General features: G+C 38.6%; 1 protein-coding gene across 5 annotated transcripts; it reads left to right on the forward strand.

Annotated features, from left to right (window-relative positions):
• Positions 1-1,383: 1,383 nt before the first annotated feature.
• PRKAA1 (protein kinase AMP-activated catalytic subunit alpha 1) lies at positions 1,384-41,803 on the forward strand. 5 transcript variants are annotated; one of them, XM_035291633.3, is made up of 11 exons: positions 1,614-1,728; positions 19,054-19,305; positions 21,658-21,799; positions 23,795-23,888; positions 24,320-24,364; positions 27,406-27,550; positions 30,030-30,117; positions 32,406-32,630; positions 35,535-36,021; positions 36,133-36,259; positions 38,059-41,803. In XM_035291633.3, exons 4-11 carry the CDS (start codon positions 23,829-23,831, stop codon positions 38,301-38,303), a joined length of 1,422 nt encoding a protein of 473 aa, XP_035147524.1. In that variant the 5' UTR covers positions 1,614-1,728; positions 19,054-19,305; positions 21,658-21,799; positions 23,795-23,828; the 3' UTR covers positions 38,304-41,803. The 5 variants fall into 5 exon arrangements, with proteins under 5 accessions (XP_035147520.2, XP_035147522.2, XP_035147524.1 ...); XM_035291629.3 differs by lacking the exon at positions 19,054-19,305 and having other exon boundaries at positions 1,384-1,728; XM_078365541.1 differs by lacking the exon at positions 24,320-24,364.
• Positions 41,804-51,313: the final 9,510 nt, after the last annotated feature.

Consider the following 51,313-nt stretch of genomic DNA (forward strand, 5'->3'; position numbering starts at 1 on the left):
CCTGGGTTAAATTCTAGCCATAATGAAAACTTAAAGTAATTTAAGATGCTATCTGGGGAGGCGACGGAGTTTAAGGTTCCCTGGCCCCCATGGGAATCCAGAGAGCTACTTCTGTTTTACAGAGATCCCCAAATCCGGACGTGTATAAACTCACAAGGCAAACAGATGAAAGTGAAAAAACCAGACACCAAAAGTTACAACAGTAACCACCACACCATCTGCCCCCAAATACATCAGTAATCAAAGATTTCTTAACTTTTTTCCCTTCAAACAATGTGCAGTCCCCAGTATAGTAGGAACTTGATTAAGGCTAGCTGGGACTGTTCCCTGTTTATCTGGTGCAATACTAAGCTCAAAGGCAGAAACTTTTGCTTCCCCTGCAATACCTTCCTTGGAACAAAATATTGCCTAATGCATGTTTTATTTCAGAAACAGAGAGGAGAAAATCAGAGTTGGGTAATTTTTGTTGGGATTAAAAATGACATTTTTAGTTTTTTATACTGTTTCATGAAGGTCCTTTTTTTTTTTTTTTTTTTGCCATTGACACTGGCCCAATGCTATGACATTGCAAAATTGAGAGAATATAACAAAACACTTGACTTTGCCTACTAATTAGAAGAGTGAAACTGAGTAACAAACTCAAACATTTTATTTAAAATAAGGAGACTTTATGCTGTGGTAACTAAGTATTACTCATTGCAAGTACAATAAATATTTGTTGATCTGATTGATGTTACCGTAAGCCTCCTTCTCAGTCCAGTGAATGTAAAAATTTTACTGATAATCTAAAAGTATTAATTCCTATACACCACAAGTTCTGCATATCACCCCCCTCTTGGAATACACATTCACTTGCACATCTCCCCAACCAGCTCTTCGCAAGAGAGCTTGCTTTGGGGAGGAAATTTCAGGATAATCTGCAGAAGAAAACGACGACAGCGCTCCTGGAGCCGTCCTGGGGCTCAGTAGCAACTTACCGGCTCAAAGCGAAAAGAGACCGCCGGTTGGGGGTGGGTGGGAGGGGGCGAGGGGCGGGAAACTCCATCACAGACGCAAGTGAAAACTGCGGCTTCTAGATTCCATCCGAGAAAGAAAGATGAGAATCAAGGTTAGAAAGGAGTGGCAGGGCGGTGTCCCCTGCCTTGCTTTAATTCTCGCGGTCCTCGTAACCGCGGATCTGCATCACCCGAGCGGGAGTGATGACTCCAGTCCTCATCTCCCTTCTGGAGTCACCCAGAGAGGGGGTCTTCTCCGATCCCCAAGTGGTAATTAGGGGAGATCACAGCGGGCAGAAACTCCGCCAGAAGAGAAGAGCCGGGGGCCACTGTCCGCCTCAACGTTCCAGGAAGCCCCTCCGCGTGCCAGTGGGCGGGCACCCAGGCCAGAGGATGCGGGGCGAGGAGGCGGGTACCGGTGCCACTCCCGGCGGTCCTCGCCCGCCCCGCCAGGGGGAGCGTCTGCGCCCGACGGCGGCAGCGGGTCCTGGGCGGGCGGCGCAGGGCGGTGGCTCTGCTTGGCGGCTGCCCTCCCGCGTCCCCACCCCCTCCCCGCCCGCCCCCGGCGCGGCCCTGCCCGCCCCCTCCGCCCCCTCCCGCGGCGCCATGCGCAGACTCAGTTCCTGGAAAAAGATGGCGACAGCCGAGAAGCAGAAACACGACGGGCGGGTGAAGATCGGCCACTACATTCTGGGGGACACGCTGGGAGTCGGCACCTTCGGCAAAGTGAAGGGTGAGAATCACTGGGGTTAGGCTGGGCCCCAGGTGGGGAGCCGCAAGACTTCCGCTTTCCGCACCTCTTCATCCTCCCCCGCCCCCTACGTCCCTCCTCTCCGGGGCTGGGTAGCCCCTGTCCGGGCTCCTCTGGGAGCTCTTCCCGGCTGCCACGGGGCTGCGGCGCGGCCAGCCCTGGCCCAGTGGGGGTGGGGGGTGGACCAGTCGCCATGGCGACGGCGCCGCGGCCGGAGGGGCCAGTAGTAGCGAGGGGCGGGGTTGCGGAGGTGCAAACTTTCCCAGGTCGGGCTGGCGGGCGGCGAAGAGCGCTCTGGTGTTGGGAGGAGGGGGCGCCGGGCGCAATCCTCGGGGAGGAGGCCAACCGCGCGTCTGGGTTGTGCTCCCGTGGCTCTGGGCCAGCCCATCGCTCCTTGGCGGTCCTCGGCGTTGTCCGTGTTCCGTCGTCTGTAGGAGGTTGTCGATTACCGGCCCCCGCTGTTTCCCGAGTGTGAAATGTGTTTCCGCAAAAATAAGGTTGCTTTTTGGGTAGCCTACATCATTTTCTTTTTAAAGGCCATCTCGTCGGAAAGGATCACTGGTTTTCTTCTGAGCAGTTAATGAATATAAACTGGTTCAGTATTTGCGATGCATGGTTTACATTCCGAATGAGACTCTGCCTTTAGTGTTTCTGAATTATCAGGAGTTTCTCTGTGCGAAACTTGGTTGTTAGTGCAGATGTTGCCTCCAGATCGTATTCATTACGTTATTAATACAGTTCTTTTCCACTTATTTTCAGTTAATACAGTTTTCCACTTATTTTCAAAGGTTATTTGTATTATGATAAACGATTTATGTGCATATCATTTGAACGTGTGTTTAAAGAAAGATGTACTGGGTGCATTGTACACCATTCGGGTGATGGGTACACTAAAATCCCAGACTTCATTACTTTGCAGTTCATTTGTGTAACCAAAAGCCGCTTGGACCCCTAAAGCTATTGAAATTAAGAGAAAGAAAAGCATGGACTGTTTCAAAGCAATATTCTGGAAGTAAATTTGCTCTACAGCCCACCAATTCTGGCCAAAAACGTTTAATTGCAAGCTTTGCGAGGTATGACTCTTTTTTTCTTTAAAATATTTGACTTAGTTATAAGGGATGTAGAGAAAGGAAGTTTGGAACTAATAAAAATGCTTCATGCATTGCCTTTGGATAAATAGTAGACTGACTTGCATATAGTAAGTTCTTGGTAAATATTTGACTTCAAAGAAAAAAAGTTCGTAAGTCTGTATGGTAACTTAACTGAGACTTGCTCTCCCAGAGCTAAATAAACATTTTCTGATTTTGTCTGGGGTTGTAAGAGACTCTCTTGCCATTTTCTGAGTCATAGAATTGGAAAATTGCTGTATATCCCACAGGGAAGCAACTGCCTGAATCTTCTTGTGAAAATCGGCAAGGCCGACAATGTCCAGAGGAAGTAAGAAGCAAAATGCCAGAATCCGATAATAACAGCTGTTAGGACAGGTCCATATAAGGCCAGTAAGATGTTTTTGTGCCCTGGAAGTTTTAAGTTTATTTTTGGCTATGATATTTCTTGTTAGCAATTACCAACTGCTTTTTAGTTTACAAGTATTTGTAAAAAAATGTTCATTTTTGCCCCCACCCCTTCCCAGTGTTCAGATTGGATTAGGGTGTTCATTATTCCCCCTAATATAGACTTGAATGAAGCCAGGTCTGGTTTTATTTTTCCCCCAAGACGGAGTCTTGCTCTGTCACTCAGGCTGGAGTGCCTTGTCATAATCTCACTCACTGCAACCTCCACCTCCCGGGTTCAAGGAATTCTCCTGCCTCAGACTCCGGAGTAGCTGGGATTACAGGCGCACACCACCATGCCCAGCTAATTTTTGTATTTTTAGTAGAGATGGGGTTTTACCATGTTAGCCAGGCTGGTCTTGAACTCCTGACCTCGTGATCTACCCACCGTGGCCTCCCAAAGTGCTGGTATTACAGGTGTGAGCCACTGTGCCCAGCCTGATCTGTTTTATTTGCTAAGTGGTTTTTGGCACGGCAGGTAGTAAAGCAAGAGATTTTTCATCCTCTGCATTTGATCTGTGATATGGTTGTTACATGAATGTCTCCAGTGACTTTGCTGTTTCTTAACCTTCACTTCTCCACCCACATGTACTTCTATTGGAGTACCATGTTCTGTTAGAGTCAACAAACTCTCCAAATGTACAAAGGCCAATATTAGTCCAAGGATCATGGGTTTCATAGATATGTTTAGATTTGTTTATAATCACATTTGTCGATGTTGATCAGAATTTTTAACCTCTTCATTTTTAAGTTATCTAACACTTGGAATGCTTTTTGCCAAAAGTAATAGAAAACCCAGCTTAACCTAGTAAAGAACTTATCTGTGGTTCTTTCTCCAGAGCAAGGAAGGCCAGCATACCTCTTATGAGTCTTATTGTCTCATCCAGTCCCTCTGGCTAGAAATGCCATCTGCCAATTGGCTTATGCTGGTGTTCCTAAGCAGGCATTAGCAAGGGGGATGGCATTACCCTTAAAAGAATATGACCCACCCTTTGATGTGTCAGTGAGTGGGAGACATCTTTTTTTAAATTTTATTAAAAAAATTTTTCAATAAGTGATTGGGGTACAGCTGGTATTTGGTTACTTGATTAAGTTCTTTAGTGGCGATTCATGAGATTTTGGTGCACCCATCACCCGAGCAATATACACTGCTCCATATTTGTAGTCTTTTATCCCTCGCTCCCCTCCTTCTTTTCCCCGAAAGTCCCCAAAGTCCATTGTGTCATTCTTATGCCTTTGTGTCCTCATTGCTTAGCTCCCACTTGTCAGTGATGAGAACATACAATGTTGGTTTTCCATTCCTAGGTTACTTTACTTAGAATAATAGCCTCCATCTTACCCAGGTCACTGCAAATGCTGTTAATTCATTCTTTTTTATGGCTGCATAGAATTCAATTGTGCATCTATATACCACAGTTTCTTTATCCATACATTGATTGATGGGCATTTGGGTTGGTTCCATGATTTTGCAGTTATGATTTGTGCTGCTATGAATATGCATGTGCATATTTGAAAGATACTTATCTTTTTCAAATAACGACTACTTTTCCCCTGGGTAGATACCCAGTAGTGTGATTACTGGATCAAATGGTAGTTCTACTTTTAGTTCTTTAAGGAATCTCCACACTGTTTTTCATAGTGCCTTTACTAGTTTACGTTCCCACCAGCAGTGTAGAAGTGTTCCCTGTTCACCCTTTTCAACAAATGGTGCTGGGATAATTGGCTAACCACATGTAGGAGAATGAAACTGCATCCTCATCTCTCACCTTATACAAAAATCGACTCAAGATGGATTAAAGACTTAAACCTAAGAGCTGAAACTGTAAAAAATTCTATAAGATAAAATCGGAAAAGCACTTCAAGACATGGGCTTTGGCAAGGATTTCATGACCAAGAACCCAAAAGCAAATGAAGCAACAACAAAAATAAATAGCTGGAACCTAATTAAACTAAAGAGCTTTTGCATGGCAAAAGGAACACTTAGCATAGTAAACAGACAACCCACAAAGTGGGAGAAAATCTTCCTTATCATATCTGAAAAAGGACTAATATCCAGTATCTACAACTAACTCAAACAAATCAGTAAGAAAAAAACAGTGCCATCAAAAAGTGGACTAAGGACATGAATAGACAGTTCTGAAAAGAAGATATACAAATGACTAACAAACATGAGAAAATGATCCGCATCATTAGTGTTCAGGGAAATGCAAATCAAAACCGCAATGCGATACTGCCTCACTCCTATAATAATGGCCATAATAAAAAAAAATCAAAAAGCAGTAGATGATAGTGTGGATGTGGTAAACAGGGACGACTTTTTTTTTTTTTTTTTTTTTGAGGCAGTTTTGTTTTGTTACCCAGGCTGTAGTGCAATGATGCCATCTCAGCTCACTGCAACCTCTGCCTCCTGGGTTCAAGTGATTCTCCTGCCTCAGCCTCCCTACTAGCTGCGATTACAGACATGTGCCACCATGTCCTGCTAATTTTTGTATTTTTAGTAGAGATGGGGTTTCACCATGTTGGCTAGGCTGGTCATGAATTCCTGACCTTAGGTAATCTACCCACCTCAGCCTCCCAAAGTGCTGCATAAGCGTGAGCCACCATGCCTGGCCGGGAGACATCTTCTAAGTATTTGCATAGTGTGGGGGGACAGGATAGATATCTACACATAAATGGGTGTTGTTAGGAGAGAGAAAGGGGGACATGGATACTCAGTGTTCAGGCAGAAATGGCCACTATAGTGATGATGTTGATAACAAACACAAACAGCCTTAATTATGCAAGAATTCTTGAAAATAATAGGGTTAGTCATATATTTAGACAATTTGGAGTAAAGCTTTTAAAATTAGTTATACATATTGGTAAATTTAACATGAAAAGGGATCTAATAAAAGATATGATATTGATATGCAGAAAAGTCCCAGTATGATATTCCATGCTTACAGGAAATTTAATTTTGCAGGGAGAGTAGGCTGGAAATGCAGAGTGATTGTTTCCTGTTACAGTCTAAAAAATTTGTTGTTACTTAGTGGTAGCATTTTGAGAGGCAAGTTTACAGAAAACTAGGATTATTTTGTGATTATGCTTGAATCATCTTTATTGTTTCCAAGGTATCTTTTCTTTTCCCCCTCTGGTTATCAAGGTGTTAGGCTTCATGCCCTTGGGGGCCTTCCCAAAAAAAGCATGGATAAGCAAAGAGTCATTGTATTAAAATGGCAGTTTTGTTAGTTTTTCTAGAGAAGATGATCTCTTTTGGTGGGCTGGGTGTGTCTTTGGCAAATGAGTTGTTTATATATATAAACTACTAAGTTGGTAAATCTTTTTTTTCCTCTTTCTTTTTTTTTTTGAGCTGGAGTTTTGCTCGTTTCCCAGGCTGGATTGCAGTGGCATGATCTTGGCTCACTATACAATTACATTTGTAAAAATAATGTTACTATACTTTTTATGGATTCATACACATGTAAAAATATATAAGCATGTGGGAAACACTAACACAAAATTCAGGATAGTGGTTACTTCTGAGGACAGATGGAGGATAAGGGAATCTGGAAGGAGTCATGCAGGGCTTGAGTTGTATCTGCAATGTTTTATTGCTTAAGCTGATGGTGGCTCATGGGTGTTTATAATGCCCTTGGTATGCTTGAAACGTTTTGTTTGCTTTCTTAAATTTCCATCGATAGCTTTTAAAGCTCACCCTTCCTTGGGATTAAGATATTTCCTTAACACTTTTTTATTCATTCAATTTTATAGTGGGAATGAAATGGTTAGGTATCTAGAATAACTTCAGTAGATATTTTTTTCTTTGCCGCATCTCTATCCTATTAAAATCCTCTCTTTCAAAGTATCTTGTTTCACTTCAGGATTATATATCTAATTAGAAGAGCATTTGTTACAATGTTATGCAGTTAGACAAAGTTCCCTTTCCATAGCAATAGCATGGTTGTTAGCTAATACTTGGTTGACTAATCTGCTATTTCTGTGAGGGAGCCATTGTGAATGCTGGTAACCTTTGCTCTGAGTAACATGCAAGTCTTCCATGGCCAAAATATCTGTGTTCTTAGCACTGTTCTAAAACCTGACAGTCTAAAGTTTGAATTTTGAAAAAGGGGGGAAATCCCTTAGTAGTGCATATGCCTGGCAGTCTGTTTACTACATTCATTGTTTTATTATGGAACAGCATTTAGTTTGGCTAGTTCTGAGTTTACTCTGTGGGGAGAATATTTAGCCTGGTTTTGAGAAGACAGTTTAGTTTCTGATACTGTGCCAAGGCTTTTGTCCCTCTCACTGCACAGTGATTGTGGGGAGTGTAGATAGGTCAAAAGACTTGAAGTTGGAAGACCTGTTACAACTGATCACAATAGCTTTACTTCCATAGCTTACAGAATCCCTTAACGCATCAGTTTCTTTATCTGTAAAAGATAATACCTCACATCATAGGTTTATGCTCAAATGTGGTAATATGAGTGTCTCCTAAGCTGTTAGATGCTATGTTTTAAAAAGTATTATGCTACTGAAGCACAGGTGTGTTGGCTCTCACCTGTAATCCCATCACTTTGGGAAGCTGAGGCAGGCCGATCAAGAGATCAAGACTGTCATGGCCAACATGGTGAAACCCCGTTACTACTTTTTAGTAGTACTTAAAAAAAAAATTACCTGGGTGTGGTGGTGCACCTGTAGTCCCAGCTACTCGGGAGACTGAGGCAGGAGAATCGCTTGAACTTGGGAGGCGGAGGTTGCAGTGAGCTGAGATTGTACAACTACACTACAGCCTGGCGACAGAGTGAGACTCTGTCTCAGAAAAAAAAAAAAAAAATATTATGCTACTGTGCTGCTGAAATTTTAATATTAAGGTATGTTGGTAATTGGATTCAAGACAAATATTTCTGTTCTTTTGAGTAAGGAAATCATAACAGATTATAATATGATGGCCTTCAATTACCAAGGTTTTGCTGAGACGAAAGAGGAAGGGGAAGAATGGGTAAGGTAGAGGGGATATTATTGCCTACCCTAAAAGAGAACATTTTAGAATCATCAGTGTTGGGACATTATTTCAGAATCTTAGAGGGAAAAATTTGTATCAAATTAGGATCAGAAATAAGTTATACAACATTTAAGAGGTTTCTTTACCATAGGATTTCTCAGAGCTTTAACGTGTTAATAAGCATAGTGAATCTACAAAAGAGGAACTCACTGTGCTTATTATCAACACATTAAGTAATAAATGTGGCTGGGTGCAGTGGCTCACATCTGTAATCCCAGCACTTTGGGCGGCTGAGTTAGGCTGATCAAAAGGTTAGGAGTTTGAGACCAATATGGTGAAACCCTGTGTCTGCTAAAAATACAAAAATTAACTGGGTGTGGTGGTGGGCGCCTGTAGCCCTAGCTGCTCAGGAGGCTAAGGCAGGAGAATTGCTTGAACCCAGGAGGTAGAGGTTGCAGTGAGCTGAGATTGCACTACTTACTGCACTCCCCATCTCAAAAAAAAAAAAAAAAAAGTATACTTCCTACAGGATGGAAATATACATCCTTTCCCAGACTTAATTGATTATGAAATCTATTTCCATGAGAGTTTTCAGTTCTAGTATTTTGTAGAACATACTTTAGAAACTTTATTCTAACAGTTTTATCATTTTTCTAGCCCGTAGGAAATTAGAATCCCCATGCAGAACATTGGAGAGGGGATTTAAGAGTTAAATCCTGATAGGTATGAAGGCTGGGATACAAATACAAAAAGTAGAAAACCATGGGAGCTAGAACATTCTAGGCTGGGAGCAAAAAGCCCTATCCAGCTAATAACTCCCACCACACCCAGCTAATTTTTGTATTTTTAGTAGAGACAAGGTTTCACCATGTTGGCCAGGATGGTCTCAATCTCTTGACCTCGTGATTCATCTACCTTGGCTTCCCTAAGTGCTGGGATTACAGGCGTGAGTCACTGTGCCTGGCCAGGATTTTTTTTTTCTGTTCTGTGAAGGATAACATTGGAATTTTGATAGAGATTGCATTGAACTATAAATTGCTTGGGTAGTATGGATATTTTAGTAATATTAATTCTGCCAATCCATGAATACGTGATTTATTTCAATTTTTTTGTGTCATCTTCAGTTACCTTCATTAATGTTTTATAGTCTTCAGTATACGCATCTTTTACTTCCTTGGTTGAATTTTTTTGGGTGCTATTGTAAATTAGATTGTCCTCTTAATTTCTTTTTCAGACAGTTTATTTTTAGTGTGTAGGGACACTACTGAGTTTTTTCTTTTTTAAAAAAGTTTATAGTTTTGGGATACATATGCAGGATGTGTAAGTATTTTACATAGGTAAACATGTGCCATTGTGGTTTGCTGCACTTACCAACCCATCACCTAGGTATTAACCCTTGCATGTATTAGCCATTTATCCTGATGCTCTCTCTCACCACCCCCTGACAGGCCCCAGTGTGTGTTGTGTCCTCCCTGTCCATGTGTTCTCATTGTTCAGCTCCCACTTATAAGTGAGAACATGCAGTGTTCAGTTTTTTGTTCCTGTGTTACTTTGCTGAGGATAATGGCTTCTAGCTCCATTCATGTTGCTGCAGAGGACATGATAATTTTCGTTTTTTCTTTTTTGAGATGGAGTCTTACTCTGTCGCCCAGGCTGGAGTGCAGTGGTGCAGTCTTGACTCACTGCAACCTCTGCCTCCCAGGTTCAAGTGATTCTCCTGCCTCAGCCTCCTGAGTAGCTAGGATTACATGTGCCTGCCACTACGGCCAGCTAATTTTTTGTGTTTTCAGTAGAGGTGGAGTTTTACCATGTTGGCCAGGCTGGTCTCAAACTCTTGATCTCGTGATTCACCTGCCTTGGGCTCCCAAAGTGCTGGGATTACAGGTTTGAGCCACCATGCCCAGTTGATCTTGTTCCTTTTTATGGCTGCATAGTATTCCATGGTGTATGTGTACCACATTTACTTTATCCAGACTGTTATTGATGGGCATTGAAACACTACTGATTTTTGAGTATTGATTTTATACCCTTCAACTTTACTAAGTTCATATATCAATTCTGACAGTTTCTTTCTAGAATAGTTAGAATTGTCTATATTTAAGGTTGTGATATCAGTAATGTGGCAGTTTTACCTTGTTTTCTGTTTGGATGCTTTTTATTTCTTATTCTTGCTTAGCTTCTCCGGCTAGTAATCTAGTACTATTTCTAATAGAAGTGGTGAGAATGGGCATCCTTGTCTTACTCCTGATCTTAGAGAAAACAACTTTTCACTGTTGAGCATGTTAGCTTGTCATATATGGCTTTTATTGCATTGAGGAACATTCCTTTTAATTTGTTGTGAATTTTTTTATCATGAAAGAATGTTGAATTTTGTCAAATGTTTTTTCTACGTCCTAAATAAAATGACATATGGTTTTTGTTCTTCATTCTTTTAATATGGTTAATCATTTTTATTGACTTGTGTATATTGAACCATCCTTGTATTTCTGGGTTAAATCCCACTTGATCATGGTGAATGATCTTTATAAATGAATGGTTGAATGTGGTTTGTGAGTATTTTGTTGCCGGTGTTTGCATCTATGCTGTGAGATTGGTTTGTAGTTTCCTCGTTTTTTTCTTCTGATTATTGTATTATTATTATTTTCTTTTAGTTTTCTTGTGGCATCTTTGTCTGGATTTGGTATCAGGGTAATGCTGGCCTCATAAAATGAGTTTGGAAGTGTTGTCGCCTTTTCAATATTTTGAAGAGTTTGAGAAAGAGTGGTATTAGTTCTACTTTAAATATTTGGTAGAATTCAGTCGTGAAGCCATCTGGTTCTGGGCTTTTCTATGATGGGAAACTTTTAAAAAAAATTATTATTATTATTTTGGGATGGAATCTTGCTCTGTTGCCAAGGCTGTAGTGCAGTGGCATGATCTCGGCTCACTGCAACCTCTGCCTCCTGAGTTCAAGCAATTCTCCTGCCTCAGGCTCCCGAGTAGGTGGGACTACAGGCATGCACCACCATGCCTGGCTAATTTTTGTATTTTTTAGTGGAGACAGGGTTTCACCATATTGGCCAGGCTGGTTTTGAACTCCTGATCTCAAGTGATCGGCCCCTCTCGGCCTCCCAAAGTGCTGGGATTACAGGTGTGAGCCACCATGCCTGCCCTATGATGGGAAACTTTTAATTACTGAATCAGTCTCTTTACTCACTATTAGTCTGTTCTCATTTGCAGTTTCTTTGTTATTCAGTTTTTGCTTTTTTTTTTTTGAGATGGAGTCTCACTCTGTTGCCAGGCTTGGAGTGCAGTGTCACAATCCCGGTTAACTGCAACCTCTGCTTTCTGGGTTTAAGTGATTCTCCTGCCTCAGCCTTCTGAGTAGGTGGGATTACATGTGTGTGCCACTACGCCTGGCTAATTTTTGTATTTTTAGTAGAGATGGGGTTTCGCCATGTCAGTCAGGCTGGTCTCGAACTCCCAACCTCAGGTGATCCACCTGCCTTGGCCTCTGAAAGTGCTGGGATTACAGGTGTGAGCCACTGTGCCTGGCCTGTTAGTCAGTCTTAGTAGGTTATATGTTTCTAGGAATTTATTCATTTTTTTCTAAATGATCCAATTTGTTGGCATATACTTGTTCATAGTAGTCTTTTATGACCCTTTGTATTTCTGTTATCAATTATAATATCTCCCCTTTCATTTCTGATTTTATGTATCTGAGTCTTCTCTCTTGTTCTCTTAGTATAGCTAAAGGTTTGTCAATTTTGTTTAGCCTTTCAAAAAATCAACTTGGCTAATTTTGTATTTTTAGTAGAGATAGGGTTTCTCCATGTTGGTCAGGCTGGTCTTTAACTCCCAACCTCAGGCAATCTGCCCACCTTGGCGTCCCAAAGTGCTGGAATTACAGATGTGGCCACCGTGCCTGGCCAGCTTTAACTATTTTTAATAGTTTTGTCTATTAACCTTTATACTAGACACATAATTGATTTACTCATTGCCATTACAGTATTAGTGTGTTTTGGGTTTGACAGTATACTTACTTTTTTCCAGTGAGTTTTATACTTTCATAGGTTTTCGTGTTGCTCATTAGTGTCCTCTTTCTTCAGCTTAAAGAACTCCCTTTAGCATTTCTTTTCTTTCCCCCTTTTTTTTTTGAGACAAAGTCTCGCTTTGTTGCCCAGTCTGGAGTGCAGTGGTGTGATCTCGGCTCACTGCAACCTCTGCCTCCTATGTTCAAGCGATCCTCCCCCCTCAGCTTCCTGAGTAGCTAGGAAGGATTACAGGCACACACCACCACTCTCAGCTAATTTATTTTGTATTTTTAGTAGATACAGGGTTTCACTAAGTTGGCCAGGCCAGTTTTGAACTCCTAATCTCAAGAGCTCTGCCTGCCTTGGTCTCCCAAAGTGCTGGGATTACAGGTGTGAGCCACCATGCCTGACCACTGTTTTTCATTCTGTATCTTTTTTCTTCCTCAGATTATATAATTTCCAGTGGCCTTTCTGCTGGTTATTAATAGTTTCTTCTGCTTGATGTAGCCTGTACCCCTTTATTGAATTTTTCAGTTCAATTGTACTATTTCTCAGCTTTTTGATTACTGTTTGGAACTTCTTTAGAAAATCTACTCTTCAACTGATGAACTTACTACATCTGTTTCTAGGGTTGTGGTAACAGTGCCACAAACTCAATGTACAGCAACAGAAAGTTATTCTTTCCCAGTATTGGAGGTCAGAAATTTGAAATTTAAGGGGCATCAGGACCATGCTTCTTCTGAAGGCTCTAGTGGAGAATCTGTTTCTTGCCTCTTCCAGCTTCTTGTGGCTCCTGATGTTCCTTGGCTTGTGGTAGTCTAACTCCAGTCTCTGTCTCTGTCTTCACATGGCTGCACGCTCTCATGCTCGTGCCCTCTGTCTGTCTGTCTGTCTCTCTCTCTCTCTCTGTGTATGTGTGTGTGTGTTTTCTCTCCTCTTCTTGTAAGGATACCAGGCATTAGATATAGTGAGATTTCATCTTCAAATCCTTCACTAACCACATCTGTAAACATCCTATTTGCAGATAAGATAACAATCTGAGATTCTGGGTTGACATGGATTTTGTGGGAATATTATTCACTCCACTCCACTTGTTTTTGTATATTATATACTTTTAGTTTTCTGCTTTCTTTTTTAGTTTTCGAGTAACTTTTAAATTGGTTTGATAGAATGTATTAATTAAATGTCTGGAATCCCAAGATACTGAAATTGATATGAGGCAGGTTTTCAGTAAGCTGGATTTAGGAAAGAGGTTGTAGTAGCAGTACCTATACATAGTAGGTGCTGGTACTCAAATTTTATTTCTTGAATGAATGAATTTGTATGAACAAATGCATTTCTGGAATAATTCTTACTAATATGAGGAATTCAGTTTATTCTTTTCAAAACTGTATGTACATTAAGAATTTCTCTGATATGTTTAACTTCTGTTTGTTTTATTAAAAGAATGTGTATTTTACATGTCTGAGGAGTATCTTTTTTTAAAAAAATTATCATATTTCAATTACTATGTTTGGAAAAAACATAACTTTTGAGTCTGACCTTGGCTGAAGTTTTGGCTTTTCCACTCATTAGCTGTGTAACTTTGGGCAAGTTACTTCATCTTTCTGTGACTCAATTTCCTGTAATGTTGCTAATAATAACAAATCTTTCAGGTTGGTGAGGGTCGGTATGTTTGGGTACAAAGTGAGTATGTTGCAAATATTAACTAGTAAGTTGTATACCTTAATTATGTATTGTAAAGCAGCTAGATTTATGTTGTAAAAAGTTGTTTTTGTTAAAAAACCCTTGTTTATTAAACTCATATCAAATTAAGCTGCTTTTTTCTCTGTCTTCTTCTATGACCAAACAAGAGTTCCCTGTAGTAGGTGAAATCAGTGTCAAGGATTGATGTTATGTGTATATATGTCAAATAGTAATCTGTTGAACATTAACCAAAGTCAGGAAATGAGTTGAACTTTGGAAGGTAGAAATCTGAGGATTGGTGGTAATGGTGATGGGGTACGGGTGGTGGAGCGGGTTGGAGGGATTCAAGCATATGGGAATGGGAGCTAGATACATTAAGATGACAGCTATTATTTACTTAACACTTAGGTACCTGGATAAAGGAATGTTAATAAATCTACAGGGATAGGGAGCACCGATCAGAGCTGAGATAAAACTGGCTATCTGGCTGTGTGCCTTGGCTCACGCCTGTAATATCAACACTTTGGGAAGCCAAGGTGGGTGTATCCTGAGGTCAGGCATTTGAGACCAGCCTGGCCAACATGGTGAAACCCCGTTTTTACTAAAAATGCAAAAAATTAGCCGGGTGTCATGGCATGTACTTGTAATCCCAGCTACTCGGGAGACTGAGGCAGGAGAATCGCTTGAACCTAGGAAGCAGAGGTTGCAGTGAGCCAAGATCGCACCATTGCACTCTAGCCCTGGGGACAGTGCAATACTCTGTCTCAAAAACAAAAACAAAAATAACAACAAAAAACAACTGGCTATTCAGAGATTAAAACAAATAATTCAGGCTTATTAGATAAAGATGGGGGAACAGGTCTGGAAGCAGTGGAAAATAACTCTAAATAATAATAGCTACCATTTATTTATCAATCACTTCCTATGTGCCAGGCATTGTGAAAAGTGTTTTACAAACACTATTTCATGTATTTATTATAGTCACCCTTATGGAGCATGTGGTATTCTTATTTTACAGACGAGTAAATAGAAGGTTGAAATTTTTGTTAACATGCCCAAGTAAAACATCTAGTTAGTACCTTCAAACAGGAATAAAACCGAGGTCTGTGCAACTATAAAATCTATGTTTTGTGTACTTATTGCTTTCACACGTGCAAATGGAATTAGGGGTCCAACCCTATTCAACCCTACTCCCAAAAAAGGTGAATCTGCTAATACTTGTGATTTTTTTTTTCCCCCTTTGAAATTCTTTTTTTAACTGATAAGAATACAAAACAGCAAGTAAAATTCAAAAAGGATTACCATGGAATAACTTTTTATTTTAGCATATTATTATTTTTATATCAATTTTTTTGTGTAGCTAAAAAATGTGAAATGCATATATAATTTATTTTTCATGTTTATAAGAATACTTTCTATAGTTTTCCTATGAGAGTCTGTTAGGTTGAAATAACAGTGTATTAAACTGTTCTCTGATATTGGTCAGCCTTTTGTTCTTACATAATACACTGTAATGAACATAGTTATGCACATTTTTTCGTCGGCTTTAAAATCAAATTCTTAGAAGGAAAACTACAGATTAAAAACAATCAAGATCCTACATGTAATGTGTGTGTCTGTGTGTGTGTGTGTGTGTGTGTGTGTGTATGAATTTGAATTATATCTTGACATTGCTGTCAGGGCACGGCCCCTCTTCCTGCCACTGTGATACAATCATGTTTATTGATTTCTTCTATTACTTCAAAAGGGAAGAAGTTATACCACTGTACTTTAAAATAATTAATTTGTAATTTGATGAAATGCTTAAGTATTAGAAAAAAGTTTTATGGTATACCTTGATTGGTTATGGATATTGTTCTGTTTATTATGCCTTCTTTTGGGTTGGGGGGGCTTCTGTTATTTACAGGTGGATTAATATTCTGCTCCCTATTACTCGTGAGTTAAATTATACTCAATTCCCTTTTCCGTAGTTACCACCTTCCCTCCTATTCTTGCTGATTTCTTCCTTATTTTTTGTTATGTGTTCTATAAAATTTCCCATCACACTATTTATTGCTACAACCTACTCTTTTCTAAATGATTTTAATTGTATTTTTGTAAAATTGTTCTTACTCTGTCCTGATTTCATACCTCCTATGTTTTCTTATTACTCTGAAAATAGTTAATAAATTTTGCTGATACATTCTTGTATTTCATAGATGAGTTTAATGTCTATTCATTTTTGTTTTGTTCTTTTGTATTAGAAGACTTTTTTGCTTTTTCTTACTTTACTGTTATTTTTGTCATCATCACAGGCCAGGAAGATCCCATAGCCCAGGCTGCTTTTGGTCAATATTGTTTACCCCAGCAGCATTAACTAACATGTAGGAGATACTCAGTACATAATGCCAAAAGAATGAATTTGAGAGAATGCTTTGAATTCCTATTCCAGTTGCTTATTAAATGACAGAATATATGTCCAGAGTTTTTGATAAGCTCCATAGTTTCTTAAAGTTAATTGGGGTTGAAATTCAGTTGAGCAGGGTTTCATAGGAGATTGGTTGGTTTATGATGGTTTGGGAGTTCAGGCCCAAATGGATTCTGTCTTAGTATTCTTTACAAGTCTGAGTCCACCAGTATTCCAGTATTATGGCTGTCTCCCAGTCCTGTTTCAGCTGAGCAGCTGTCAAGAGAAAGTCCGTGCCAAGCCAGAGCAAGGAGATTCTTGGAGGATGTTGTTCTAAGAAAGAAGGTACCTGAAGCAAGCTTTAACAGTCAAGTTTGCTGCTTTTAATCATATCTAATTAGTACTGGAGATTGGATAAAGCCTTACTAGAAATTTGAATGTGCTTCATTTCCACAGTTGATTTCAGCTGTGATTATAGTGTTGTCTTCCTTCTTTCTCTTAGGCACTTCATACTATACCCCCATCCTCCTAATATAGTTCTATCATACTTTGAAAACAACCCGTATTTGTTTTTTTCATAATTGTGGCAGTGTAAATATTATTTGCTAAGTCAGTATCTATGACTATGTTTTCTTACAAAACTTTAATTTTTACTGGCGTTCATAAATTGTCTCATTTTTTTGTTTGATTAATTTATTTTACCTCAGGCTTAATTTCTCACATCTTCCAGTGCCTTTGTTTTTTTTTTTTTTTTTTTTTTGAGACAGAGTTTCACTCTTGTTACCCAGGCTGGAGTGCAATGGTGCGATTTCGGCTCACTGCAACCTCCACCTCCTGGGTTCAGTCAATTCTCCTGCCTCAGCCTCCTGAGTAGCTGGGATTACAGGCACGCGCCACCGTGCCCAGGTAGTTTTTTGTATTTTTAGTAGAGACGGGGCTTCAGCATGTTGACCAGGATGGTCTCGATCTCTTGACCTCGTGATCCACCCTCCTCGGCCTCCCAAAGTGCTGGGATTACAGGCGTGAGCCACCGCGTCCGGCCTTCCAGTGCCTTTGTAAAATCTCTCTCAATATGATAGTATGATAGTATATTTCTTTTTTTTTTTTTTTGAAACAGGGTCTCCCTGTGTCGCCCAGGCTGTAGTGCAGTGACATGATTTTGGCTCACTGCAACCTCCGCCTCCCAGGTTCAAGCGCTTCTCCTGCTTCAGCCTCCCAAGTTGCTGGGATTACAGGTGCCCGCCACTATGCCAATTTTTGTATTTCTAGTACAGACAGGGTTTCACGATGTTAGTCAGGCTGGTCTCGAACTCCTGACCTCAGGTGATCCACCCGCCTCGGCCTCCCAAAGTGCTGGGATTATAGGCGTGAGCCACCGCACCCCGCCGATAGTGTATATTTCTAAACTTGTTAGATTATCTCCCCTCCTACCCCCAGAAATAACTCTCTTGGGTTCTCTGTCACATTCTTTCTGGATTTGTTGCCTTCTACTTTGCTTCACCATTTTGAAATTCTCTTTAGTTTTTCTCCTATATTGGATCCCTTCTTTGTTGGATTCCATGTAATCTTTCTTGAGTTTCTTCCTGATTTTGATGGAATGTATATTCTCTGGTAGTTTTTTGAAAAAGCTTACACAAAGGTTAAATTTTTGGAAATTTAGCCTCATGACTATCTAAAGTCTACTGGTGCTGATCATAACTCTGAAGGACACACTCCTTAATGCCATAATCCCAAATGTTGAGATACTGAAAGATAAAAAAAATCTCTAAAAATCAGAATCCCTAAATTCTAAAAATCTCATATATCTAAAACCTTGAAAATCACAATCATGAAAAATTAAAATCCCAAATGTTGAAAGGCCGTAAGCCAAAACCCGGGGAAGGGATTAGTGCGTATCTGGCTGTGTGAAAGATAGTTGCATCATTTTAGTTGCATCATGTTAGGTGGAACGATTGCCTTTTTTTGTATTTATTTGGAAATTAAGTATGGTTTAAGGGGTTGCCTATGGGTGCTGAATTGATGAAGGGTGGATTCGTGGATTTAATTTTAGGTGTCAACTTGACTGGATTAAGGAAGACCTAGAAATCTGTTAAAGCATTATTTTGGGTTTGTCTGTGATGAGATTAGTATGTGAGTCTGAGTGGGCTATGTGGGGAAGATCTGCCTCAATGTTGGTGGCCACCATTGAATCTGCTGGGGGCCCAGAGAGAAGAAATGGTTGCCTTTCTGAGAGCTGGAACGGACTTTTCTTCTGCCGTATTAGACATCAGAACTCCAGGCTTGCTGGCCTTTGGACTTGAGGACATACACCAGCAGCCCCTTGAGTCCTGGGCTTTCAGCCTCAGACTGAGACCTGGTTTGGCCTGCTTCTGAGGCCTTTGGACTGAGCCAAGCTACTAGCATGCCAGGGTCTACGGCTTGAAAATGGCGTGTTGTGGAACTTCTCAGCCACTATAATGCATGAGCCAATTCCCCTAATAAATCACTTCTTATATATTTTTTTTTTTTGTGTGTGTGTGTACCTATCTACCTCTATCTATCTATCTATCTATCTATCTATCTATCTATCTAATCTATATCTATATCTATATCTATCTTATTGGTTATGTCTCTCTGGAGAATGCTGACTAATACAGGTTTGGTATTGAGAAAGCCAAATCTCATTCCTTCTTACTGTATTCCTTACAGCACAATGGAAGAGAACTGTGATATTGTTCCGTTGCAAAAAGGTTGTGATAAATTAAGTATACCAGGCTACTTGATGAAAGAGAAAAGTTTAAAAGCAAATTATTATTGGCATTATGAAAACAGAAAATCACTTAATTGCAATGGCCAAGCAATAACCAGACTTCCAAATGGTCAGCATATGCTTAAAAATTTTTAGAGTACAACCACTCTCTAAACACAAGTGAATGTTTCGAAGATCACAGAAGTGAATAGGTAGGTGAAAACTATAAGAATTCTCCCCTGCCAAATTTTCAATCAGGTATGACTTCTGCCCTTTCACACACAGTACCATTTGCATCATTTCTAATATTGCAGGTATAAATTCTGTAAAGGCTTTTAGAGAATTCTAACTCATTTTATGTGTTTTTTTTGCATATTTGACTCCATAAAAGTGTATTATCGCAATGTGAATTAATGTATGGGCATTGTGAATATACATAAAAATGTTGAAACTTGCTCAGTAAATGAAGAGATGTCCTTTTTGTTCATCTGTATTTGTGATAGATAAAATTTCTCAAGATCTTGGGTCTTTGGGTGACTCTTGCATTTTTTGTGCAAGTGGTAGTGACCCATTGCAGCATTTGATCGATCTTATCAGAAGATTCAAGTTGTCTGGTATTTCAGATGAGCGCAGTTACGAATCTGGGTGCACCTAATTACCAACCACAGTGATACGTATTTATGCATTTTGCTTCTTAATCTGTGTCTTCATGAATACAGTTTATCTGTTCCTGTTATACCTATGCAACTGTTGTTAGCACATCTGAGTGTTTATGCTTGCAAAAGTATGTTATTAGTGCCTATTTTATTGTGTGAAAGGGTCTATTAACTGTTCTGTTGTGTTTTGTTTCTCAAATAAATCTTTTAAAAATGGAAATAGGCTGGGCATGGTGGCTCATGCCTGTAATCCAAGCACTTTGGAGACCAAGTTGGGCGGATCACGTGAGGTCAGGAGTTCAAGACCAGCCTGAACAACATGGTGAAACCCCGTCTTTAAAAAAAAATGGAAATAAGTGTCTTTTAGAGAACTTTTACAAATTATTTTTTCCAGAATCCTATTTTTAGGATTTTGTTATTTTGGGATTGTGATTTTTGGAATTTTAGATTTTAGGGATTTTGATCTTTTGGGATTTCAACATTTGGGTTTATGGCATTCGGGATTATGGCCCAAATCCAAATGCTGTCACCTCTGACTGTCTGGTGATAGCGTTTAAAATGGAAAGATAAAATGACTTGATTTTTTATTTTTATTTTTAATTGCAATTTAAAAAAATTGAGGCTGGGCATAGTGGCTCACATTTGTAATCCTAGCACTTTGGGAAGTTGAACCTGGTGGATTGCTTGAAGAGGAGTTTGAGACTGTCCTGAACAATATGGTGAAACCTCGTTTCTACAAAAAATGCAAAAAAATTAGCTGGGTGTAGTGGGGCCTGACTGTAGTCCCAGGTACTTAGGAGGCTGAGATGGGAGGATCACCTGAGCCTGGGGAGGTTAAGGCTGCAGTGAGCCATGATTGTGACACTGCACTCCACCCTGGGTGATAGAGTGACATCTTGTTTCAAAAAAAAAAAAAAAAAAAAAATTAAAAAATAGAGAAACCAAAAAAAACTAGAAACCACATGCACATGAACCAGAATTTAAAAGGTATTAAGAGGTTACGGATGGGGAAATGTGTCTGTGGCATGAGAGAATCTTTTGGAATGATGGAACTGTTCTGTATCTGACTATATAATACTGGTTACACTGATTTCCCTGTTTTAAAATCCATGGAAATGATACTAAAATAAAAATTTCAATCTATATGTCTGATACTTTAAAAGGTAAAAAAATTAAAAGAATTTGAAAGTACAAAAAGCTCTACAGCAAAAAAGAAGTCTCCTTGCTTGCTTGCTTGCTCTAGTCTTCTAGCTTTCTTTTCTGGAAGAAACCGCTATTACCAATTTCTTATGTACTCTCTTATGTAATCACTCTTAAACATCTGAACATTTGGGGTGAATCCAGCAAAAGAGAAAAGAACTATTTTCTGAGAATGCTAAATAACTACTTTTAGAATACGTCTAAATATATTATTACTTTTATTTTTTGAGACAGTCTCAATCATCGCCCGGTGGTGCGATTTGGGCTCACTGCAACCTCTGCCTCCCGGGTTGAAGTGATTCTCCTGCCTCACCTCCCAAGTAGCTGGGATTACTGGCATGTTTTTTTTTTTTAACTTTTATTTTTTTTGTGACAGAGTCTCAATCATCACCCAGGCTGGAGTGCAGTGTTTGCAGTGGTGCAATCTGGGCTTACTGCAGCCTCTGCCTGCCGGGTTCAAGTGATTCTCCTGCCTTGTCTCCCAAGTAGCTGGGATTACAGGCAGCTAATTTTTGTAATTTTTAGTAGAGATGGGGTTTCGACATGTTGGCCAGCTCTGGATTTGAACTCCTGACCTCAAGTAATCCACCACCTGGGCCTTGCAAGTGCTGGGATTACAGGCGTGAGCCACCGTACCCAGCCAGAATATGTATAAATATATTATTGATCATACTTAGTACTAATTTGTTAAAATTACTTCCTTTACAGTTGGCAAACATGAATTAACTGGGCATAAAGTGGCTGTGAAGATACTCAATAGGCAGAAGATTCGGAGCCTCGATGTGGTGGGAAAAATCCGCAGAGAAATTCAGAACCTCAAGCTTTTCAGGCATCCTCATATAATTAAACTGTAAGCTCTGTTTATATTAAATGTAGACCAGTCATCTTTTCATCTTTTTTGTTAACCTACTTAATGTGACAAGCGAGAAAAATGACTGACACTTCTTTTTGTTTCATGAGGGTTTTGAAAAGTTTCTTCCTAGGCCGCTTGCAGTGGCTCATGCCTGTAATCCCAGCATTTTGGGAGGCCGAGGTGGACAGATCACCTGAGGTCAGGAGTTCAAGACTAGCCTGGCCAACATGGTGAAACCCCATCTCTACTAAAAATATAAAAATTAGCTCTGTGTGGTGGTGGGCACCTGTAATCCCAGCTACTCAGGAGGCTGAGGCAGGAGAATTGCTTGAACCTGGGAGGTAGAGGTAGCAGTGAGCTGAGATCATGCCTTTGCACTCCAGCCTGGGCAACAAGGGCGAAACTGTCTCAAAAAAAAAAAAGTTTCTTCCTTTGCATGTATTCTTCTAGCCCTCCTGATGGTCATTTAATCCTGTGTTCATGTTTTGCCCTTGTGCTTATCAGCTGTTATCTTCTCATTCTTTCCTGTCTTCTGGAAAGATGCCCTTTTGATAATAATGTTTGGTGCCCCATTAGTGTAAAATCAACAATGATCTGCTAGTAAAAACTCTTGACCTCCAAGTGCCCACATGACGTCAGTTAGCCTCATTAGCGAGAATGCAGTAGAAAGAGTTTTTTCCCATCCTGCTTATACCTGAATACAGATAACAAAATTTTAGGAATCTAATATTTCAAAAGAGCAGTAATCTTACTGTTGTTTTATAGTTGTAGGTTGTAGAGTCTATAAATAACATATTTCCTGCTCAGCTTCTGCTTTGTTATGCAGGCAATAATTTAAAGCTGCTGAACTGGCTGACTCAAATTTGTTTCACTCACCTCTTCTCATTTGTTGAGGTTCCATGGTTTTAAATACCATCCATGTGCTTACCACTCCTAAATGTCCATCTCTTGCTTTAAGATCTCTTCTTACTCCAGACTCAAAATGCTCACTGCTGACTTTACATTTCCATTTGGATGTCCGCAAGGCATTTAAAACTCCCTGGGACCAAAATGAACTATTACTCTCCCAAACCTGCTCTTACCACAGTTTTCACCATCTCAGCTAACATCCAGTTACCCAGGGCTAAAACTTAGGAACCGTTTTTAACTTCCCTGTTTCTTTCACATCTCTTCCTATAAAATCAAGCTAGCATGTGACTGCTTCTCAGTTCCTTTATCACTGTCAACCTGGTCTCAGCCACCTTCATCCGTCTTATGAAATCCTGAGGTAACCTCCTGTATCTACCTTTACTGTTGACAGTTAATTCTTTACACTGTGGCCAGAGTTTTCCTTTTAATATGCCAGATCACATGACTGCTTAAAACATATGATAGCTTTTTTCTTTTTTTTTTCCTTTCTTTATTTTTTTCTTTTTAGCCCCTTTCTGAGACAATGATAGCTTTTTTCATTTTCCTTGGAGTAAAAGCCAAAGCCTTATCATGGCTTATACAATTCTATGTACTCTGGCCGGCAGTTAACACCTTTGATTCTACATCCTATTTTTCCCTCCCTGCTTACTCTGCTGTGCCCTTACTATTCCTCGAACATGCCAAACAGGATTCTACCTGGGGACATTTGTAGCTGCTGTTTTCTCTCCCTGGTTCACCTTCCTCCTAGATAATGGCATAATTTATTTCCATTCTTCTTTTAGGATCAGCTCAAATGTTACTTTATTAGAAGGCTTCCTTGAGCACTCTGTATACAAACATTCCCCTTAGTTTGCTTTATTTTTCTACATAGCATGTTCTACCACCTGAGATACTGTTTATTTATTTAGTGTCTGTTTCCTGGCTTCTGGAACATGAACTCCATGAGAGCAGATAATTTTTGTTCCCTGCAGTTATCCTAGCTCCTAGCATGGCACCTAGTATACTATAGGTGCTTAGTAAATATTTATTGAATGAATGAATATACATGTTTTAATATTTGTAGACAATTTTTTCTCTCACCAGGTACCAGGTCATCAGTACACCATCTGATATTTTCATGGTGATGGAATATGTCTCTGGAGGAGAGCTATTTGATTATATCTGTAAGAATGGAAGGGTAAGCTGTTCTGATTTAATTCTGTATGTATTTTGTAACTCTCCTTTGTCCTTTACTAGCATCAGAATGTCAGCAAGCAATTTTAAGAGGTCTATTTAATAACCAGTTCCCTTAGTCATATATTTATTTAGAATCATAAGCCATTTAGAACTAGAAAGGATCTTAAAGATTATCTCAGCCTGTTTATACAGATATGGATATTGAGCCTCATGGTTTGTATGTTGCTCATGGTAACATGATTTATTAATGACAGAATTGGCTTGAGATCCCAGAACTCATAATCCTCAGACTTATGCTTCCAGGGTATGCAAATACTTTGAAAATGTATCTTAATGTAATTAATACTTACAAAATATATTATTACTTAACAATCTAGGCCTTGCTAGTCAATCCTAGCCACATTTAAATTGCGTTCATTTTTTTGGTTTCAGAAATCTGATGTACCTGGAGTAGTAAGAACAGGCTCCATGAAGGAGGTAGGAATTAGACATAAAGAACTTAGAGCTGGAAGGAACTTTAGAAGACGTTTTGAACACTACCTTAAGTTACAGATAGAAAACTCAACACTGCCCTCTGCCCATAACTTTCTCTCATACCCAGGTTATGTGGTATACAAAAAGCCCCTTTGTGGGAGAGCTGTATCTAGCCCTGAAAAGAAAGCTTTTCTCCCTCCCGGTCTTAAGTTACTTACATTACTCATTCATTTGTTCTATATAGCATGTCTGTTTACTTTCAATAGAATCAAACTTTATTAACTAAGTTAATTTTGATTTTACTGTTTCTTAACATGGTTAATTTCTATTTCAGGTACTCCCCTTCTTCCGTTTCTCCTCACCAAAAAAAAAAAAAAAAAAAAAAGTTTTATATGGAGAAATGGGAAACAGGCACAACTGATATACATTTTTTCTTATCTTTTCTGTTTTTATTTCGTGGTTTTACTTTGTGGGTGTTTCTTCAATTTTATCAGTTGAATATTAAAATTTCAGTGACCATATTTTCTATTTCAAAACTTTATTTTCTGAAATTTTCATTTCTTTAGTCTGCTGTTATTTGCTCCACAGATGTAATAACCTGGTCTGAGGATGACATTGAAAAAAAAAGTTTTCCTCTGTTCCATCTTGTTGTGTACCTTCTGTGCTCTCTGCTCCTCATTTTTTTCTGTTCATTTTTGTCTTTGATACGTGGCCCTTTTTCAGATATTTGGTGATTTGTGGCTGTCCACTTAATATTTAAGAATAAGATACTAAATGCCAGGCTCATGTGGGTGGAACTTACTGATTGCTGGGTTTTCCTATATCTTGAATAGGTAGGGACTTGTCCATTTTATTACTGTATATCAAATGGTAATAATAGCAAATATGTTTTCTTGTATCAGATATTTCAGAAGAAACCTTCCCATATCCTTAAAATCCTTAGCTTAGCTGTTAGTGCTCCAGGAGCTGAGTGTGAGAAAAGAGATGCAAGTCTCAGTAGTTAGTACGTTGACTTCTCTTAGCCCCCATGTTTTCCTCAGCATGCCTTATCCCTGCCTTAAGTGTCCTTGAGAGCAGAGCTGGTTCAGCCTTACTAGAGGAAATTACAGGTCTTATTCCCCAGTATGGGTGAGTTTAAAAGCTTCTTACTTCAAGTACTTGTCCTGTTTTCAGCCCCCTATGTTTCTAATTTCTAAGGCTTCCCAGGGCTTTTTTGTGCAGACATTTATTTCTTACTGGCTTCTATCCCTGTAGGCTTAGGTTTCAGCTTTTTCTTGTAGTTTAGTCTTTATTACCATTTATCTGTTGTCCTCCTTGGTGACTTCTCTTGATTGCTGTTGTATCTTTTGTTCTTTTTGTCTTTATATGCCTCTTTTATTGCTGATGTCATTTTAGTGATGTTTCAAGAATTGGAGATGAAAGATTTAATCTGCTATGTTTAATGGGAAATGTATTTTGACTTTTCTGATCTTCCTTTATAGACATCCCTTTCTCCATCCTTTGTAGTTGTATTTGTTATGAATATAGTATAATTTTCAATTTTGTAGCCTGTCTAGTTACTTTATATATTTTGTTTAATCAAATTTTCTCTTATTTTTTCATATTTGAACAGATACCCTTTTTTACCCCATGAACCTACAAATCTTCTAGAAATAAAAGTATTAGATTACTAAGGGATTAGTATTTTTCTAGAGGAACAGTATCTTATAAAATTTTTTTGTTTCAAAATAAATTACTGATTTGCCTCTTCTCTCAGACTATCCATGCCCTTTAAGATGTAAGTCTGGTATTAGAATGCTAATTTGTGACCTTTGTTAGAGAATTGCATATTTTAGAGTCCTTCGCCTAGAGGATTAGTAGCTTATTTATTAAAAATGACTTCTTGGGAGCAGGCATGTCCAAGTAATGGTTGTTACTTATGTTGAAAAAAGTGTTAAGAATATATGGATACATAGAGAAGTTAAAAAGAATACTTCAGGCTGGGGGCAGTGGCACATGCTTGTAATCCCAGCACTTTGGGATGCTGAAGTGGGTAGATCACCTGAGCCTCAGGTTTTTGAGACCAGCCTGGGCAACATGGCGAAGTCCTGTCTATTAAAACTACAAAAATTAGCCAGGCATGGAGGCATGTACATGTGGTCCCAACTACTCAGAAGGCTAGGTTGGTAGGATCACTGGAGCCCAGGGAAGTGTAGGCTGCAGTGAGCCGTGATGGCACCACTGTACTCCCGCCTGGCTGACAGAGCGAGATCTGGTCTCAAAATACAGATAAATTAGAAAAATTTAAAAGCAAAAAATGTAGTTTCTACATACGATGTTTTTTTTTTCCAGCAAGTATATTAAAGATAAAATGTTATGATATTTTATTAAATGAATTAAGGTATTTCTTGTTAAAATGTCTTATACTTTAGGACACATAACAACATAGTCGGACATATAACAACATATTTGCTTGCTAGTTTATGAACAGTGCTTAAATATTACTTCCTAATGGTCTAAAATAATATCCCCCCACCCCAACTTTAGTTACTATATCCGTATTTTGCTTTTTCTTCAAAACAGTATCACTTCTTCAGACTATATTTATTCATCTATTTTTGCCAATTAGAATAGGGCCTTTGTTTTATTTATTGCTTTGTAATGACTTTCTAAAATAATGTATAGCACATTGAAGGTATTCAGTAAATGTTTGTTAAAAGAATGAAAGATTAAGCATTTCCACCTTATAAGAGAAAATATGTCAAGTTTCAAGTAGATGCTGAAATTATTTGAAGTAACTCATGAGATATAGAGGAAGGCAAGCTAACGTAGTCACATGCAAATGATAATATTAGAAACTCGAATTACTGATTTGGATTCCAAGACCATCTTAGCATTTCTGCTTGGTGCTGCAAGTGTCTCCTCCCCATGTCAAAAGTATCTCACAAGTGAAGTTCATTTGGAAGATTTTCATGTATTTTGACAATTTTATAGCTTAGAGAATTATAGATAGGACAATTTACTTTGAAAGACACATCTTTAAAATGCGTCTCTACTTTTCTTAGCTGGATGAAAAAGAAAGTCGACGTCTGTTCCAACAGATCCTTTCTGGTGTGGATTATTGTCACAGGCATATGGTGGTCCATAGAGATTTGAAACCTGAAAATGTCCTGCTTGATGCACACATGAATGCAAAGATAGCCGATTTTGGTGAGGATAATTTTATTGTTTCTTATGTTCATTTCTGATGTCCTTATTTTCAATAAACCTATGTAAAAAATTACATAAAGTAATAGACCGAATATATCAAAGTATCCTATTTTGTCTATGAACATACAAAAAGAAGAAATGTGAAGAAATCATCTTTTCTTAGCTTTAAATATCTTATTATTATTTTATAGAGACAGGGTTTCGCTTTGTCACCCAGGCTGGAGGGCAGCGATGTGATCATAGCTCACTGCAGCCCCAAATTACTTGGCCAGGTGACCCTCCTGCTTCAGCCTCCTCAGTAGCTGGGACTGCAGGGGTGCACTACCATGTCAGGCTGTTTTATATTTTTGTAGAGACTGGTTCTCGCTATGTTGCCAAGGCTGCTTTTGAACTCCTGGCCTCAAATGATTCTTCTGCCACAGCTTCCTGAAGTATTGAGATTACAGACGTACACCACTGCATCTGGCTCTTAAAATATCTTTAAAATTAAATTTTAAACAACTTAAGTTGGTAGCATTAGAGAGACCAATCGAAAGGAGAGTATTTATGAAGGAGAAGGTAGCAGCCTTATTTCCAATATGTTCAGAAAAATCAAGTATGGAAAAGAAGAAAAGTGAGTGGAATTATTTAAAACTTTGAAAGCCAGAAGGTGAACTATATGAATTTTAATTATTTAAAATTATTTGAAACAATTTTTTAATTAAAACAAATTTTTATATAAAATTATTTAAAAATGTTTTAAATGATAGTAAACTATAATTTGTTTGAAGAACATTTGATTGTTAAAAATGAATTTATTTTGGCTGGGCGCAGTGGCTCAACGCCTGTAATCCTTTGGGAGGCTTAGGCGGGTGGATCACCTGAGGTCAGGAGTTTGAGACTAGCCTGGCCAACATGGTGAAACCCCATCTGTATTAAAAATATAAAATTAGCTGGGCATGGTGGCCTGCACCTGTAGTCCCAGCTACCTGGGAGGCTGATGCAGGAGAATCTCTGGAATCCACAAGGCGGAGGTTGCTCAGTGAGCTGAGATCAAACCATTGTACTCCAGCCTGGGCAACAGAGTGAGACTGTCTAAAAAAAAAAATTTATTTGTTCTATGTTTCCTATATGAATTGCCATTGACTTTACTAAATCTAAGAGCAAAAGGAATCTCTGTAATTCTTTTCTTTAGGTTGGTTTTAGTTCAAATCAGATAACTTTTTTTTTGAGACAGAGTCTTACTCTGTCACCCAGGCTGGAGTGCAGTGGTATGATCTCTGCTCACTGCACTCTCCGCCCCCCAGGCTCAGGTGAGTCTCCCACCTCTGCTTCCCACGTAGCTGGGACCACAGATGCGTGCCACCATACCCAGGTAAGTTTTTTTTGATTTTTGGTAGAGATGGGATTTCACCATGTTGGCCAGGCTGGTCTTGCACTCCTGAGCTCAAGTGATCCACCTGTCTCAGCCTCCCAAAGTGCTAGGATTACAGGTGTGAGCCACCATGGCTGGCCCAGAGAACATTCTTTTAAATATTTTCCTCAGTTTTGACTACATCTATATATCTCTCTCTATATATATATGTCTAATCTATTTAAATGTTTAGAGATTAACTGAAAAATGCTGATCAAACCTGAGCTGGTTGGTGTTGGTTTTTTTTTTTCTTTTTTTTTTAGCGACTGGCTAAACTATTTGAATTTCTTATTCCTCAGTTGATTATTTTTATAGGGAGTGTTTTTGAGGGAGCAGTGGTTTCTTTTTGGAGTAAAAATATGAGGGAACTTTGAAATTCAAAATTTTTTTTTTTTAAGGAATCAGAACAGGCTTAATAGGAACTTTGAATTTTAATCCTCCTGTTCATCGGTTATAGATTATTTTCCCTAGTAATTTCTGTATTAATAAAATTTAAGTCTGGGCATGATGGCTCAGCCCTGTAATCTTAGAACTTTGGTAGGCTGAGGCGGGCGGGTCATGAGGTCAGGAGTTCAAGTCCAGCCTGACCAACATGGTGAAACCCTGTCTCTACTAAAAATACAAAAATTAGCTGGGCAGGGTGCTGTGTGCCTTTTATCCCAGCTACTCAGGAGGCTGAGGCAGGAGAATCACTTGAACCTGGGAGGTGGAGGTTGCAGTGAGCCAAGAGCGTGCCATTGCACTCTAGCCTGGGTGACAGAGCGAGACTCTCTCTCTCAAAAAAAAATTAAAATAAACAAAAAAACTCTTAAACATGCCACATTTTTTCTAATAAGCAAAATAACCAATAGCTTAATATCTTTGCATTAAACTCTAACAATGCTTTACCTTTATATGTTGAAAGAGATTACACATTTTAGAGCATAATGGCAGAATATTTTGCTACAGTAGACCATAGGATTTTGTTGAAGCAAATAACAAAATGATGATTTATCATTTTAATGTAAACTCAATTTTATTGTTTAATGGGGTTTTAATTTTTGTCTTTGGGAAATCTTTTGAGTAGCTGATTTTGTGCACTTTCAGGTCTTTCAAACATGATGTCAGATGGTGAATTTTTAAGAACAAGTTGTGGCTCACCCAACTATGCTGCACCAGAAGTAATTTCAGGAAGGTAGTATTTGATACCCTGCCACCCTCAATACATTTGAAATTGTCTTTTTCTCCTAGATTTTGTTAGTATGTAGTTCATATTTAATTCTAATGAAAGGAAAGAAATACAAGGCTTATTCTTTTCTTAACCATGTTATAAGTGAATGAGGGTTAAGGATTACAAGTCAACATTATGTTAGAGTTGTTAGAAGAGAGTACATTACTTTTTTTCCCTGGTAGAAGAAATGGAAAGTTTAAAGCTAGGGTGTTTAAAAGGTAGGTAAGACCCTGGAAACTTGAATAATACAGAAATATCTAGTAGGTAGAAGTGGTTTACTATTTACTTAGAGGAAAAATTAAACAGGTAATACGTAGCTTTAATTTTTTACATAGATGGCATTTTATAGTACCTTTATGTTTCATGATAAAATGTCTTGGGGAATTGGGTTGAAGTAATCTTTAGACCACATTTATGATGAATCTTTGTTCTTTAAACCTTTTAGAAACTGCAATATTATGAGAATTTTTAAACTCTCAACTAACCACCAATATTCAGAACATGATGATATTTATTTGTACAGTATAGCTTTTTGAATAGTTTGTAAAATAGGAGAATTTAATGTTTTTAAGAGTAACTCTTTGTTGTTCACTGTGCTTCTGAAATTGAAAATGGAAGCTCAAGTTTGCTAGTTTTTATAATGAACTTTAATAACATTTTATCCAAACCATGCTTATTTGTGTGAGTATTCAGCATCTTGATTAATTTTAGAATGTAGAAATACTGTAGTATTTTCTTTCTGTTTTCATAGGCTTGTTGGCCTAGACTGCCCAAAGAAATGAGATTTTTGGAAAAATATGGCTATCAGTGAGACAGGAGTACCTAATTTTTTCTTTTTTTGAGATGGAGTTTTGCTCTTGTTACCCAGGCTGGAGTGCAATGGCGTGATCTCGGCTCACTGCAACCTCCACCTCCTGGGTTTTCAGGCAATTCTCCTGCCTCAGCCTCCTGAGTAGCCAGGATTACAGGCATGCGCCACCATGCCCAGCTAATTTTTTTGTATTTTTAGTAGAGACGGGGTTTCACCATGTTGACCAGGATGGTCTTGATCTCTTGACCTCGTGATCCACCCGCCTCGGCCTCCCAAAGTGCTGGGAAGGAGTACCTAATTTTAGATTTGTCAAGTTTCGTCTTTTTAAAAATATTAATGTCAAAAATTATTTTAAAAATTAAAAAAATTTTATTGTCTATCTTAATTCTTTTAGGTAGAAAATAATTCGGGACATGGAGACTGTGGAAAGTGTTATTTAAATAAATAAAAAGAAATGTTATAACTGTGCATATATACAGTGAGTTATTACTGAAATTAATTTTTCTAATTTGGATAAGGTCTTCAAGCTCTCAGTATATGAGAACTTTTACTTTCTTCTTTTTTTTTGAGATGGACTCTCATTATCACCACGGCTGGAGTGCAATGTCAAGATTTCAGCTCACTGCAACCTCTGCCTCCTGGGTTCATGTGGTTCTCCTGCCTCAGCCTCCTGAGTATCTGGGACTATAGGCATGAGCCACCATGCCCAGCTAATTTTTGTATTTTTTTGGTAGAGATGGTGTTTCACCATGTTGGCCAGGAAGGTCTTCATCTCTCAACCTTGTGATCTGCCTGCTTCAGGCTTCCAAAGTGCTGGGATTACAGCTGTGAGCCACCCTGCCCAGCACAATAACTTTTACTTTCAAAAGAATATTTATTGATCAGTTCAGCAATATATAGATTTAAAGAGATCCTTTTCCTGAATCTAGACTTTGAATGGGTGGTCTAACTAGTCTGCATCTAGTTAAGGCAGTTGACTAGAGTGTACTGCAAATAGGATTTAAAAATCTTCTATGAACCACTTGGCTTTCTTCCATAGCCTCACGATCCTTTCACCTTGTTGTAAGGGGTCTTGGGTTATTGGGATTGTGGGTTCAGAGTCCATTACTAAAGAATATTCTCACTTAATGAAATACCACTTAATCTCTTCTCTGTAACAAAAACCAATGGTTTTAAATTGAATAGTGATATGTTTGTTCACGTTTTGGCCCTAGTAAATAGTAAGAACAGAATTTTAGCCATGGAGTGTAATTTACAAAACTTCTTGACTTTTGTTTTCAATGATAATACTGTTAGAATTATGTGTAGCATGTAGTAGTGGCTATAGAAACCAAATTCTGCTTATGAATTCTTTATGAAATATCCATATTTGAAATGTTTGATTATCAGATTCTTAGGTTAAAATGATTCTTTAATCCAATTGTTATATTTCCTGTTGCAGATTGTATGCAGGCCCAGAGGTAGATATATGGAGCAGTGGGGTTATTCTCTATGCTTTATTATGTGGAACCCTTCCATTTGATGATGACCATGTGCCAACTCTTTTTAAGAAGATATGTGATGGGATCTTCTATACCCCTCAATATTTAAATCCTTCTGTGATTAGCCTTTTGAAACATATGCTGCAGGTGGATCCCATGAAGAGGGCCACAATTAAAGATATCAGGTAATAAAGCAATTTGGAAGTTATCAGATCTGATAGTATCCATGATAAAAGTTAAGTGAAAAAACAAAGGTGCAGAACAGAAAATATAGTGTAATCCTGTTTTTATGTGAAAAAATAGAGTGTATAGACACATTTTATTTTGGTATTAAAAATACATAGTAAACTGATTACCTTAGGGAAGTAAGATTAGTAAGAGGGAGGGGCTTTCACTTTTTACTTACACATTTTGTTTTGAAATTACATATATGTAATATATTTAAAATATTATAATATTACATGTCAATATAATAGTGAACATTATATTACTTTTTAAATTAACAAGCTAATGAAAGCCTGGTGCAGTGGCTCACACCTGTAATCTGAGCACTTTGGAAGGCTGAGGGAGGAGGATCATGTGAGCTCAAGAGTTTGAGACCAGCCTGGATAACATAGTGAGGCCGTGTGTGTGTGTGTGTGTGTGTGTGTGTGTGTGTGTGTATATGTACACATCTTTTTATTTATTACTTTTTTTGACATAAGGTCTTGCTCTGTCACCCAGGCTGGAGTGCAGTGGTGTGATCATAGCTCATTGTAGCCTGTAACTGCTGGGCCAAGTGATCCTTCCATCCTAGCCTCCCTAGTAGCTGGGACTATGGCATCCACCACCATGCATAGCTGCCTTTTTTTTTTGTAGTGACAAGGTCTCTCTATTTTTGCCCAGGTTGATCTTGAACTCCTGGCCTCAAGTCCTCATACCTTTCCTCCCAGTGTTGGGATTACAGGTGTGAGCCAGTATGCCTGGTGTTAGGATTAATACTTTTCAGTAGTACATTTGTGGTTTGCTATTTGATTTCCTATCTCATGAATTATTGTATTTTTTCCTTTTTTTAATCCCAAGGAATGAGAAAATTTTAACTTAATTGACATATTTTTCCCAGTAGTATACATTCAATATATGCAAAATTCCTGTTTTGTAGGTAAAAGTCAGTATTACCAGTTTCATCTGGTTCAACCTACTATTTTAAATAAGACAAAAATGATGACAAATTTTCTTCTCAAATTTGGGTGAGCCATTTCTGATGAAGACTTAAACAATTTTACTGCAAGCTTTGTTTCTTCTTTTTTTTTTTCCGTATGGAAATTTTGCCCTCTTTGGTCTTTTTTTTAATTTACTTTATTCTTTTATTTTTTTTAATTGCATTTTAGGTTTTGGGGTACATGTGAAGAACATGCAAGATTGTTACATAGGTACACATGTGGCAGTATGATTTGCTGCCTTCCTCCCCTTCACCTATATCTGGCATTTCTCCCCCTGCTATCTCTCCCCAACTCCCCACCCCCCACTGTCCCTCCCCTATTTCCCCCCAACAGACCCCAGTGTGTAGTGCTCCCCTCCCTGTGTCCATGTGTTCTCATTGTTCAACACCCGCCTGTGAGTGAGAACATGCAGTGTTTGATTTTCTGCTCTTGTGTCAGTTTGCTGAGAATGATGGTTTCCAGGTTCATCCATGTCCCTACAAAGGACATGAACTCATCGTCATCTGATATGGATCTAGAAATAGTAAATAGGAAAGCAGCATGAGTGTAATGAAGAAGAAGGAAAGATTATATGTAGAACTTGAAGCTTGATTACTTTCCACTTAATACACATGTTTTAGACTAGCTAAAAAAAGAGACTATGCATGTCAGGGCATGATTTTACCACCAAAGGGAAAGGATACATCATTCTCTAAAATTTATATTTTAAAACTACCTAGGTAACAAATGTTTTCACTTGTGTTTTACCTATTTTCTTCCAATTAAAATGTAATACATGACAATTGAAAAAGACTTAGAAAAACATCAAAAAAATTACCTTTAATCCCATAACCCAGAAGATAACAATTGTTCTTTTGTTTTTTTTCCTCTCTGGATCCTTTTTTTTTTTTTAAGTTTAACATAATGTTTGACATAGTGCAGGTCAAACATATTCTTAAATATATGAAGTTAGGGAATTAGAATAGGAAATCATTCAGGGCATGGCCTTTCCAGTCACTTAGAACTGAGTTACAATTCTGGTTCTGTCACTTACTGTCTTTGTGATGTTGAGCATGTTCTTTGATTTTTTTTTTTAACCTCAGTTCCTTCATTTAAAACAAGGAGATACTATTATCTTCATATAATTGCTTTGAGAATAAGGGGAGACAACATATAGGAAGTGTTTAGCATAAAACTTAGCACACAGTAAGTACTCAATAGTTGTCTACTATTTTTCTTGTTATATTATTTGCACTTAACATTATATCAAAAGAGAATTATAATGAAGCTACTTAAGATATGTCATCTTTCTGAGCTGGAAATAAGCTGTTCTTTGTCATTGTCATTTGTCCCATACTTTTTCCCCCGTTGGTACATCAGTGCATGCTCCCTCTTTTTTTTTTTTTTTTTTTGAGTTGAAGTCTCGCTTTATTGCCCAGGATGGAGTGCAGTGAGTGGCGCAATCTTGGTTGGCTGCAAACTCCTGCTAGCCGGGTTCAAGTGATTCTCCTGCCTTAGCCTCCCGAGTAGCCGGGATTATAGACATGCACCACCATACCTGGCTAATTTTTGTATTTTTAGTCGAGACAAGGTTTCACTATGTTGACCAGGCTGCTCTTGAACCCCTGACCTCATGATCCACCCGCCTCGGCCTCCCAAAGTGGGATTACAGGCATGAGCCACCGTGCCTGGTACATTCTCCGTCTTAAAACTGGAGGAAAACTGGAGCATTTCCCTCAACATACACGATGAAGTGTGAGCAGAAGAGGAAACTTTCAGTGGAAAAAGTGATAATAATATAGTATGGGTATAAATATATATTAATTCATAATCTAAATTCCTCAAACTATTACTCTTAGTCTCTGCTCTATTCAGAATTCTTCTCCTGATCTTGCCATTCTCTCTCAGGGAACATGAATGGTTTAAACAGGACCTTCCAAAATATCTCTTTCCTGAGGATCCATCATATAGTTCAACCATGATTGATGATGAAGCCTTAAAAGAAGTATGTGAAAAGTTTGAATGCTCAGAAGAGGAAGTTCTCAGCTGTCTTTATAACAGAAATCACCAGGACCCTTTGGCAGTTGCTTACCATCTCATAATAGATAACAGGAGAATAATGAATGAAGCCAAAGATTTCTATTTGGCGACAAGCCCACCTGATTCTTTTCTTGATGATCACCACCTGACTCGTCCCCATCCTGAAAGAGTACCATTCTTGGTTGCTGAAACGCCAAGGGCACGCCATACCCTTGATGAATTAAATCCACAGAAATCCAAACACCAAGGTGTAAGGAAAGCAAAATGGCATTTAGGAATTAGAAGTCAAAGTCGACCAAATGATATTATGGCAGAAGTCTGTAGAGCAATTAAACAATTGGATTATGAATGGAAGGTAAGAAAGAAGTAACATTTTGATTATTAGCATATTTGGCAAACCCGTATTCTATAAAATATTTTATAGAAGAACTACTTTTGACTTTGATTTTGTTATACCATGTGCTAGGTTGTAAACCCCTATTATTTGCGTGTACGAAGGAAGAATCCTGTGACAAGCACTTACTCCAAAATGAGTCTACAGTTATACCAAGTGGACAGTAGAACTTACCTACTGGATTTCCGTAGTATTGATGGTATGTACATCACACAAACAATGTACATTAGACCTTGTTACTAACTTGGTATTTTATTCTTTGATTCTTTTGAAGCTTCTTGACTTGTTCCTAGTAATTCAGTTGCAAAGGAATAGAAAATGTGACTTCTTGTGCCTTTGCAGTATTAACATTTATGAGTCTTATTATTTTTGTAATCTTAATAGAATGCTGTCCTTTTAAGATTATCATCTTGTAAAATCCTTAAAGCTAGGTGCAGTCTGTTCGTAAGGTGATAGTTTTCTGCTGCATTTGTTTTTTTGGTGTGGTTCATTTTGGAAAGAGAAAATGTTTTATTTAGAAATAAATACTGACTTTCCCATGAGTTTTTATTATTAAGTAAGTTTTCAGCACTGGCCATTTCAATTGCATTGAGATACGGTGTTGAGCGTAGGTGTGGTGGCTCATGCCTATACAGTCCAGCACTTTGAGAGGCCGAGGTGGGAGGATCGCTTGACTCCAGGAATTTGAGACCAGCCTTAGCAACACAGTAAGACTCTGTCTCTACAAAATTTTTAAAAAATACAGTATCACCTTTGCTTATGGAAGGTTACATAGAATTATTAGATAAGGTTCACCTATGAATTTTTTTCTTCTTTATAAATTCAAAGATTGTAAACACATAGTAGCAGAAAGACACAGATTTGAGCCATGATATGTTGGCCAAACCGGTTTGTCTGGTTATCTTTATGTCTCTTATAGTATGGATCTGCTAACGTATACTAATACAGTCTGAAATATGGAATGGGTTTTATTTTTCTCATATGTGGATCAAATTTGCAACCTTAGATTTACTAGTCCTTCAGTATACCAATTGAATACCATTTTTGTTTTTGTATTGTGTTTCCAACTTTAGTTTTTCATTTTTGTTTTTGCATTGTGTTCTCAACCTTAGTTTTTCTTTGATTTTTATTCATTGGATTTGTTGCTTTTTTATGAAATGCTAAATGAAATATGAAGGGAAAGTGGAAAGTAAAAAGCACTGAGCTGAGAGGAGAGTTGAGTTCTAGACTAACCTTTTTGTTCATTTGTTACCTTAGGTAAATCACTTCTCTGGGTTTTCTTATTAATAAAGTGAGGGGTTGGATGAGATGGTTTCCAGTATACCTTCTAAATTTTAAGTGCATTGATTCTATGATTTTAATATAGAAGGATTTTTTTTTTGCGATAGAATAATATTTATGAATCCTTAGATTGTTAGTTTGTTGAGTTTCTTAACCTTGGATTGCAACTGATGAGTAACTATACTGTGCCCTACCTTGATTAGCCATCTTGAGAATACATACTGTATGTAAAAAAGGTGAATGGTGTAATACAGGCTCATTGCCTCTATTTTAGAAGGTATTTAGAAAAAACATACTTTTTTTTTTTTTTTTTTGAGACGGAGTTTCGCTCTTGTTACCCAGGCTGGAGTGCAATGGTGCGATCTCGGCTCACCTCAACCTCCGCCTCCTGGGTTCAGGCAGTTCTCCTGCCTCAGCCTCCTGAGTAGCTGAGATTACAGGCATGCATCACCATGCCCAGCTAATTTTTTGTATTTTTAGTAGAGACGGGGTTTCACCATGTTGACCAGGATAGTCTCAATCTCTTGACCTCATGATCCACCTGCCTCGGCTTCCCAAAGTGCTGGGATTACAGGTGTGAGCCACCGTGCCCGGCCTAATAAACATACTCTTGATAGCTGGCCAGTAGCCCCACTTAACGAAGCAAATTCAATATTGTTACAAAAATTTTGGGCGTAAGGTCATAGAGTATAATAAATTGAAATTCTTTTTACCCAGATGAAATTACAGAAGCCAAATCAGGGACTGCTACTCCACAGAGATCGGGATCAGTTAGCAACTATCGATCTTGCCAAAGGAGTGATTCAGATGCTGAGGCTCAAGGAAAATCCTCAGAAGTTTCTCTTACCTCATCTGTGACCTCACTTGACTCTTCTCCTGTTGACCTAACTCCGAGACCTGGAAGTCATACAATAGAATTTTTTGAGATGTGTGCAAATCTAATTAAAATTCTTGCACAATAAACCTAAAACTTTGCTTATTTCTTTGGTAGCAATAAGCATGCGTAATAAGTTGTAGCCAAATGATTCCATTTGTAATCAAGTTATACATAATTATAACTGAGGACTGGCGTTTGGAATGCAATTTGCACAGGGATTGGAAAATGATTAATAGTTAAAAGCCTAATATGCAGAAATCAATTAAGATCATTTTGTTGTTCATTGTGCAGTATGTATATAGGATAATATATACGTCTCTCAGGCTCACTTGATTTTTGGCTATTTTATATTTAGTGTACACAGGGCTTTGAAATTATTAATTTACATAAAGCCTTCATATATTATTACATGTTATATATTTGCTTCATAAATTTATTCAATAAATATTTGCCTAGAATTCTCAGAGACCTTTATAGGTGATTTTGTTTTCTGGGCTCTTTAACTACTTAAATAGCTGGTATCTTCCAGCATTAGTAACAATCTGGATAACTTCTTCCATATTCCCCCTCCTTTTTTTTTGAGATGGAGTCTCACTCTTGTCACCCAGGCTGGAGTGCAATGGCATGGTCTCGGCTCACTGCAACCTCCACCTCCTGGATTCAAGTGATTCTCCCGCCTCAGCCTCCTGAGTAGCTGGGACTACAGGCGTGTGCCACCACACCTGGCTAATTTTTTGTATTTTTGGTAGAGAGGGTGTTTTACTGTGTTGGCCAGGCTGATCTCAAACTCCTGGCCTTGTGATCTACCCATTCAGCCGCCCAAAGTGCTGGGATTATAGGTGCAAGCCACTGCACCCAGCCTCCATATCCCCTTTTAAAATTCCTAGTGTATGCTAAGTCATTATCAGATATCAAACCTAATTTAAATTTTATTTTAGCTTTACAAGTCCAGAAACAGAATTTATATATTCAGATACTGTAGCACTAATTTTAATCTTAAAATTTTCCCACTGTATTCTGTACACAAAATGTTCTTTTTGTTACAAGAGCTGAGTTGCACATACTGTAAATAAATAAATTAGTTTTGCCAGTTTCTTAAATTCCTCTGGCTCATCATGTCAGTCAGTATTGGGTATATGCTAACATTGCTAGTTATTTGATTATGTATCTTTGAAATTGATTCAGTGCATAGCAAGACTATCTCTTAAAATCTTTAAGTGCTTGGCTATGACTCCCCCCCCCCCCAAATTTATTATGAACATTTTTAAAAACAGAAAAATTGAAAAACTGTAGGGTAAGCGCACATGTATGTCTACCGTTAAGATTCAGCAGTTGTTAATGTTTTGTTATTTTATTCTCTATACCTACATATGTATAAAGATACAACTAGTTATGCATATATATGCATATATGTATGTGTGTATGTATATATGTCCCCCGAACCATTTGGATGTTACAGACATACTTATCACCATGAAAATACTTCAAGCATCTCCTAAAGATAATGATATTCTCCTAAAAATACCATAATACTACTGTGAAATTAATAATTCTCCAATATCATCTAATCAAGCCATATTTAAATGTCTGAAGTTATCCCCCAAAGTTCTTTATAGCTGATTATTTCAAACCAGGATCCAATTAAAGTTTACATATGACATTTGGTTATAACTCTTTAGTTGGGTATAACATTATTTTGATAAAATGTGGAGCAAATCAATTCTATTGATAAACGGTCACATTTGTTTTGGACTTCAATTACTTTTTAAAATATAAGCATTATGGGAACTGTGTAAAGATAATTGATCTTCCTAAGGTCTCTGATTTACACTGATATTTTCTTTTTCTCATTCTTAGTAATAGCATCACACAATAGATGTAGATGAAGATTTAGTCACCTGAGATACAATTGGTATCATGTGTATGCTAATAAATTAATATTGTATCACTCATATTTGCCTTATGCTAACTTTAAGAAATCGATTTTTTTGTATTAATCATTTTCCCATTGCAACAGAGCTATATTTTTTCTATTTTAAGAATCATATATTAGGATGATTTTTGGCAAGTACAGTAAGGACCCGTGTAACCAGATCATGATGAACTCATGTGTCATGATGGCTTGCATAAATGGTGACTCTAGTAGATTTGATTCAAGCACTTGTAGAATCATGCACTGAATTCAGAAGAAAAATCTTGCTGCTTTTTGTCCAGGGCTTGTTTTATTCAACTTCTAATTTCAAAGCTATACAAAGTAATAGAACTTCCATTTAAAAATGAGTTCAAAAGTGTATTTATAACTTGTATGTTGGCCCTCTCTTTAGGAGATTCTAATTTTATATAGGGTCTCTAAATGCACAGATGTTCCTGATGTTAACAGAAGACTGTATTTTTAAAGTTTCAAATTTGTATATAGAATTAAGTAATGGTTCTATATAAGCTGTTGTGGGAGAGGGGAAGAAAAGAAGGAACCAATTAAATAGGACTTTCTAAAAATTGTTAATTTTGTAAACTTTGCCTATAAGTTATTGTGATTCCTTTTAGTTACTGTGTTTTATCTTGAAAATATTTAAATATTGCACTTGTATAAATAGTATGATAAATGCACAGACAATTGCAGTAAATTCTTTTTAAGCTAGGGTATTTGAAATGACAACCTTTGGTTAAGTGTGTCAAGATTGCAACAGAATTTTCACAAAATTTTGTCGTTTGCAAATTCTTACTAATATTGAAGTGGTAAGGGAGTCAATGCAAATGATTTTTAATCTTTTTAAAATTATCTTTTCAGCAATTTATATTTTTTGTGACTTTATGCAACCATATTTTTACTTTGTCTTGACAACTGAAAGATGTATAAGGTTTTTTTTTTTTTTGCCAGAAATGTACTGTATACATAGTTTTAAATATAACAGATTTTACTGATATGTAAAAATTTTGCCATTAAAATAATTGATTTCTCACTGAGAATAATTTTTCTACCAGGATGGGGCATATGGGAGCTTAATATATCACATCTAATTTAAAATAATTTTACTGAAATAAACTCCATTGCTTTTACTTTATTTTTTTTCTTGAGATGCTTTTGTAATTTTTCAGAGTTTTAGATTATTTTATACAAAATCCTTCTCTGCCTAGCACTGCTCTTTTTGATGATGTAGTGACACCATTCACATTGAATTAATGCTTGGTAACCTGTGGCTAGATGTAGAACTCTATGCATCTATGTTCTGACTGGCACCTTTAGAACTTCAGAATGAAAGAAAAGTGTGTGTTGTCCAGATCTTTTTTTCCCTTAATTCCTTCCCCCATCTTCCCACCCATAACATAAATTTTATTTCCATTTTGAGTTCTGACAAGAATGAAATTCCACATACAACTTAACTGTAATTTGTTGGTAGGTAGAAGTTAATATTTGTGGTTCATGTATATTTTGACCAAAATATATTTAAGTATACAATTTCAATTTCTTGATTTAGAAATATGATATAATAAAGAAAAACTTCATTTATCATCTTTTACAATGTACTTATGTGTTTTGAACCTCTGGAAAAACTTGGTGAAAATAAAAGGCTAAGTATCTGTGCACCTTTCTTTTTAACAATGTACTGGCTGGGTGCAGTGGCTCACACCTGTATTTCCAGCTCTCTAGGAGGCCGAGGTCGGTGGATCACCTGAGGTCAGGAGTTCAAGACCAGCCTGGCTAACATGGTGAAACCCCATCTCTACTGAAAATACAAAAATTAGCTGGCTGTGGTGGTGGGCACTTGTAGTCCTACCTACTCGAGATGCTGTGGCATGAGAACCGCTTGAACCCGGGAGGTGGAGGTTGCAGCAAGCTGAGATCATGCGACTGCACTCTAGTCTGGGCGATAGAGTGAGACTGTGTCTCAAAAACCCATCAAAACAACAACAAAAAACAATGTACCTAAAAATATAAAATATATTTTATTTTAATGTGCCTGACCACATTTAAGTTCTCAATCATTGTGATTTTTGTCTTGACCACCTGAGTCTTGATGTCATCTAACAACCAACGACTTGAACAAAACATTAAGATAGATACAACAAAGGCCAAAGCAACTATCATTTATCAGTTTCTAACCCTTGATTTAGTTAGAATCCTACTACTGTAAGAATTTGATTAGTATTAAATATTGTATCCATGTGAAATTGTTAGGTAGGGGCTTGTGCTAGATTGTTGACACTCTGCTTTCTTTAAGACAACCAAAGAAAACTGCTAGAGTGTTAGGAATAGTATATAAGGTTGTATTTTTAGGGAACGTATAAATTGCTATAGGCATTTACTTTGGCTGTACAAAAACTGTCCAAGAAAGTCTTGTTTGAAAAATCAGGGTATTTATTGAACTTTTTATTTATTGTAAATAAACTGTTCTCTTTGCTGTAAATGCCAATAAATTATGCTAAATTTAAAGGATTTTGAAAAATGATCATGTTGTCTTAAAAAGACAGCATAAGACATTGTATTAAATATATTAGGTGAATCAAAATCATAGAGTTAGTAGAGAAGTTAGTAGAAGTTAGTCAGAGTTAGTAGAGAAGTGGTGGGTGAAGTATAAAAACTTAGTGGGAGAGGGGATTAGGGTTAGGTTATTTGAGAGATTTAGGAAAGACCCTATTAGTTAGGGGCACAGTTTCAAGCACCATTTAGTTACTCTGCAAATTCTATTCCTTTTTTTTTTTTTTTTTTTTTGTAATTGCATTTTCGGTTTTGGGGTACATGTGCAGAACATGCAAGACATTTGCATATTTTTTTTTTTTTGTAATTGCATTTTCGGTTTTGGGGTACATGTGCAGAACATGCAAGACATTTGCATAGGTACAGACATAACTGTGTTTTGCTGCCTTCTTCCCCTTCACCCACATGTGGCATTTCTCCCGCGGCTATCCCTCCCCAGCTCCCCCCCGCCGCTGCCCCTCCCCTATTCCCCCCATAGACCCCAGTGTTTGGTACTCCCTTCCCTGTGTCCATGTGTTCTCATTTTTCATCACCCACCTATGAGTGAGAATATGCGGTATTTCATTTTCTGTTCTTGTGTCAGTTTGCTGAGAATGATGTTCTCCAGATTCATCCATGTCCCTACAAATGACACAAACTCATCATTTTTGATTGCTGCATAATATTCCATGGTGTATATGTGCCACATTTTCCCGATCCAGTCTGTCATCGATGGGCATTTGGGTTGGTTCCAGGTCCTTGCTAATATAAACAGTGCTGCAATGAACATTCGTGTGCATGTGTCCTTATAGTAGAATGATTTATAGTCCTTTGGATATATACCCAGTAATGGGATTGCTGGGTCAATTGGAATTCTATTTCTAAGGCCTTGAGGAATCGCCACACTGTCTTCCACAATGGTTGAACTATCTTACACTCCCACCAACAGTGTAAAAGTGTTCCTATTTCTCCACATCCTCTCCAGCATCTGTTGTCTCCAGATTTTTTAATGATCGCCATTCGAACTGGCGTGAGATGGTATCTCAATGTGGTTTTGATTTGCATCTCTCTAATTACCAGTGACGATGAGCATTTTTTCATATGTTTGTTGGCCTCATGTATGTCTTCTTTTGTAAAGTTTCTGTTCATATCCTTTGCCCATTTTTGAATGGGCTTGTTTGTTTTTTTCCTGTAAATCTGTTTGAGTTCTTTGTAAATTCTGGATATCAGCCCTTTGTCAGTTGGGTAGACTGCAAACATTTTTTCCCATTCTGTTGGTTGCTGATTCACTCTAGTGACTATTTCTTTTGACGTGCAGAAGCTGTGGAGTTTGATTAGGTCCCATTTGTCTATTTTGGCTTTTGTTGCCAATGCTTTTGGTGTTGTGGTCATGAAGTCCTTGCCTGCTCATATGTCCAGAATGGTTTTGCCTAGATTTCCTTCTAGGGTTTTTATGGTGCCAGGTCTTATGTTTAAGTCTTTAATCCATCTGGAGTTAATTTTGGTGTAAGGTGTCAGGAAGGGGTCCAGTTTCTGCTTTCTGCACATGGCTAGCCAGTTTTCCCAACACCATTTATTAAACAGGGAATCCCTTTCCACATTGCTTGTTTTTGTCAGGTTTATCAAAGATTGTATGGTTGTAGATATGTTGTGTTGCCTCTGATGCCTCTGTTCTGTTCCATTGGTCTATATCTCTGTTTTGGTACCAGAACCATGCTGTTTTGATTACTGTAGCCTTGTAGTATAGTTTGAAGTCCAGTAGTGTGATGCCCCCCGCTGTGTTCTTTTTGCTTAGAATTGACTTGGCTATGTGGGCTCTCTTTTGGTTTCATATGAAGTTCATGGTGGTTTTTTCCAGTTCTTTGAAGAAAGTCAATGGTAGCTTGATGGGGATAGCGTTGATTCTGTAAATTACTTTGGGCAGTATAGCCATTTTCACGATATTAATTCTTCCTAACCATGAACATGGAATGTTTCTCCATCTGTTTGTGTCTTCTGTTATTTCATTGAGCAGTGGTTTGTTGTTTTCCTTGAAAAGGTCCCTTACGTTCCTTGTGAGTTGTATTCCTAGGTATTTTATTCTTTTTGTAGCAACTGTGAATGGCAGTTCATTCTTGATTTGGCTCTCTTTAAGTCTGTTATTGGTGTATAGGAATGCTTGTGATTTTTGCACATTGATTTTATATCCTGAGACTTTGCTGAAGTTGCTTATCAGTTTCAGGAGTTTTTGGGCTGAGGCGATGGTGTCTTCTAGGTATACTATCATGTCGTCTGCAAATAGTGACAATTTGGCTTCCACCTTTCCTATTTGAATACCCTTTATTTCTTTTTCTTGCCGATTGCTCTGGCTAGAACTTCCAGTACTATATTGAATAGGAGTGAAAGAGGGCATCCTTGTCTAGTGCCAGATTTCAAAGGGAATGCTTCCAGTTTTTGCCCATTCAGTATGATATGGGCTGTTGGTTTGTCATAAATAGCTTTTATTACTTTGAGATACGTTCCATCAATACCGAGTTTATTGAGGGTTTTTAGCATAAGGGTCTGTTGTATTTTGTCAAATGCCTTCTCTGTGTCTATTGAGATAATCATGTGGTTCTTGTTTTTGGTTCTGTTTATGTGGGGAATTACGTTTATAGACTTGCGTATGTTGAACCAGCTTTGCATCCCTGGGATGAATCCTACTTGATCATGATGGATAAGTTTTTTCATGTGCTGTTGCAATCGGCTTGCCAGTATTTTATTGAAGATTTTTGCATCTATGTTCATCATGGATATTGGCCTGAAGTTTTCTTTTCTTGTTGGGTCTCTGCCGGGTTTTGGTAACAGGATGATGTTGGTCTCATAAAATGATTTGGGAAGGATTCCCTCTTTTTGGATTAATTGGAATAGTTTCAGAAGGAATGGTACCAGCTCCTCTTTGTGTGTCTGGTAGAATTCGGCTGTGAACCCATCTGGACCTGGACTTTTTTTGTGTGGTAGGCTCTTAATTGCTGCCTCAACTTCAGACCTTGTTATTGGTCTATTCATAGTTTCGGCTTCCTCCTGATTTAGGCTTGGGAGGACACAGGTGTCCAGGAATTTATCCATTTCTTCCAGGTTTACTAGTTTATGTGCATAGAGTTGTTTGTAATATTCTCTGATGATGGTTTGAATTTCTGTGGAATCTGTGGTGATTTCCCCTTTATCATTTTTTATTGCATCTATTTGGTTGTTCTCTCTTTTCTTTTTTATCAGTCTGGCTAGTGGTCTATTTTGTTGATTTTTTCAAAAAACCAGCTCTTGTATTTATTGATTTTTTGAAGGGTTTTTTGTGTCTCTATGTCCTTCAGTTCTGCTCTGATCTTAGTTATTTCTTGTCTTCTGCTCGGTTTTGAGTGTTTTTGATCTTGCTTCTCCAGCTCTTTCAATTTTGATGATAGGGTGTCAATTTTGGATTTCTCCACTCTTCTCATATGGGCATTATTGCTATATATTTTCCTCTGGAGACTGCTTTAAATGTGTTCCAGAGATTCTGGTATGTTGGGTCCTCGTTCTCATTGGTGTCGAAGAACTTGTTTATTTCTGCCTTCATTTCATTGTTTATCCAGTCAACATTCAAGAGCCAGTTGTTCAGTTTCCATGAAGCTGTGCGATTCTGGGTTAGTTTCTGAATTCTGCGTTCTAATTTGATTGCGCTATGTCCTGAGAGACTGTTTGTTATGATTTTCGTTGTTTTGCATTTGCTGAGGAGTGCTTTACTTCCAATTATGTGGTCAATTTTAGAGTAGGTGTTATGTGGTGCTGAGAAGAATGTATATTCTGTGGATTTGGGGTGGAGAGTTCTGTAAATGTCTATCAGGTTTGCTTGTTCCAGGTCTGAGTTCAGGCCCTGGATATCCTTGTTAATTTTCTGTCTAGTTGATCTGTCTAATATTGACAGTGGATTGTTAAAGTTTCCCACTATTATTGTGTGGGAGTCTAAGTCTCTTTGTAAGTCATTAAGAACTTGCCTTGTATATCTCGGTGCTCCTGTATTGGGTCCACATATATTTAGGATTGTTAGCTCTTCTTGTTGTATCGATCCTTTTACCATTATGTAATGACCTTCTTTGTCTCTTTTGATCTTTGTTGCTTTAAAATCTATTTTATCAGAGATGAGAATTGCAAATCCTGCTTTTTTTTTTTGCTCTCCATTTGCTTGGTAAATCTTCCTCCATCCCTTTATTTTGAGCCTTTGTGTATCCTTGCATGTGAGATGGGTTTCCTGGATACAGCACACTGATGTGTTTTGATTTTTTATCCAATTTGCCAGTCTGTGTCTTTTGATTGGTGCATTTAGCCCATTTACATTTAGGTTTAATATTTTTATGTGTGAATTTGATACTGCCATTTTGATGCTAGCTGGCTGTTTTGCTCGTTATTTGATTAAGATTCTTCATTTTGTTGATGCTCTTTAGCATTTAGTGTGTTTTTGGAATGGCTGGTACTGGTTGTTCCTTTCTATGTGTAGTGCCTCTTTCAGGAGCTCTTATAAAGCAGTCTGGGTGGTGACAAAATCTCTGAGTACTTGCTTGTTCGCAAAGAATTTTATTTTTCCTTCACTTATGAAGCTCAGTTTGGCTGGATATGTAATTGTGGGTTGAAAGTTCTTTTCTTTAAGGATGTTGAATATTGGCCCCCACTCTCTTCTTGCTTGTAGCGTTTCTGCCAAGAGATCTGCTGTGAGTCTGATGGGCTTCCCTTTGTGGGTTACCCGACCTTTCTCTCTGGCTGCCCTTAGTATTTTCTCCTTCATTTCAACCCTGGTCAATCTGATGATTATGTGCCTTGGGGTTGCTCTTCTTGTGGAGTATCTTTGTGGTGTTCTCTGTATTTCCCAGATTTGAGTGTTGGCCTACCTTGCTAGGTTGGGGAAATTTTCCTGGATAATATCCTGAAGAGTATTTTCCAGCTTGGATTCATTCTCTTCGTCCCCTTCTGGTACACCTATCAAACGTAGGTTAGGTCTCTTCATATAATCCCATATTTCTTGGAGACTTTGTTCATTCCTTTTTGTGTTTTTTTCTCTAATCTTGGTTTCTTGTTTTATTTCATTGAGTTGATTTTCGACTTCTGATATTCTTTCTTCTGCTTGGTCAATTCGGCTGTTGAAACTTCTGCATGCTTCGTGAAGTTCTCGTGTTGTGTTTTTCAGCTCCTTCAATTCATTCATATTCCTCTCTGTGTTATCCATTCTTGTTATCATTTCCTCGAATCTTTTTTTTCAAGGTTCTTAGTTTCTTTGAATTGATTTAGAACATGTTCTTTTAGCTCACTGAAGTTCTCATTACCCACCTTCTGAAGTCTGATTTCATCATTTCGTCACAGTCATACTCCGTCCAGCTTTGTTCGTCGCTGGTGAGGAGTTTTGTTCCTTTGTAGGCGGTGAGGTGTTCTAGTTTCGGGTGTTTTCCTCCTTTTTCCGCTGGTTTCTTCCCATCTTTGTGGATTTATCCACCTGTCGTCTGATTAGTTGCTGACTTTTCGATTGGGTCTCTGAGTGGATGCCTAGATTGTTGATGATGAGGTATTTCTGTTGGTTTTCCTTCTACCAGTCTAGCCCCTCCGCTGTACGACTGCTGAGGTCCCCTCCAGGCCCTGCTTGTCTGGGGTACACCTGTAGCAGCTGCAGGACAGTGAGGGATGCTACCAGTTTCTTCTTCTGCTATCTTTGTCCCAGAATGAGGCCCACCTAATGTCAGTCTGATCGATCCTTTTTGAGGTGACTCTGGATATACAGGGGTCAGGGAGCTGCTTGAGGAGATGGTCTGTACTTTATAGGAGCTCAAGTGCTGAGCTGTGAGCTCCATTGTTCATTCAGGGCTGATAGGCTGCTACATTATGTCTGCTGCAGCAGAACTCTTAAAACCCCCTTCTTTTCCTCAGATGCTCTGTCTCGGGGAGTTGGGGCTTTCTTTATAAGTGTCCGTTGCACTATCCTGCCCAGCTAGGAGGCAGTCTAGTCACTATTTGCCTGCCAAGGATCCGCTCTGCTGATGTGGGGTCCGCTGCGGGCTCTGCCCTGCTGCCACGGGCTCCGCCCTGCAGCGGAGTCTCTCTGTTATGGCGGGTTGCCTCGGCAATGGCAGGCTGTGTCAGCAATGGGAGTGTACCTCAGTAGGGGCGGATTGCCTCGGTAATGGTGAACGCCCCTCCCCCACCGAACTGCACCGTCCTGGGTTCAGCTATGCCCGCAGTGAAACTCTCCACCCGGAGCATTTCGAATTGCCGTTTTGTTTGTCCCTGTGGGGGTGAAACCCACCGAGCCTGCTCTCCTGGCTCCCTGCCTCAGAGCGCCTTTCTTTTTTTTTTTTGTTAAGGCACCGGGATCTGTGTGATTTCCCGTGCAGCGAGCCTCAGCGCTGGCTCAAACGCCACTTCCCAGGAATCTCCTGGTCTGGCTCACTGTCCAAGTCCTGTTTAATCAGATGGATATGCTAATCTGCCCTCCCAAATCTCAGATCGCTGGTTTAGCAGGGCACCCGGGCCAGTGTGTTTTGTGTGGATTGTCACGGAGTGCCGCTGCGCTGCGGCGCCGGTCGAAGTGGCCGCAACAGCCAAAACGGCTGCACTTGCTTCCCGTATCTTTCCTACACCTGGGAATTTCCCTGTTCAGTGGGCAACAAAGATCCGTCTGGAAACGCGGCTTTGACTTACCCTCTGAGCGTTCACTGAGAACTGCGATCCTGAGTTGTTCTTACCACGCCATCTTGAATCCTCTATTTCTTATGGCTACTATGAACTAATGGCATATGCAAGTGACCATAAGATAAATCCTGCTCTGGGCATCTTGTTAGGGAGGTACATGTTTTCTTTTTTTAAGACTTTTATAGAGATATGTACAGAAAAGTGCACAAATAAGTATTTGGCTTAATTTTCAGTGTTTCAGGTATACAGGGAACATAGCCACGTAAACCTCTAGACAGATTAAGAAACACTGCCACCAACTTAAGTGTCCTATAATTAATATCAGAAATGATAGACTGTCACATCTGCCCTCTTCTGTAGGTAACACAGACCAAACCTGGTACAGTGTAGGAAGGCAGTGCATACGGATGTGAATGCCAGGAGTGAATGCCATCTTGGAGGCTGGCTACTGCAGTCATGCATTGATTGTTTTCAAATACTACTGGTTCACTTATGCAGCCTGCACAAATATTGATGTATTTAAGCAAACAATGTAAATAAAAGTCACAATAGATAATCTCTCCACTGATAACAGAAAATTCTGGAGATAATTGGAAGCTGCCAAGATTATTATGGTGAATACCATTTCTTCCAAAATCATTTATTTTTTTTGCCCCAAATCTTGAATTTTGTCACTGGCAACATTGTCAATTGCTTTCTTTTTCCGACCCTCCCTCTTTCTCTCTCTTTTCTGTTTTTCTTGAAGTTCCAAGTTCCCTTTGTTCCTTTTGAAGAAAGGCTTGTCAAATACCCAAGTCTGAATTAACCAGTGTGTTATTCATCTTAGTAAAATTTGTGTTTCAGGAAGAAAGTATCTACTTCAGTTTATACTGCCATCTCACAATAGCTGTTCTTTGATATGTCCTACACTTCAGTATGCAGCAGAAGTGCTTCGTGAGGACTTCCAAGTTTTTACAAAGATTATTAAGTGTCAGGGTGGTTATAATAAATTAACTTTTAAAACTTCATCAGGGATATTCTCTGGTGACAGCATTCATTTGTCCTTTTTTTTTTGAGAGTGTGCCTCTAGCTGTCGTCCAGGCTGGAGTGTGGTGGCGCAATCTCCGCTCACTGCAACCTCCGCCTCCCGGGTTCGAGTGATTCTCTTGCCTCAGCCTCCTGAGTAGCTGGGATTACAGGTGCACGTGCCATCACGCCCGGCTAATTTTTCTATATTTTAGTAGAGATGGGGTTTCACCATGTTGGCCAGACTGGTCTGGAACCTCGGCTTCCCAAAGTGTTAGGATTACAGGCGTGAGCCACTGCACCCGGCCTATTTTTCTTACTGTGGGGGTGTGGTGATGAAAAAGGGCTCCCAGTACCATTTGGTGTGATTACTGTAATTCCTGCGGAGGTGCCAGCACCTTTTTCCACCATCAGTGCAAACATCAGCATTGTGCAGAGGGCAAATCACATGTTCCTATTAGTATGAAAATAATTTTGGCTTTTAAAGGGTGTCAGTGACCCTCAGGACCGTCGTTGGTCGACAACAATGGTTCTCAACGGGGCAGGGTGCCGGGGATGTCTTTTCTTCCAGGGGAAATTTCACTGGGGAAACCATTGGCTGTCACAGCTATGGTTGTGACATCCCGTGGTCAGAGACGAGATACTGCTAAGCACCCTACAATGCACAGGACAGCCCATCCCCCAAGAAAGCATTATCCCGTTTGAAATGTTAACGGCGTTGAGGCTGAGAAAGCATGGCTTTACAAAAATGGGTCTTCTTTTGGGCAAGAGTTGGATAAATTAACAGTCTTGCTTACCTTTGCTACATGTGCTCATTTATTTTCAAGACATGACCCACAGCTACGTTCAGGCGGTAATTCTGCCTTTTCAGTCCAACTCACTTGTTACTTCCCACGTGAAGCTTGCGGTTCAACTTCCAGCCTCCCTGACTAGCTTCCCCTGCCCCGCCGCCTCCAGCCCTGTCTAAT

The sequence above is a fragment of the Callithrix jacchus genome, chromosome 2 (genome assembly GCF_049354715.1).
Source record: "Callithrix jacchus isolate 240 chromosome 2, calJac240_pri, whole genome shotgun sequence".
Lineage (NCBI taxonomy): Eukaryota > Metazoa > Chordata > Mammalia > Primates > Cebidae > Callithrix > Callithrix jacchus.

Excerpts from the sequence above, each read along its gene's own strand:
- PRKAA1 (XM_035291629.3), top strand. The coding sequence starts at position 1,389 with ATGCGGGGCGAGGAGGCGGGTACCGGTGCCACTCCCGGCGGTCCTCGC. Across the intron at positions 1,729-21,657 it reads CACCTTCGGCAAAGTGAAGG|TTGGCAAACATGAATTAACT; the intron begins GTGAGAATCACT and ends CTTCCTTTACAG. Across the intron at positions 36,022-36,132 it reads AATTGGATTATGAATGGAAG|GTTGTAAACCCCTATTATTT; the intron begins GTAAGAAAGAAG and ends ACCATGTGCTAG.